A 72089-nucleotide genomic window follows, 5' to 3' on the forward strand; every position below is an offset into this window, starting at 1 on the left:
TCATCTTATTAGAAATAGTGTTTCCTTCAAGGTAACAGTGGGGAGAAATTAAGGTAGTAATATCTCTTGATAAATTGCATCCTAGGAATCAGTAATTGTCCCTGAACATCAACTACCCAAGGTTCATAAGAGGTTCCTGAATTTCCAGAACTAGTCTTTGCCTGACTAAAACTTGCAGACTCAAGACACCCCATTCCTTGAGGGTTCCACCACATTCTTGACATACTTTTCTTCCCTTTTGTGTTTGAATTATTCTTAAATCAAAAATTTTAATCACATTGGGAAAGTCCCCTTACTTCACTCGAAAAACCTGACATTTTAGTGTTATTTTGAAGCCAAAAATTTTTTTTACATGAATTGTCCTTTTCCTTAGCTTTTTACCTCTTATTTTTCTGTATACTTTTATATTGTTCAATTTAGTTTAATGGCAATATAAATTCCAGTGAACTTTACAATGACGTTAGGCACATACATGAAATATATGCCATCCTGCAAAACTTGTTTCCAAGAATGGTTCTTTTCAACCAGAAGGGAATATCTGAAATCTTCTTAAGCATATTTAATGTATATTTATGAAGGTATTTAATTAAGATTCTGTTCATACTTTTCTCTATCTACTGGAAAAATTAATAAATTTCTATCTACACATCCATTTTTAATAAGTATCTATCAGCGTTTATATAAACATCTATATAAAAGATGTTAAGTGTTTTACCTTAATTTATTAGGGTATTCACATATGATAGAAAAATGTTTTAAATTTATTTCTATTTCATTCTTGGCACTAAAAGTGACTTTTCAAAAAATAAATACATGTAAATTATTTTTCCACATTCATAACAATCTCACTAAATTATGAGCTCTTAGAATGTAGGGCCAGCCACTTCTTACCGAATTTCTACTCCAGCTTTCCAAATTTCTATATAGCATTTTTTGTTTGTTTGTTTGTTTGTTTATTCAAGTTACTTAACATACAGTGTACTCTTGGCTTCAGGAGTGGAACCCAGTGGTTCATCTCTTAATTATGACACCCAGTGCTCATGCTGAAAAGTGCCCTTCTTAATGCCAGTCACCCATTTAACTCTCCCACCCTCCCACCCCCTTCCAGCAACCGTCAGTTTGTTCTCTGTATTTAAGAGTCTCTTATGGTTTGCCAGTTTTTTAATGTAACAGACCCTATTTGGCAATTTGTGGAATAATCTCTATAGCTCCTAGAACAGAGAAGCTATCGCTGAGATTGCCAATTAGATGATGATGTTGATAATAGGATGGTGGGAGGCTATGTATATGGTAATTAAGTGAGAATGATTTGCATTCAGATAGATGGGGCTTAAATCTCACCTCCCATCACTTAACTAGCTTTGTCCCTGACCAAGTGGGTAGAGATCTTTGTGACCTTCAGTTTCCTCACTTATAAAATGTAAATAAGAACAATACCTATTTCATAAGGTTTTAAGAAAAATCAAGTGCCATGATGTTGGAACAAGAATTATCACAGTGTTTTCCACACTTAATAGATGCTAATTATGTTATTTTTTGCTGCTACTGTTATTATTAGATTTGCTATTTGCATTAGTCAGCTATCAGATAATTTGTGCTGCTAAATACCTTACCTATTTACTTATGTATTTGTTTACCTTAAAAATCACTCTATCATTAACATAATAACTTGTACACTGTAGAAATGTTGAAAATAAAGACAAGTAAAATTGTTAAAAACATTAATAATAATAATAATAATAATAATAATAATAATAAAGCTTTACATTTCCACCACCCCAAAACCAGTGCAGATCTTATCTTTAGCTCGATCTTTTTGGAATTTCTCTATGCAAGCCTGTTCATGTACAGATATAATTTTTTTTAATTTAAATCCAAGTTAGTGAACACAAAGTGTAATAATGGTTTCTGGAGTAGAATTTAGGGGTCCATCACTTACATACAACACCCAGTAGTCATCTCAGTAAGTGCCCTCCTTAATGCCCATCACCAATTTAGCATACAATTTTTTCTAACTAATTTGAGATTATATGGTTTATAGTGCCAGGCAGAAAAGTGAAATATATGTCATTCTGCAAAACTTATTTCCCATTTGAGAGAATTATAATATCTTTGATATCTAGATCACATTCTATTTCTCCCTATTGATCCCAAATATTCCTTATAGCTTGTTATCTATATCAGTATTTAATCCAAGACCATACCTGCTACCTGGTTATGTTCCCAACCACTCTTCCAATCAAGTACCATCTTTTCTTCTTTTTTAAATGACACTGACTCATTTAACAATTGGTAACAATCAGATGACAATTTTTTCTTCCATTTTCTCATTTTAAAGGCGTGTGATTTAGTAGTCATGGTCTCAAAAGTTTATGTAATAGAGAAGATAGCCCTGCCCTACCAGTCTCAAACGAGACAGGTGACTTATTTTCCAATTCTTTTAAAAATGATATTACAGATAATATTTGACTAGATAAATCTGAGATGAGTTTGAAAAAATGTTTTTTGTTGACACACAATGTTATAGTAGTTCCAGGTGTGCAAAATAGTGATTCAACCAGTTTACACACTATGCTATGCCCAATACAAATGTAGCTACCTTTCGTTACCATACAACACTACAGCAATATATAACCCATGGTATACCTTAAAAATCCTAAATTATTTAGGTATTTAGGCATAAAATATAGATGGGAATTCTCTGTTTCCCAATCCATATGCTTATCTATGTAGACCTAACATTAGCCTTCCGCTAAGATTATACCAACTCTTGAGAAAAGTATTCTAATATGCATTAGATGCAATTGAGAAGCCATAAATGCCAAATCATTATAAAAATATCCACGTACAGGAAGAAAGAAACTGCCATGATGGGCAAAGGGCAAACAGATTCTTTATGTGTTTTTTTGAGGTCCTTACCCTTTATGTCTTACTAATATATAAAGAAGACAATGCAGTGATGAATATCAAAAGGCTGAATCATTGGTTGTATGATTCCTCAAGAGGTCTGTAATTCTCTAGAGCAATAGCCTTTCAAGGGATCAAGTGCAAGAACTGAGGCTGACCCATGTGACAAGGACCAGAGTAAAATGAAATAAGGGGTCTTAAGAGGCAGATATACCACTGTTCTGGGAGTCCAAGAGAATACAACTAGTAAATGGGATATCCTGACCACCTCTTAAGAGTATCTAACAGCCAGGCCCAGCTCCCCAAATATACATGCTTACACTATTCCTAATTCTTCTGAACATAATAAGCCCAAACTAATCAGTAAGAAAATAGAAAAATAAATAAATACAAAAAAAAAAAGAGACAAAGTGCATAAATCTCTGTGGCAAAACCTTATCTGACCCAGAAATTCTATTGTTAATTATACACTCAAGAGAAATGCATATGCATGTTTACCAAAAAGCACTGTTTAAGAATCCTCATAGCAGCAATATTTGAAACCAAATAATTTTCAAATTTCAAACTAGAAACTATCCAAATAACATTCAACATTGGAACAGATGTTTTTAAATAATGGCAATACATTCAAATACTAAAAAATGAGAAAGCCATGAAAATAAACAAATAACTATGCTACGCACAATAGTAATGAACTTCCCAAACATAATAATGAGAAAACAATAGTCAGATACAAAAGAATACATACTTTCTGCTTCCATTTATATAAAATACAAAACAAGCGAAGCCAATCTATTCTGTTAGAAGATAGGATATTTTACCCTCAAGGGAGAGGCTAGTGGTTTGAGTAGAGCACAAGAGATATCTTGTGGCACCAATAATATTATGATTCTTCTTGATCTGAACTCTGGTTATCTGGGTATATGGAAATTTATTGAGCTGTACAATTATGGTTTGTGTAAATATATATACACACCTATGTATTATACTTCAATAAAAAGTGAAAATAATTTTTTTGCATCCCTCACAGTTCTAAGGTTTTATCACCTATATAAGTAGTTCTTTTTTTTTAAGTAATTTTTTTAATGTTTATTTATTTAATTTTGAGAGAGAAAGGGAGGGAGAGAAAGAAAGAGAACCCCAAGCAGGCTCTGCACTGCCAGTACAGATCCCAATGTGGGGCTCAAACTCACCAACCATGAGATCATAACCTGAGCCGAAAACAAGAGTCACACTTAAGTGACTGAGCCACCCAGGAGCCCCTAAGTAGATAGAGTGGATAGTCCACTGATAGAGTGGAAAGAACATGGAGACCTGGATTTTTAGCTGTGTAACTTTGGGTATGTAACTGCTCTCAAACACAGTGTTTCATCTGTAAAATAGAAAAAATACTTTATAAGGTTGTCACAAAGATTAAATCAGATGATGCATGCTAAACTTGTTGATCACCTATAAAATGTACTTTATGAATATATTAAGCTAATAGAAGAAAGGGACTTAAATATTTTTCAAATAAACTGAGTCATCTCTGACACAACTTTAGGCATAGAAAAATTATCTGGATCTTTTTTGATCAATTAATGAATACTGCCAAAATTTTATAATAGTGAGGAGGTACTATATCATGGAAGGTTATAGGCATGAAATTCCAAATTATTCATAAAAATTTTCATTCATCACTTATTAAGTATTTACTGAATGTTTACTGTATGGGCATCATTTAAAAAACAGAAGAAGATAGGGGCACCTGGGTGGGTGGCTCAGTTGATTAGGCATCTGACTTCAGCTCAGGTGATGATCTCGGAGTTTGTGGGTTGGGGCCCCACATCGGGCTCTATGCTGACAGCTCAGAGCCTGGATCCTGCTTCGGATTCTGTGTCTCCCTCTCTGCCCTTCCCCTGCTTGCACTTTGTGTGTGTGTGTGTGTGTGAGAAAAATAAATAAACATTAAATTTATTTTTAAAAAAGAAGAAGATAAAGTATTCTGCACTCACAAATCATACATTTTATGCAAGAGAGATGAGATTTGTCTCCAAACCCAAGCTATGCCATTTACTGCCCATGTAACTTTGGGCACATTACTCCACCTTCCTAAGCATCAGTGCTCTTATTTGTACAATAGAAATGGTTATTGTATGTAGGAACTAATGCCTATGAAATTGCTGGCTCACAGTTTAGCATTCAATGAATAAAGACTAACAGTACTGATACCACCATGAGCCTGGCATTCATGGAATTGTATGTGGATACTCCCTTTCCCATTGCAAAGAGCATGTTCTAGTCCTTAATTAATCCATTCTTCACAAGACATGGTAGCAGTCTTGATTTAGATTTGCATAAATTAAAAAGAAATGAATTCAAAATCCAGAAAAAAAATGTATATTGACTTTCTAGTCAGCCTGAATTTCCCAAAGTTTTCTAGTCCTGACAATACTTGACTACTTAACATATCATCTGTACCACCAATATCACTTCCCAGCTCTTCTCCTGGCCTCCATTTCATTATCTGTTAATTATTTTTTCATTACCTACATCAAGTGAATGAAACCAAAAAAATAACTGACAATGTCACTTTTGTTTTCTGCCCTTTGAAATTCCCCATTTCCTACAAGTTAAAGTCCAGGGGCTCCTTAAGATAATATCCAATAGCAGGCATGACTTGGCTGCCATTCAGCTGCCTAATCTCATCTTTCAACTCTGAGATCCCAACTCCATTCTAGATGCTCTATCAGCTGAATGGTTCCACAGACGTCCATATCATTTCCTGCTAATGTTTCTACACCAGGGAAGTGCTATCTGATGTATCCTTCTACCCTTTCTTCTTGCCCCAATCTACCAACTCGAAGGAGCTAGTCCCTCCGCTTCAGGAAAAAATTAAAAAAAAATTGTCAGCAGTCTAGTTTGCTCAACTTCAGACCTGTTTTCCTCATTTTTTAAAATAATACAATCATATGCAAAACTAAAACATGACAAGGATGGGGTAGGAACCAGAGTTTACTTTTGATATTTTCCATCATATTCCAAGAGCTTCAGCACCCATAATCAGGGACACCAGATTTTTCCTGTAAAGTCTCTATTACAACTATTCATCTCTGGTATCATAGAGCAAAAACAATAGGCGATATGTTATCAATTGGTTGTACCATGTTCCAATAAAGTTTTATTTACAAAAATAAGTCACAGACCAGACTTGGGCAGTTGGCTTTAGTTTGGTGAGCCCTGGTGGAAACGATGGTAATGAGGATGAGGATGATGATAATATTGAAGCAGTTAGCTAAAAGTATTTGACCATTACCAGATACCAGGTATTGTGCTGAATATTACCTAATTTAATACAATCATATTGTAAGAACACTTATTGCCATTTTATAGATTGAAAACTAAGGCTCAGAAGAGTTAAATACTCTCCTCCAATGACTTTCACCTGAATTACATCTGACTGAAATATCTAGCTTTTCCTCACCCCTCCTTACTGACTAGAGAATTTCCTAAGACCCTTTTGAGTTATATGTATACTACATCATTCTTTGACAATTACTGCAGAAATGAATTTATAGAAAATGGTCTCTTCATCCTTACTTTGACAATACCCTGACATATCACTCTATCAGTGGGGCAATAAAGCACCTTTACAAAGGTATAGAGCCCAAGTGCAGAATCTAGCTCATATTCCAGAATGTTCCGTTCACTCATGTTGATATTAGATGTTTATTTGAAATTTTTTTAAATGATCTCTGAAGCAGGATGGACCAGTTAGTGGTTTGGCTGAATGGACAAAGCCACTGAATCTCTAAGGAAATGGAGCCTGGCATATCTTTGTCCAGGTCAGAAGGCCAAGGGACTTGAAAAGTGCTTTTGAAAATCACGCATTTCAATATGCCAGATGTGGATAAGAGACAAAGTCTCCCTGAGTTGTTTTCTTCTTCTTCTTCTTTTTTTTTTTAGGAACACTAGTAATAAAAGAAACGTTTAGTGATTGTAACACTTCTTGACACTGAATGATTAAGAAGCAGTGTCTGACTTAGATTTTTCTTCAGTTAATGTCAAGAGAGAATAAAGATAATGATTCCCAGTGCTCAGGGCTCACTCAGAGCGATGAATCCATCCAGCCGAAGCCACATCTGAGGCTGTCTGCATCACTATAACATCCCAACTCAAGGTTACTTTATTACCTACCTCTCTCTCTCTCTTGAATGGTGGGCTCTGCTGAAAGTCAGCTAGCAAATTTACTCAAGTCTAGGAAAACAGTTCAGGAGAAGAAACACAAAGGGAAAGAAAAGAGAGGAAATTAAGTATATAAAATGTCAGGCAATAGTTGATAGGACACAGAGATAATTAAGTGCATTCCTAAAATGAAAGCTCAGATTCTCCAGAAAAATTGTGAGGTTTTCTGGATTTATGAAAAGGGTGATAAAAATAGTGTTAATTAATGCCCCTTCATTAATTTCATGATTATTAAAAATTCCCTAGGCAAGTGCTATCTTTTCTGCTTATATTTATGATATGTACCATACACTATCCTTGAACTATTATTATTTGTGTACTTGTGTATTTTTATTTTTCGAGTGATAGAGTGGAGCCAGCAAGGCTTGGTGATTAACTACATGGGATTTGAGGTCAAGGGTTGGTTTCAGTACTGGCTTAGTTTCTTACTAACTATATGACTTTGGGAAAGCTATACCTCCATTGTGGGGTTCTTAGGAGGATTAAATGAGATCATGCATGTCCTGTTTTAGCACAGTGCCTGGGATATAACAGAGTAAGCAATCCATAAATGCTAGCTACATTGATATTACTGTGAAATCAGGAGTTCACATAAAAGCAGTCATCCTAGCACATGCTCAGCCAATTATTTTTCTGTGTATATTCTGTGATTCCAGGGGTGCAAATATTACAAAGCCACATAGGGTAGAAGCTGTAGGAATATTTCCAATATGATAAGTTTCCCAACTCCTCTTTAAAACTGATGCTCCAGTTCTACCATTGTGTGAACGCTGTCTTATAACTTCTCTATACTCCTGAACATCAAAACCTTTACTCATTACATAATAAACACGTGTATATGTGGTAACTGTCAAAGATAAACAAAGCCAGATGTTAGTTGAAGTCATAGAAACAGATTTTATTCAAGAACTACTGACAGTAGGAGAAAGAGCTGAGCTTCATTCGATTTGACTTGCGTAGAGGTGACGGGGCATTTTAAAGGAAGAATGAAGGTGCGAGGAGGGGAGCAAGTGAGGACTCAAGTGGAAAATTATAAAGGGTTGGTCAGTGTCAATGTGATTAGGCCAGTGCATTTGCTTGCTGGCAGTTATGAACGTTAGCTTTCTATTCTCCCACAGAGATTGAAAGAGAAGACATCTCCTTCCTGATGATTACATTTCACAGGAATGGCTTTCAGGTCTTGGAAAAAGACCCTTCTAAGTTGTAGAGGATACATACACATCTCAAAGGGAGAGAGAAAAGAACTCACAATTATAAGTCCTTTTTAGTCAATGCCTGAAAAAGGGAGGTCAGGAGCCTGTCATTCAGAATTGGCTATAACAAATAGTAAATTCTTTTGCCAGCCCTGAGTTTTTCCAGACAGAAACTGAAAAGGAGGCAAGGTTGTCCCTGCTATGTGATCTTAGAATGCCTGAAGCCACATTAAGTCTGAGCAAGTCTCCCAGTACAGGAATTTAAATACAGTGTTTATGTCAAGACTTCCAACTTTGGCTCAGGTCATGATCTCATGGTTCGTGGGTTCAAGCCCTGCATCAGGCTCTGTGCTGACAGCTCGGAGCCTGGAGCCTGCTTCAGATTCTGTGTCTCCCTCTCTCTCTTTGCCCCTCCCCTGCTCACGCTGTGTCTATCTCTCAAAAATAAATAAATGTAAAAAAAATTTAAAAATTAAAAAAAAGACTTTCTGCAGTTCTCACAACCACATTGATATGTAGGGTTTCTTACTCCATTCCACTGGATGTCCTTTAGAAGGAAAAGAAATGCCCTGCCCCCAAATAAAAACAGAGACCAAAACCAGAGACTAAGTCTAGGACTATAAGTTGAATTAGCCCATTCAATTCAAAATAGGTGCTTTGTTTTGTTTTTTTTTTTAAGTCATAGAATGCTCTTCTATTAAGCTAGGCTAAAAGCCTTCCACAGTGGTCCAATTAGATACTTTATTGATTTATCCATCAATTTTCAAAGAAGAGCTTACCACCTATCAAGTAGTGAAAATAAAGGGACATTCTCTGCCTTCAGAGAGCTTAAAACACGGGCAGCATAGTACCTAAAATAAAGCATGAAACTTGTTATGGGGCAAGGCTATAAGGCTGCTTTGAAATCTAATAGTAGAGGAATACAACTCAGTGGATGATACTATCCTGGATGTGGCCAACTTCCTATTCCCAGGCCCTGAGAAAGGAGAAAGGACTCCTGGTCCATAAAAATGATTCAGAAGAAAGCATCATGACTAAGAATAAGGCCTCCTCCTGCCAGACAAGAAAATGATTCCTTAGATGTAGGAAAAGAAAAATGAGTGTGGGGAAATTCATAAACAAGTAGATATCATGTAGCCACAGACAGAAATACCTTATGAACTAATTCATAGGACAAAATACTAAGTTGAATGTGTTGGATCCAGGAGCAGTTCTTTGCTTCCTGGGTAGAGCCCAACTAGATCCACAAGGGAGGACATGACTCTTCATTGGTTCTGGACAGGCTTAATGGTAGACAGATTCAGAGCAATATCTTCGATCTACTATGATGCTGAAGCAGACATATTCCTGGATGCCCAATAAAAGCATGGAAAGAGAAAAGAAAGATCACTTAAAAAGAACATTTAAAAGATAATGAGAGATATCTCTTTGGAGACTTATAAAGGTGATTGACCTAGAACCAGATGTCATGCTAGATGACATGGTGACTATCTATAGAGACAGATAACATTAAGTATCAGTTGCATACCACCCTGCTACACTGATGCCTTGGCAACGTACAGTGTAACAGAGTGCTTAAATGCAGTCTCCAAATTCAGTGTGTAGGTTTGCAAACTAACTATGAAAACTATTTAACTCTCTGTAATTGGTATTTCTCATCTGTAAAATACAGATAGTATCTATCTCTAGGGTTGCTATGAGGATTAACAATGTGCTCCATGATGATAATGATAATGATAATGATGAAATCCCCTTCAAAGAAAGGGAGAGGAGTCAAATTGACAGAAAACTGTCATTTTCATTTCAGGCTAGGGATTAAAAATAGAATATAATAAACATTATTTGATGTAATGCTTATTTCTAGGATTCCTTGTTTGTGGATTAAACTTTACTATTAGTCCACTAGCTTGCAGGTATAAGGATGTGCCACCTAGAAGAATGTTTAAATTTGGAGATCTAATAAATAAGATGTTGGAATTGTCAAGAAAATTTGGCAAAGGCAGTGTATTTCATTTAAAAATGACACTGTGTAAAAGTTCAAAGGCCTGAGAGAGCATTGTGTATGGCCAGAATATGAACAAATTTTGTCATGGTTGGAATGAGGTGTGTATATCTAAGGAACATCCAAGAGTGAAATTGTGCAAGGGTCATCTCCATGACCTAGCTCATTGCTAACCCAACATTATACACAGACAGACAGACAGATACTATAAGTAGAGATAAAGATTAGAAATTTATATATTCATCTATCTTCATTACTGATCAAGATGGACAAAAAAATCCAATTTAAAACATTTTCAGATTCAGAAAGACAGTTAAGGAAATATACTTCACTAATTTGTTTCACATGTGCTGGTCTTAGTTCTCCAAAGCCTTTCTAAATGTCAGAGATGAGGTGCTGTCTTTCTTAGAATCCCACACAGCACTTAGTAGCCATTGAAATCAATAAAGATTTGTGGGTTAATTGATTTTAGTATTAAAGGTATCTATCAATTCTGCCACCTGGGGTTTTCCCAGTACTAAAAGTAGAATGGACTTGGGTAATTATTCTGCTGGGTTTCTGTATAAAATGAAATAATATAATATCTGCTAAAAACAGAAGGAAGGAGTTTTTATTTAGTTTTGTTTTTTCAGTTATTAATTAGACGTGACTTTGAACTGAAGAAATCCAAGGGAGAGGAAGGGCAAGTGCTTCCCAATGCATTCAAAAAATCAGCTGCACAGTAAAAAAGTATCCATTGTCCTTCTGTGTGTTGTAACGATTGCTATTCTATAAATCAAAACTACATCAAATAAATCTTTATGTCATATATTGAGGGTATGAGGGCAAACAGATAAGGGTGGGTTTGGATGATTTATCACGACTTAGTAGCTAAAGACATAGAAGATGACAGTATGCTATTACTATATATTATTTATATCTGTTCTTTGGGCAATAGACACTATCCTTTAGCAGATGGGGCTGCAGCTTTCTCAATAGTCAGAGTTCAAATAATAAAACCATGACTAATCAAGTAATAAAGTTAAGGTAGATTATGGCTACTTGTGATATTCTTTCAATAATACATTAGATAGAACCACATGATCCTCTCAATAGATGCAGAGAAAGCATTGACAAAATACAGCATCCTTTCTTGATGAAAACCCTTGAGAAAGTAGGGATGGTATAGAAGGATCATACCTGGAGATCATAAAAGCCATATATGAGCAACCCAATGCTAATATCATCCTCAATGGGGAGAAACTGAGAGCTTTCCCCCTAAGGTCAGGAACAAGACAGGGATGTCCACTCTCGCCACTGTTATTCAACACAGTATTGGAAGTCTTAGCCTCAGCAATCAGACAACACAAAGAAATAAAAGGCATCCAAATCAGCATGGAGGAGGTCAAACTTTCACTCCTCCCAGATGATAAGATACTCTGTAAGAAAAACCCAAAAGTGTCCACCAAAAAATTTTTAGAACTGACAAATTCAGCAAAGTTGAAGGATATAAAATCAAGGCACAGAAATCAATTGCATTACTATACACCAATAATGAAGCAACAGAAAGTGAAATCAAGGAATTGATCCCATTTACAATTGCATCAAAAACCATAAAATACCTAGGAATAAATCTAATCAAAGAGGTGAAAAATCTATACACTGAAAACTATAGAAAGCTTATGAAAGCGATTGAAGAAGACACTAAAAAATGGAAAAAGATTACATTCTCCTGGATAGAAGAACAAATATTATTAAAATGTTGATACTACCCAAAGCAATCTACATATTCAATGCAACCCCTATCAAAGTAACACCAGCATTCTTCACAGAGCTAGAACAAATAATCCTAAAATTTGTATGGAACCAGAAAAGACCCTGAATAGCCAAAGCAATCTTGAAAAAGAAAACCAAAGCAGGAGGCATCACAATCCCAGACTTCAAGCTATACAACAAAGCTGTAATCATCAAGACAGTATGGTACTGGCACAAGAAAAGACACTCAGATCAATGGAACAGAATACAGAACCCAGAAATGAACCCACAAACATATGGCCAACTAATCTTTGACAAAGGAGGAAAGAATATCCAATGGAATAAAGACAGTCTCTTCAGCAAATGGTGCTGGGAAAACTGGACAGCGACATGCAGAAGAATGAACCTGGACCACCTTCTTAAACCATACACAAAAATGAACTCAAAATGGATGAAAGACCTCAATATAAGACAGGAAGCCATCAAAATCCTTGGGGAGAAAACAGGCAAAAACCTCCTTGATCTTGCTCGCAGCAACTTCTTACTCAACACATCTCTGGAGGCAAGGGAAACAAAAGCAAACATGAACTACTGGGACCTCATCAAAATAAAAAGCTTCTGCACAGTGAAGGAAACAATCAGCAAAACTAAAAGACAACCAACAGAATGGGAGAAGATATTTGCAAATGACATATCAGATAAAGGGTTAGTATCCAAAATCTATAAAGAACTTATCAAACTCAATACCCAAAAAACAAATAATCCAGTGAAGAAATGGGCAAAAGACATGAATAGACACTTCTCCAAAGAAGATATCCAGATGGCCAACAGACACATGAAAAAATGCTCAACATCACTCATCATCAGGGAAATACAAATCAAAACCACAATGAGATACCACCTCACACCTGTCAGAATGGCTAACATTAGCAACTCAGGCAACAACAGATGTTGGCGAGGATGCGGAGAAAAAGGATCTCTTTTGCATGGCACTGCTGGTGGGAATGCAAACCTGTGCACCCACTCTAGAAAACAGTATGGAGGTTCCTCAAAAAATTAAAAATAGAAGTACCCTACAACCCAGCAATTACACTACTAGGTATTTATCCAAGGGATACAAGGATGCTGTTTCGAAGGGGCACATGCACCCCAATGCTTATAGCAGCACTGTCAACATAGCCAAAGTATGGAAACAGCTCAAATGTCCATCAATGGATGAATGGATAAAGAAGAGTTGGTATATATATAGAATGGAGTATTACTTGGCAATCAAAAAGAATGAAATCTTGCCATTTACAACTATGCGGATGGAACTGGAGGGTATTATGCTAAGTGAAAATAGTAAGAGAAAGACAAATATCACATGACTTCACTCATATCAGGACTTTACGATACAAAACAGATGGAACATAAGGGAAGGGAAGCAAAAGTAATATAAAAACAGGGAGGGGGACAAAACATAAGAGACTCTTAAATATGGAGAACAAACAGAGGGTTACTGGAGGGGTTGTGGGAGGGGGGGAATGGACTAAATGGGTAAAGGGCATTAAGGAATCTACTCCTGAAATCATTGTTGCACTGTATGCTAACTAACTTGGATGTAAATTAAAACAACGCAAATTTCCCACCAGGTCTCACATCAGTGATCTGTACACTTTCAGCACAAGTGCAATGTCAGTTCCACACTCTAAGAAGAGATGTTATAAAGAAATCTTTAAGTTTACTTTTGGAAAGGAACAGAGGATATTAACAACACATTGTAATGTTTGTCCTAATAAAGTGCACTGTCTTTTTTTTATAAAAAACAAAACACATGAGATAATGCCATATTCATAAGCAGGAAAATGAACTATTAATAAAAATATTTTTCATGTTAACTAATCTAAAACATATCAACGTTTATTACTTTTTAATAATTAAAGTCCTGAGTATATCTACCCTTTTTTAAGATTGTATAAGCCAAAATACTAATTCTGATTATACAATGAAGTATGCTTTTTCAAAAATATATATCATTCTGCTTATTTTCATGTATCACAAAATCATAAATGGCCGTAGGCTTTAGTGATACAAAAGGTAATAAAGCAGGGAAGACAATGAATCTTGCACAAAGAATATATCACATATATATGTATGTGATATACATACATAAAATGTATTTGATCACATAGTCAAGGTATATCTGACAATCGTGAGCAAGGAGAAAATTATTTTTGAAGAAGAAAAAAATGAAAGAAACTTAAAACGATTTTGAAAAAAGAAAAGCAACGTATTCAAAGTAGAATCCTAATAATAGTAACTATGTATGAAGTTGGTATCATAATAATTATGAAATGCCTGATATATTTATTAAATGTCCCTAAGAATGAAAGATACATTGGGGAAAAATGAATAAGAGTGCTTCCGTTCAAAATAAAAGCTAAAATTTGTAGAGGTGTATGTGGTGCCAAGTGCCATGTGATTATCTGATAGGATTAAAATGGGGCAAAGTTTAGATTATCAACTAAATATGATTTGAAGAATACAATGTAACAGTTTATGCCACTGAAAGTTACATTTTATATAATATGAATTATTTTAATGGATGTTTTTAATAAAACCATGTTATTTATTTAAGTAATTTCAAGTAATAAATGTTTCTCAAATAAATGGGTGAATGAATGAAATCAGAGCAGTAAATACATAAACAACACTCACAGTAAATAGCTATCTCCAAACAGTAAAAAAAAAAAAAAAAAAAATCATATAATGAGAATAAGTACCTTTCACATTTCTGTGGGTGACAGGAAAGAAACAATGAGCTCCATCCTCCCAAGAAAGAGAGTGAGATCCATAGAGATAAGAAGACCTCCCTAAATTCCACAGTCAGGAATGGATCTTAAACCTGTATCTTCCAACCTTTAACTTTCTCTTTGCATTTCAACAGCATTTTAGGGCTTACAAAGCCTGCCCATCTAAGTCCCTTACTTGAGCTTCATGGCAACACTGTGAGGTGAAGAAACAAATGAGCAATCATAAGCAAATGTCAGAAAATATGGTCTAGTTTGCAGTTTGAGGTCCTGCATAAGCACAGCCAGGAGGCATCTGAGAGGCTATCTGTGGGAATAGTGGGAATCCAGGAGACGTAATGAACGGGGCTAAAGGCTGATAGACCCTTAAATCCAGGAAGGGCTCATATCCCTCTTGTTTTTAAATCAAATATATACTCCTTTCTGATTATACATTTATGCATTAATTACCCCTAATTGCTAGAAGGCTGTTCCAATCTTAATATTTTTTCAAACATTTGATGGGTATGTTAGAGGAGAGCAAAGGCTATCGTACAAGTGTTTTTAAAAAGGCAAGACAGCACTTTCAACAATAGCCAAATTATGAAAAGAGCCTAAATGTCCGATGAATGAATAAAGAAATTGTGGTTTATATACACAATGGAATACTACTTGGCAATGAGAAAGAATGAAATATGGCCTTTTGTAGCAACGTGGATGCAACTGGAGAGTATTATGCTAAGTGAAATAAGTCATACAGAGAAAGACAGATACCATATGTGGATCTTATGTGGATCCTGAGAAACTTAACGGGAACCCATGGGGGAGGGGAAGGAAAAAAAAAAAAGGTTAGAGAGGGAGGGAGCCAAAACATAAGAGACTGAGAACAAACTGAGGGCTGATGGGGGGTGGGAGGGAAGGGAGGGTGGGTGATGGGTATTGAGGAGGGCACCTGTTGGGACAAGCACTGGGTGTTGTATGGAAACCAATTTGACAATAAATTTTATATTAAAAAAAAAAAAGGCAAGACATATCCAAAGCTCAGGGAGTTTCTCAAATATTTTGAGAAAATACTCCAAGTAAAAGCATAATGTAGTAATGTCTAAATAAAAGTTACAGTTCAATCTGCATTGGATTATGTGTTGCAAAATATAACACTGGATATGTGAATAGCATTTTATCATATACTTATGTTTTCCAATTTGGTTCTCATAGAACACATGAAAAAGTTACAGAACTAGCCTTCATAAATTCTAATTAATAAATGAAACCCACAGAGGTTAATTGCCTTTCCTGGTGTCATATAATCCAGGTCTACAAACTGCATTTACTAGTCTTTCCACCACTTTTCAACTTCCCCATTAGCACTCAGAGTCAGAAAAATGCTTGCTTTCACGGACTGTCCAAATCAGTTTACTCTGACTACAGGTGATCCCTGGGTTACCCCCAGGTTGAGGGTGTAAATAATACCAAGTCCTGTTGTATTTGGTGACCTCTAATCAGAGGCAATTTTCCAGATGTCATGTCATTGATCCACTTACAGTCTTTGCCTCTAGATCTTTAGGGTTTGACCCAGGTCCACTCATATTTTGGCTTAAAGTTTCAGATTCTTTTGATATCCAGTATTAAAGTTTGGTTTCTTTGATATCTATTGTAGATTGGAATATGATTCTTTTACCCTTTGCATTTCTCTTCTTTCGATGAGGTATCTTTAGGAACTCTCTAATTCCTATTGTCCCTGGACTCTGCCTTTGGACCATAGGCCCCTCATCAATAAGAGACACTACCCAATTTCCCAGGGGACATGCGATGGCCCATCTAGTCCTCACCTACTGACTCAAGTGCAAAAGGGGCTTTCAGCACAGAGCCATCAGCTGATAGAAATGGGCAGCAACTATCTTACCACAAACTTGTGCCCCTCCAGAAATCTTGTTCTTCTCCTGGCCTACTTCTCAGTCTTCTGTTCCTACACCTCTATGTGAAGCTCTCCTGGGCTAGAAAAACCATACTGGGTAGCCTGATTTTGCATCCTCAGCTGAGCCTAGAACTAGTCCACCCTGGGCTGCACTAGCAGAGACCATCCATCACAGAGGCTGCTCTGAGTTAGAATTGTCCTAGATATTTCCTACTGGAAATACTTCCTTCTTTATTATGATTTGTTTTCCTGTCCTTGGGAAAACGTGATCAGGGTGTTTCTCAGTAATTCAGTTTCACTGCTAACCTGAAACAATAATGTAAACGTGAGAAAAAAAAATGTGGAGGGGAGGGTGGAATAAGGGGATGGGGGTTGGGGAAGCAAGAAGGCAATCGAATTTTAAGCAGCTAAACTACTTTCTACAGCATGGAGAGAATTGTCAAATTCCATTTAACATGTTATTCAGCAAGACACAATTTAATCAGGTGTACAAACATATACATGTAATTACCACAACGTTGTCAAGTACGAGTGAATAGGCATGTAAGACAGCACATGTGGATGGATGACACAATCACCTCCCTGGAGATCAAAAATACAACATTAAGCCCTAGTCAATGCTGAAATATCTTTTTACATTGCTCTCATATTTCACTGGTTTTCCCCAAGCAACAAAATTGGTGCTTTAAAATCAGACACACTCTTAAGTCTAAGTGAGTTACCCCAGGTGTTAAAATATATGTGGGGAAGAAAGTAAGAGGCCAAAAGGATATGAGAAAACTTCAGATATCCTAGGCTCTGAGGCTTTGGTTGTCAGGCAGGAAAGCAGATAAGTAATACGACCAGTCAACACTACTGGTCATGTCTGTAGTCAATCTTGGGTCCAGTTTGCACCTCTCACTCACAGGAGAAGCTCCCTTATCATTTGGAGAATGTAGTCTTTCTTTCTCCTTGCATTCAAATGGCAATTCTCAGACATCATTTTGTGATTGTTTCAAAAGACAGGTTTCTAACAGGGACATCTGCCTCAGCCAGCCTTCCCCAAATTATCATGCTGTTCAATGATGTTCAACTAGCCATTTAACAGCTCTAACTCCTCCAACTTGTAAATATTTACTGCTTAACAAGCACTCTCAACCATATATTTGCTAAGGCATAAAGAAATAAGAAACTGTGGTTCTCTCCAAGGATATGAGAGACTGTAGAATTCGTTAGTTTGCCGCTTAGAATTCAACAGGAGACATCAACACAACTGTATGTAACATGGACAATGCCTAGAATTGTATTGGTGCCTTGCAATTTGCCATACATCCACTGGAGGGGCAGAAGGAGACAGTTAAAAATTTTCTTGATATATTTCCCAAATACAAAACTAAGACTATCTGAGCAACGAGGACCTATGTCATGAGAGCACTTTCATCTCTGTTTCTAGGTCAGACATCATTAATTGTTTACTGCACACTTTATATCTGAGCCCAGGTGGAGCCTAGTTCAATCTGTCAAAGAACGCTCCAGGCAACCACTGCCAATTAAACAGTGTTAGTGCATGAGATGAAACCTATTTCCCATCCTTGCATTGAGACTATAATTTTTCCCAATATCAAATACTTTAGACATTCTATATTCTTCCATAGGCAATCAGATTAAACAGTAAATGTATGTTAGTTTAATGAAATACATAAATTCAAAACCATTCCCCTTCCAAATATTTATACACTCTAGTTCCTCCTCCTTAAAATTTTAGTGAAATATTTTCCACCTTCTTCCACCTGTTTCTTCACTGAACACACCATTATTGCTATTGGATTTACCATTTCCCAAAACATTGGGTATTTTTTTATTTTTTACTTCTAAACTCTTGTTATAGATGAATTTTAAGCACATAACAAGATTATATGCCTTCAAATAAAGTCTTCCAAATAATAGTCCATAAAACACTGGCATTAGAATTTCTTGAGGAGTGTTTTAAAAATAGGGATCCCACTACAAACCTAGCCATCGAAGATCTCAGGAGAGTACTCAAGAGTTTATGTGTATGGAGTAAGGTAAGTAGTATGTAGTTTTTAAAATATGTCCGTGATTCTGATGGGCAGCAATTTTTGCATCCTACTGTCCATGCCATGCCATTGAAGATTTCACTGCTTTCTAGCCTTTCATCTCCAATTGAGTCTTAGAGCACAAATCAATGTGTTGGGCAGCTCTGATAAGTATATTTCCATTTCTGAACTTCAATTTGTTGCTTACTGTCAAACCCCCATGTGCTTGAGTGCCTTACTACTAACAAGTCTTTATTATCACTATACTTCTTATCCTTTAAAAACTCAAGCTTTCTGCCTAATATGGAACTCTGTTCTTAAGGCATGGAAGGTTATTGAGGAAAAAATATAGGCCTTTCTACTCAAGAGATATTTATTTAAATTCTTTCCACTATCGAAAGCAAAGATTTTGACATTAAAAGGACACAGGAGTACAAGAACAAAATCTTTTTTTTTCTGTCTCTAAGAAAGTAACTCTGTTTCTTACATAGCCTTCCTTGGACCACTTCTGGCTTACCCATTGTTCATGACATAATGATATTAATAATTAAGAAGTTGGATTTAACTGTGGACGTATTCAATACATTGATTGAGTGCTTTTAGATAAAGCATGTGCCAGCTCACTGCATTTCCGACTCCAACTATAGTCCTACCCTCACAGACTTACACATATTCATCTGTTTATTCCCAGTAGACGTTTTATTTCATGCTATCTGAGCCATAAACCTGATTATCACTTTGGCAATCCTATGAGTCTTGCTTAACATAGCTGAGAACTAGCAATTTTAAGGGTCAAAACTGAACGCACTAGGTATTATTTTGTTTCCTTATTTCACTTTGACTATTTCAAATTTATCCAATATTCCAACTTGGGGCAAATCTAATTTTCCACAGTGTAAAATGCAAGGTTCATATATGAGCAGCTGATTGGGACACAGACACTTTATAAACACACCCACAGAAGGAAGATGGTGGCGTAGGAGGACGCTGGGCTCACCGCGCGTCCTGCTGATCACTTAGATTCCACCTACACCTGCCTAAAGAACCCAGAAAACCGCCAGAGGATTAGCAGAACGGAGTCTCCAGAGCCAAGCGCAGATGAGAGGTCCACGGAAGAGGGTAGGAAGGGCGGCGAGGCGGTGCGCGCTCCACGGACTGGCGGGAGGGAGTCGGGGCGGAGGGGCGGCTCGCCGGCCAAGCAGAGCCCCCGAGTCTGGCTGGCAAAAGCGGAGGGGCCGGACGGACTGTGTTCCGACAGCAAGCGCGACTTAGCGTCTGGGAGGTCATAAGTTAACAGCTCTGCTCGGAAAGCGGGAAGGCTGGAGGACAAAGGGAGGGAGAGCTGCTGAGCCCCCGGACGGCAGAGCTCAGCTTGGCGGGGAACAAAGGCGCCAGCGCCATCTCCCCCGCCCATCCCCCAGCCAAAATCCCAAAGGGAACCAGTTCCTGCCAGGGAACTTGCTCGCTCCGCACAAACACCCAACTATGTGCTTCTGCGGAGCCAAACCTCCGGCAGCGGATCTGACTCCCTCCTGCTGCCACAGGGCCCCTCCTGAAGTGGATCCCCTAAGGAGAAGCGAGCTAAGCCTGCCCCTCCCGCCCCCGTGCACCTTGCCTACCCACCCCAGCTAATACACCAGATCCCCAGCACCACAAGCCTGGCAGTGTGCAAGTAGCCCAGACGGGCCACGCCACCCCACAGTGAATCCCGCCCCTAGAGGGGAAGAGAAGGCACACACCAGTCTGACTGTGGCCCCAGCGGTGGGCTGGGGGCAGACATCAGGTCGGACTGCGGCCCCGCCCACCAACTCGAGTTATACACCACAGCACAGGGGAAGTGCCCTGCAGGTCCTCACCACTCCAGGGACTATCCAAAATGACCAAACAGAAGAATTCCCCTCAGAAGAATCTCCAGGAAATAACAACAGCTAATGAACTGATTAAAAAGGATTTAAATAATATAACAGAAAGTGAATTTAGAATAATAGTCATAAAATTAATCGCTGGGCTTGAAAACAGTATAGAGGACAGCAGAGAATCTCTTGCCACAGAGATCAAGGGACTAAGGAACAGTCACGAGGAGCTGAAAAGCGCTTTAAACGAAATGCAAAACAAAATGGAAACAACGACAGCTCGGATTGAAGAGGCAGAGGAGAGAATAGGTGAACTAGAAGATAAAGTTATGGAAAAAGAGGAAGCTGAGAGAAAGAGAGATAAAAAAATCCAGGAGTATGAGGGGAAAATTAGAGAACTAAGTGATACACTAAAAAGAAATAATATACGCATAATTGGTATCCCAGAGGAGGAAGAGAGAGGGAAAGGTGCTGAAGGGGTACTTGAAGAAATTATAGCTGAGAACTTCCCTGAACTGGGGAAGGAAAAAGGCATTGAAATCCAAGAGGCACAGAGAACTCCCTTCAGACGTAACTTGAATCGATCTTCTGCACGACATACCAGAGTGAAACTGGCAAAATACAAGGATAAAGAGAAAATTCTGAAAGCAGCAAGGGATAAACGTGCCCTCACATACAAAGGGAGACCTATAAGACTCGTGACTGATCTCTCCTTTGAAACTTGGCAGGCCAGAAAGGTTTGGCACGATATCTTCAGTGTGCTAAACAGAAAAAATATGCAGCCGAGAATCCTTTATCCAGCAAGTCTGTCATTTAGAATAGAAGGAGAGATAAAGGTCTTCCCAAACAAACAAAAACTGAAGGAATTTGTCACCACGAAACCAGCCCTACAAGAGATCCTAAGGGGGATCCTGTGAGACAAAGTACCAGAGACATCACTACAAGCATAAAACATACAGACATCACAATGACTCTAAACCCGTATCTTTCTATAATAACACTGAATGTAAATGGATTAGATGCGCCAACCAAAAGACATAGGGTATCAGAATGGATACAAAAACAAGACCCATCTATTTGCTGTCTACAAGAGACTCATTTTAGATCTGAGGACACCTTTAGATTGAGAGTGAGGGGATGGAGAACTATTTATCATGCTACTGGAAGCCAAAAGAAAGCTGGAGTAGCCATACTTATATCAGACAAACTAGACTTTAAATTAAAGGCTGTAACAAGTGATGAAGAAGGGCATTATATAATAATTACAGGGTCTATCCATCAGGAAGAGCTAACAATTATAAATGTCTATGCGCCAAATACCGGAGCCCCCAGATATATAAAACAATTACTCATAAACATAAGCAACCTTATTGATAAGAATGTGGTCATTGCAGGGGACTTTAACACCCCACTTACAGAAATGGATAGATCATCTAGACACACAGTCAATAAAGAAACAAGGGCCCTGAATGATACATTGGATCAGATGGACTTGACAGATATATTTAGAACTCTGCATCCCAAAGCAACAGAATATACTTTCTTCTCGAGTGCACATGGAACATTCTCCAAGAGAGATCATATACTGGGTCACAAAACAGCCCTTCATAAGTTTACAAGAATTGAAATCATACCATGCATACTTTCAGACCACAATGCTATGAAGCTTGAAATCAACCACAGGAAAAAGTCTGGAAAACCTCCAAAAGCATGGAGGTTAAAGAACACCCTACTAACGAATGAGTGGGTCAACCAGGCAATTAGAGAAGAAATTAAAAAATATATGGAAACAAACGAAAATGAAAATACAACAATCCAAACGCTTTGGGACGCAGCGAAGGCAGTCCTGAGAGGAAAATACATTGCAATCCAGGCCTATCTCAAGAAACAAGAAAAATCCCAAATACAAAATCTAACAGCACACCTAAAGGAAATAGAAGCAGAACAGCAAAGGCAGCCTAAACCCAGCAGAAGAAGAGAAATAATAAAGATCAGAGCAGAAATAAACAATATAGAATCTAAAAAAACTATAGAGCAGATCAACGAAACCAAGAGTTGGTTTTTTGAAAAAATAAACAAAATTGACAAACCTCTAGCCAGGCTTCTCAAAAAGAAAAGGGAGATGACCCAAATAGATAAAATCATGAATGAAAATGGAATTATTACAACCAATCCCTCAGAGATACAAACAATTATCAGGGAATACTATGAAAAATTATATGCCAACAAATTGGACAACCTGGAAGAAATGGACAAATTCCTAAACACCCACACGCTTCCAAAACTCAATCAGGAGGAAATAGAAAGCTTGAACAGACCCATAACCAGCGAAGAAATTGAATTGGTTATCAAAAATCTCCCAACAAATAAGAGTCCAGGACCAGATGGCTTCCCAGGGGAGTTCTACCAGACGTTTAAAGCAGAGATAATACCTATCCTTCTCAAACTATTCCAAGAAATAGAAAGGGAAGGAAAACTTCCAGACTCATTCTATGAAGCCAGTATTACTTTGATTCCTAAACCAGACAGAGACCCAGTAAAAAAAGAACTATAGGCCAATATCCCTGATGAATATGGATGCAAAAATTCTCAATAAGATACTAGCAAATCGAATTCAACAGCATATAAAAAGAATTATTCACCATGATCAAGTGGGATTCATTCCTGGGATGCAGGGCTGGTTCAACATTCGCAAATCGATCAACGTGATACATCACATTAACAAAAAAAAAGAGAAGAACCATATGCTCCTGTCAATCGATGCAGAAAAGGCCTTTGACAAAATCCAGCACCCTTTCTTAATAAAAACCCTTGAGAAAGTCGGGATAGAAGGAACATACTTAAAGATCATAAAGGCCATTTATGAAAAGCCCAAAGCTAACATCATCCTCAATGGGGAAAAACTGAGAGCTTTTTCCCTGAGATCAGGAACACGACAGGGATGCCCACTGTCACCGCTGTTGTGTAATATAGTGCTGGAAGTTCTAGCATCAGCAATCAGACAACAAAAGGAAATCAAAGGCATCCAAATTGGCAAAGATGAAGTCAAGCTTTCGCTTTTTGCAGATGACATGATATTATGCATGGAAAATCCGATAGACTCCACCAAAACTCTGCTAGAACTGATACATGAATTCAGCAAAGTTGCAGGATACAAAATCAATGTACAGAAATCCGTTGCATTCTTATACACTAACAATGAAGCAACAGAAAGACAAATAAAGAAACTGATCCCATTCACAATTGCACCAAGAAGCATAAAATACCTAGGAATAAATCTAACCAAAGATGTAAAAGATCTGTATGCTGAAAACTATAGAAAGCTTATGCAGGTAATTGAAGAAGATATAAAGAAATGGAAAGACATTCCCTGCTCATGGATTGGAAGAATAAATATTGTCAAAATGTCAATACTACCCAAAGCTATCTACACATTCAATGCAATCCCAATCAAAATTGCACCAGCATTCTTCTCGAAACCAGAACAAGCAATCCTAAAATTCATATGGAACCACAAAAGGCCCCGAATAGCCAAAGTAATTTTGAAGAAGAAGACCAAAGCAGGAGGCATCACAATCCCAGACTTTAGCCTCTACTACAAAGCTGTCATCATCAAGACAGCATGGTATTGGCATAAAAACAGACACATAGACCAATGGAATAGAATAGAAACCCCAGAACTAGACCCACAAACGTATGGCCAACTCATCTTTGACAAAGCAGGAAAGAACATCCAATGGAAAAAAGACAGTCTCTTTAACAAATGGTGCTGGGAGAACTGGACAGCAACATGCAGAAGGTTGAAACTAGACCACTTTCTCACACCATTCACAAAAATAAACTCAAAATGGATAAAGGACCTGAATGTGAGACAGGAAACCATCAAAACCTTAGAGGAGAAAGCAGGAAAAGACCTCTCTGACCTCAGCCGTAGCAATCTCTTACTCGGCACATCCCCAAAGGCAAGGGAATTAAAAGCAAAAGTGAATTACTGGGACCTTATGAAGATAAAAAGCTTCTGCACAGCAAAGGAAACAACCAACAAAACTAAAAGGCAACCAACGGAATGGGAAAAGATATTTGCAAATGACATATCGGACAAAGGGCTAGTATCCAAAATCTATAAAGAGCTCACCAAACCCCACACCCGAAAAACAAATAATCCAGTGAAGAAATGGGCAGAAAACATGAATAGACACTTCTCTAAAGAAGACATCCGGATGGCCAACAGGCACATGAAAAGATGTTCAACGTCGCTCCTTATCAGGGAAATACAAATCAAAACCACACTCAGATATCACCTCACGCCAGTCAGAGTGGCCAAAATGAACAAATCAGGAGACTATAGATGCTGGTGAGGATGTGGAGAAACAGGAACCCTCTTGCACTGTTGGTGGGAATGCAAATTGGTGCAGCCGCTCTGGAAAGCAGTGTGGAGGTTCCTCAGAAAATTAAAAATAGACCTACCCTATGACCCAGCAATAGCACTGCTAGGAATTTATCCAAGGGATACAGGAGTACTGATGCATAGGGGCACTTGTACCCCAATGTTTATAGCAGCACTCTCAACAATAGCCAAATTGTGGAAAGAGCCTAAATGTCCATCAACTGATGAATGGATAAAGAAATTGTGGTTTATATACACAATGGAATACTACATGGCAATGAGAAAAAATGAAATATGGCCTTTTGTAGCAATGTGGATGGAAGTGGAGAGTGTGATGCTAAGTGAAATAAGCCATACAGAGAAAGACAGATATCATATGGTTTCACTCTTATGTGGATCCTGAGAAATGTAACAGAAACCCCTGGGGGAGGGGAAGGAAAAAAAAAAAAGAGGTTAGAGTGGGAGAGAGCTAAAGCATAAGAGACTGTTAAAAACTGAGAACACACTGAGGGTTGATGGGGGTGGGAGGGAGGGCAGGGTGGGTGATGGGTATTGAGGAGGGCACCTTTTGGGATGAGCACTGGGTGTTGTATGGAAACCAATTTGACAGTAAATTTCATATATTAAAAAAAATTAAAAAAAATAAAATTTTTAAAATAAGAAAAAAAAATAAAAAAAAAATAAACACACCCACAGCTGTGTTTCATGTGTGCCTTAGACACATTTTGTCATTTTTCCATTTGCCTTTTTCAGCGTTCCATCACTTGAAAACTAAGGAAAACTGGTCCTAAATTATGATTTCAAGAAAAAGAAAGGGGTATTTGTTGTACAGAGTCTGGGCTATTTATTCTAATTTGGGGATGTTCATTGGAGTTCGGTTGTAAAAAAAAAAAATTCTGATCTAAGGGGCCATTATTTCCCCTTAATTCCTAACAATCCTTAATGACAAGATCAATTTCACCAGAGAAATGCTAGTTATCATTAATTTACCCAAGAAACATGTATTGGGTACTTAATATGTACTAAGTATTATTCTTGGTGAATGAAATAAACCCTGAATAACGTCAACTCCTTACTCTCATCATATTGACATTATAGCCTCAAAAATAAGAACACAAATAAGACCACAGACCCTGACCTATAGTTTTAGTGTTAACGCCTTCAATATAATTGGTGCCTGGTATTCGATGGTAAATATCTAGAGGGGATAAACATTTTGGCCTGCTTGGCATTGGTTATATCTGTGCTATATCCCTGTATTATGATCCCTTTGAAAACAAAATATACATAAAGAGGAAAAGGAGTAAGGAAGCATATAAGGAAGGGATGTGCCTGATGAAAATCCCAGGCACCAGAGAACTTTTGCATAATCACTTCTAATAAGAGCCTATGTTAATTTTAGAGTGGTTGATTTCTAGCATAATAAGATCTGTCAAATGTGAGTCATCTCATTGTCCACAAAATATGAATAGACATTCATATTATCTGAAATATAGCAGATAGATATTGCTATTATGGGGAAAAGAGAAAAGGTGACAGGGATGTCCCATTTTTTGGTGCACTCTGGTCACATTTCATTTTAATGTGATTAGGGGCTATTTGACACTTTAATCAGGGTTATATCTCACATGCCTGGAATGCTCATCCTCGGACAGGAGCCTGAACATTGACATTTGTTTTCCCCCCATATTTAGCGGATCACTGTCATTCCAAACTGGTGGGGATGAACAGGTGTGTAAGTAGAAATTAGGGTTAAGACATTTTAGTGAGTTCTCCTTGGTCAGAAGCTGTATGACAAATATAACAAGTCTTTGATAAATGTACTTCTTAATAATTAAGCCAATCTCACCTTCATTTCATGATGTATTTAACTAAGGGCTGCCTTCCTGTGCTGAAGCAAGTCCCCCTGACTCAAATCTAGGGGTCAGGTGCTATTTGAAATGGTAATTCTTTTTGGCTCATACTAAGGTAAACTTTGGCCAACATTATTTGATGGTACAAGTACCAAGGTAATATTCTTTTGATATACAGTCACACTTAATCATTACTGCACGTAGAGACAAATATTTTTTATTCCAACTTCACAGATGGGTCAACTGAGACTCAAAGACACAGTATCACTTACTTCAGTCACATGGCATCTAAGTGGTATGCAAACTGGCCTTTCATCTTGTGTCCTACACCACGGGGTAAACTTGAAGTAGCAGTATGAGAATCTCCACTGATGCCATTCACCACAGATCCCCACCTTGCAGTGTCTGTACTCTGCCTTCCTGCCTATGACCACAGGCAACATTTCCACACTCTTCCCCAAAGCTGATCTTTCCACTTGCATACCAATCCCCATTTCCTCTCACCTACTTAACAGCAACCATCTCAAAAATGGCCCTCCCTACATCATGACTTGATTGCTCACTAGAGGATGATTCTCATCAGTATGCAAACATGCTATCATTTCTCCATTTCTCCCTACTGAGCAATCTTTCTTTTCACCCTGCTTCTCTTGCCAGCTTCCAGCCTATTTCTTTGCCATCTTCTGTTATCAAAGTCTTCTAAAAACACATTCATGCTCATTATCTCTGATTACTCTCCTCCCATTCTCTTTCAGCTATTCCAATCAGATTTTATAAGAACTGTTTCTATAAGGTCGCAACTCGTCTCCATTTTATAGTCCACTCTCAGTCCTCATCTTACTTGACTTAGTAACTACAGTTTACATAGTCAGTTTTTCTATGTCCCTGATGCATTACCTTTGTTTTGTTTTGTTTTGTTTTTTGGTGTTCTAGAACAATGCAGTTCCTTGGTTTTCCTCTTATTCCACTGGTAGATTCATAGTTCTCATTCTTCCTAGCTTCTTGACATGGCATCCTGACCCTTCTTTGGTTTACTGATTTTCACATAAGATAGAGCACCCAGTAGGCATTCACTAAATATAAATCTTATGAATGAATTAATGAATAATGGCTTACTGCTTGGCATAGATACTGGTACAAAGTTAACATTTCAAGAAAGGTTTTTTGGTTGACAAATGAGGAAATCAAAGAATGAAATAATAGCAGGACGTGATTTGAATCCTAGCTCATTTCTCTTCCCTCAGACCTTAATTCAATCTATTTAAGGGGATAAAGAATTCCTTATAAAATGCAGATCACTTAGGTGTGTTCTGTTTAGAGAGAAATTCCGGAACACGACATCTAAATTAGCCAACCATCTCCAACTCCCAATGTCCAGCCACTCTATCACAACTGAGAGTAATAACTGGCAGTTATTACTATCTCCAACTATCTTTATCACTTACTTATTTTTGTCTTTCATTGACCACTGCCTAGACAATGCCTAGCACATGGTATGTGCTCAATAATATTTGTCAAATGAATGAATGGATGTGATGGAGGCTGATATCTTTAAGAGTCAAATTGCCTAATGTGGATTATAGAAAGAAAAACAGAAACAAGAGCTGGGTTTGATGAATTAAACTCTTCAGAGAATAGGTATAATCTGACCCAGAGACAAAATTGTCTCTGTGTGTACAGAGAACAGTTTGTAAAACCATGCACAGAATTCAACTTCTCTGTATGTGAAACCATCCTCATTACATTGTGTTTCCATTGACAAATGTATAACTCTACAGCAGTGCTTCTCAACCTTATCATTATTCCTCACTAAGCAAACTTTTTAGACATTTTTCCTAGTTCCTCATGACATTTTAGTATCACTGATATACTGCTTACGTACTGTATGCACATCTGGGCTTTATACACTAAAATGGGAATTTTTTTTTTTTTTCAAGTCGCCCTCAACCAAAAAACTAATTTTCAGCCTCTTGGGAAAGATATTGCTCCTGGTGAGAAGACATACCCTATAGCACCAGCATTTGCTACCTTCTTAACTAGTACGGTATTATTTCAGGTATCAAAGTTTTCAAGTAGATGCACTATGTTTTTCACATTTACTTTTTTTTGTTCCATTTCCTTAGATGCACTGTTTTCTCAAATAACAAGCCTGTAATGCCTAGTGGTTATTTTGCCCATCCCACCCTTCCTCACACACCCCTCATCATTAAGCTTCTACAAAGATTTACTAACGACTCTGGATTCCATCCTTGAGACCAAAATTCATCAGGGTTCAGGAACCCATGTATATTACAGGGTTGCAGATTCTGCCACATTATGAAAAATAGGGGCCGCTCAGTGTCAGAAGCCAGTCACATGCACTGAAGTCTTCAGAACATGGGGTCTTCATTTTTGTCTTTCCTTTCCCTTCTTACATTTCTCTTCAGACTTGTAGTCACTGATCTGGTTTGGACTGGTACATCTCTTCTACCTTCTTATTAATGTCTTGCTTTGTGTGAATCAGAGGAGTTTGTGGGGTTTTTGTTTTTGTTTTTGCATCATTGATTTTAGTGCTTTACTCTTGTTTTGATAAGATAACTTACAACTTGCTTAGTGTTTTGTTTTTTAATTTTTCCCTCTTCCTTTCTACTTCTATATATTTTCTTTGAAAGCTGCAGTTTTTTTTCTGTCTTCCTGCTCAGCATCTACCAATAGTACTTGACTGGGAATTGACTTTCTCATACATCCTTCAGGAATAGCCAGTCCATTGGCAGCACTGTTATCAAGTGGACCTTTCTATCTATAGATACTACAGGTTAACACCAGATATTTTGTCAATGTGGTTACAGTGCACTGGATAAGGATAAGTCTTCCAAATCAGAACCCCAGCTATTTCTGTTATCAGATACGTGGCCTTGGCAAAGTTCTTTGATTTGTCCAGGGCTCAGTTTCTCTTTAGTTTCTTACTTGTATAGTGAGAATCATCACACCTACTTGCTGGGATGGTTGCACGAATTTCAAAAGTAAAATGGAACTCCATAAATGGAACCTATTACTATGTATATAATATGTATATGTTATTACATATATGTACATATGTGTATTTTTTTTAATTTTTTAACGTTTATTCATCTTTGAGAGACAGAGAGAGAGACAGAGCATGAACAGGGAAGGGGCAGAGAGAGGGAGGCACAGAATTGGAAGTAGGCTCCAGGCTCTGAGCTGTCAGCACAGATCCCAACGTGGGGCTTGAACTCACGAACTGTGAGATCATGACCTGAGCTGAAGTCGAACACTCAACCGACTGAGCCACGCAGGCATCCCTGTGTGTGTATATTTTTTAATTGTGCTCTTAGAATCCATTCTGCCTTTTGATATGTCATGTTTTCACTTGCCAATTAACTTGGGAATTAATATGATCTTAGGTATCCTATCACAGTTTTTGCTTCAATTGTAAGGCAATTATCTAGGTTTCTCCAATGGTTACAGTTATCAATTCAGGCTTGCAGTCACCCAATCTGGATAAATCTCATAGCTTTTTCTAGGATTTCTGGGAAAACAGTCCCAATATATATACATATATATACCCAGTGACTAGGAATAATACCATAAGAGATAGTGGAGACCATGAAACTCTTGATTGAGATTATATGTTCTAACTAAGGCCATTCAAATGAAAAAGTCAATTAGAATGGCCAACTAAAACAAAACTCAGGTTAAATTCTGTGCTACCTTAGCACATGTCATGCTTTTCTATGAAAAGGACTATGGATATGTACATTTGGGTGAATTACAAGTATTTACCCATTTTGATGGATGCGTTAGTAAAAGGAACCCTCCCTAAGATTACATCGGGCTCAAGTATGTCAGATTGTTATTTGGAAACCCCAGAAAAGGATCAATGGCTACCTGATATGGACTACTAACCTAAGACCTTAGAAGGTGTGCAGCAGTATGATTGTTCTTCTGTAAATCAGAGAGGAAAGCCACCATAAGAACCATATCATGCTCCTCTGCTGCCCTCCACACTTTGCTTTTCTTACAACAAAGACATTCACTGGCTCCCCCAGCTCACATATGTTAGCAATCTGAAAAGTGCTTTAAAAAAAAGATTTTAATGTTTATTTATTTTTGAATGAGAGGAGGGGGGTGGGGGAAGAAGGGCAGAGAGAGAGAGAGAGACACAGAATCAAAGCAGGCTCCAAGATGTCAGCACAGAGCCCGACGCGGGGCTTGAACCCACAAACCATGAGATCATGACCTGAGATGAAGTCAGACACTCAACCAACTAAGCCATCCATGCACCTCTGAAAAATGCTCTTAAAAGGCCTCCATAAACTAGGGTGGGACAACTGACTATAATATGTAGCTTACATATAAGACAGCGTTGAGGTACGTATGAAATTTATTAAATATCCCAACATGCCTACAATTTAATTTCCTTCTTTTAAGTTGCTTTATTTCAATTTCTTATCCATTTATACATTCATCCTTTCAGCAAATCCTTTCAGTTCTACCTTTCAAATGTACCCAAATTTTGAATCCTTCCCATCACTTAAACTGAAAGTCATCTTCTATCACCTGAATTATTGCAATAATCTCCTAATTGTGACATCCCTCATAAAGGCTGTGAGCCCCATGTGGCTAATGAGTGCCCGAAAAGCAGCTAGTACAAACTGACATAGGATGCCAGAATAAAATAAAAGACTTAATATCAAAATAATCTAAAATATCTAAGTTAAAATAAACAGGTCACCAATACTATTTCACCTAGTTCTTTTGACTTTTTGTGAGGATAAGAGAATACTAAATGTTACACATATGGCTCACTTTTGTGTCTGGGTTTACTTTTGCATTGACCACTACTCTTCACCTTTTCTCTCTGCTTCTCCTCTTACTTCCTTTTACTCTAATTTTCAAACCAGAAACCTGTTGCAATGTTATTTAAATTGTGGCAGGCCTTTGCTTGACATGGATTTTCATCTTGCTCAGAATAAAAGACGATCCTTACTATGACCTGAAGGTCTATATAATCTATACAATCTGACTCCATTTATTCTCAGGCCATATGTCCTACTAATCTCCTTCTGATTCCCACCAATCCAGAGACACTGGTATTTTAGCTCATCTCTGAATTTGATTTCTACTGCCTCTGTTCGGAATCCCCCCGCCAATTATTTTTCTACTTCCCTCTGTCTGGCTTGCTTATTCACTACTTTTAGTTTCTCTCCATCCCTTCCAAGCCTCCTTCACTCTATCCCAAACTTGGTATCATTCATTCATGCTTCAATTTTTTCTCTTTACCACTTATCACAAATGTGTGTATGTGTGTGTGTATTCAAAATTTATCTGACTTGGGGCGCCTGGGTGGCTCAGTCGGTTAAGTGGCCGACTTCGGCTCAGGTCATGATCTCGCGGTCCGTGAGTTTGAGCCCCGCGTCGGGCTCTGTGCTGACAGCTCAGAGCCTGGAGCCTGTTTCAGATTCTGTGTCTCCCTCTCTCTGACCCTCCCCCATTCATGCTCAGTCTCTCTCTGTCTCAAAAATAAATAAACGTTAAAAAAATTTTTTTTAAATAAATAAATAAATAAAATTTATCTGACTTGTCTCTATCCCAATAATGTAAGCCCTCCAAGAACTGGAAAACACATCTAATTTGTTTGTAATAGTACTTCCAGCACCTAAAACAGTGCCAGCTGCATAGTCAATATTCAGTAAATATTTGTTGAACAAGGATCTGTTCCAACTTCTTACTGTAGCCTCAAGGCTCTCTAGAAACTTGGTTCTGCTTACCTCACCACTATAAATTCTCATCTAAAGTTTTATTTTTCTTTATTCCATTGCACTAGCTTCATAGTCCTCAAACAGCCAAGCTCATTCTTATCTTGCACTTTTGTTTGCTTTCTCTACTACCTGAAATATTCTTACCCCCAGAGCAGACTCTTTTGTAATTTTTAGATTTCTAGAAAAGACTTTCTGAACATGCGATATAAAGAGAATATCTAACCATAGCTCCATAGCCATATACATACATATACATACATACATATATATATATATATATATATATATATATATATATATATATATATATCTTGCCACCATATGAAACTGCATTATACATATATCTTTGTCTGGCTCTGTGCTTATTTAGTCTTTTCACTTGAATAGGAGTTCATGCTGGAAGGAATTTGTCTTCTTCATCATGGCCTTTATAAAGCCTAAAACAGTGTCTGGCATGTAGATGTATATTTGTTAAATAAATACAAAGGAATTATGTCCAGGAGTTATTAGGTGCTAATGACTAAAATAAAGTACACATTAGGCTAATTCTGTGGGGAAAATTGAAAAGTAAACAATTAATAGATGATAAGCTCAAAGACCGAAGCAAACACAATGAAGTTGTGTTTTTTGAAACTATAACTCGAAACTAATGGTGCAAAGTGGGGAATAAATTGGAACTGTGATTTTCTCCCCATCTACCCCCCCCCCCCCACCTTCTACCCTATTGTATCTCTTAAAGAACCCTCTCTCACCCTTCACTGCACATTCAGTCTTTAGGATGCTACACAAGAGAAAGTGACACTTACTGGCCATACTTCCTAGCAATTGTCAATGCTTCTCTCCCGCGAATGAATTTGGGATTAAAAGCTGTGATTAAGATACTGGCAACCTAGGACTCCACTGACTTTTAATGATACACTGGCTTAGAGTTGCCAGAAGGGAAACACTTCAGTGTGTCACCATTAGGAAGGAGCCACAGTACAAATACAAAACGATCACAGCCAGAAGAGCCACACAGAACTTCCTCAACACTACCACAGACACACTCCACGAAACATTCACTCTGTCTTTGATGAAACCTGGTATGCGGCAGGCTCTTGGTGCCTAGGCCTAGAGTGAATAAGCCAATAAAATGACCAGACAGGTAGAGAGTGGTGAGTGAGAATGACAGAGTTGGGGTGAATCCGTGTCTACACCTTGCTCAGCCCCCTAAAAGTCCAGTGACAATGGCCATGTTGCATATTCTGATAGACTCATTCTCATCATCTTTAAAATGGAGCCAGTGATAGCATACTCAAAGGGTTGTTCTAAATGTAATAAAAGTAAAATGCTTGTCATAGTTGGGACCACTTTATAGGCACTAGATGATGATGATGATGATTTCCAGGGTCCTTCACATGGATCACATGGTCAAAGCTTTCCTAAGGTCTCCGGATATAAGGGCTCTCTCTTTCTCTCCTAGAAGCTGTTACCATATTCCTCCTGTCTCAGTGAGTGGGAATGAGTCAAGCAGAAGCAGTTCAGTCATTATTTCTTATTAGTCTCTAGAGAGAAAAGGCATTTCCTCTGAAACACATGGGCACAGACCTAAATGAGACATTAAAGATCCCTTAGTCTAGTTCTATCATTTTACAGATGAAGAATGAGTCTCTTGGGTGGAAAAGGGCTTTTGTATAGAAGTACATATTTTTCCAAAGGTCTTAGCAGAGCCCTTTCCAATACAGAGAATAGAAGGGAATGGCCTAGGAGACAAAGGCTTAATGATTGAACTACTCTTAGTTCAAAGCAAGGAAATCGTAACTGAGTCAGCACTACTTAGCTAATGAAATATTATAGGAAGCATCTATAAGCAGACAATGTAACTGGCAGATACAAACTACCACCTGTAGTCAGAGAGTGCAAGGCCCATGATGTGACCCACTGAGCAATAAACACACAGAAAAAACTTCTTGTTTATTTATTATTTTTAATGTTTATTTACTTTGAAAGAGAATATGTGCTAGCGGGGGGGGGGGGAGGGAGAGAGAGAGAGAGAGAGAGAGAGAGAGAGAGAGAGAGAGAGATACAGAATTCCAAGCAGGCTCTGCCATCGGTGGGGGGCTTGAACTCAAGAACAATAAGGTCATGACCTGAGCCAAAGTCAAGAATCGGATGCCTAACTGACTGTGCCACCCGGTGTTCCAACAACTTCTTGTCCAGATCAGGGGACTGAATGGGAAGATGTGTTGTGGGAAAGGATCACAAGTTATAGTTCATAGAAACATGCACATTTATCCTCTGAATGAGGGTGACATTTTCCTTGCACTTAATTCTGCCACTCAGGTAGAGACTCTTGACTGATAGTGTGGCTAACTGGTTTCCTGAAATGCATGGCCAATGGTAGTAGTTTCAATATTGTTAACAAGTAGTAAGTATTTTTTGGCAATGAACTGGTGGTTCAGTGATTGGCTCATTTGGAACGGTAAGAGGTACCCACTTTTGCCTCCACTTGGCTTTCAGGGTTTAAGACTAAAAGGAAAACTCAACACTGTTATGTTAACTCCAGAAGACTTGCAAGCTGACAATGGCAATTAGAGTCTTTCCCCCAATAGTCCATAATCAGGCAGTTTGGATTTTGCAGCTGTAAGAGGATTTTAGAGCAGGAAGAGAACCATAGGTTTTTCTATATTCCCTGTGTCTTCCAGACCTCCAGTCTTAAGGTGAAACAATTAAATATTGCCTTGCACTAGTAGGATAAGTGCTAAGTGACAAACCCAAAGCTGTACACTCAGATCCCACCTCAAGAAAGGACTTGCTGCCCAGCTGACAGGACTCCAGTTAGTGGACATCCACTAGCTGTTATTTCCTGTGGCTCTACCTCAGCTTCACAGCCATGTGTGGCCCAAGCCAGTGACCAGGCAGAACACTGGTACAAGAGCCACGCCATTTATGTCTGGCATAGGAATCTTCTAATGGGGACTCTTCATTCCGGAGCACCCCTTGCACTGTGGTTTGACAGCTCTCTCTTCCCGATCCCATCTTGTCCCCCTTGGCTTTCACATGCCTTCCTCCCAAACCCATTTATGCATTCCTAACTCTGTCTCAGAGTTCATTTCCCAGGAGTCTCAATGAGCTATCTGGCAACAGCTCTCATCTGAGAAAAAAACAAAGCTTGAACAGAAAGAACAGGTGTCTAAGCCAAAATTCTCAAAAGGCTTATTTAAAGGAAAAATTAAGGACCCATAGAAATAAATTAAAATAGTTTTTAAAAACTGCTAAGTCCTGCCAGAAGTTTTTAGAATTTATAAAGTACAATTTATTGTGAAAATAAGTAGGAAATGCACAGAACAAAATATAATAAGTGAAGGGTCTTCTAATGTGCTTTCAGGCAGAGTAAAGCAGCTAGCTGCTTCTGCGCAGCCACAGTGAAAGCCCATACCAAGTACTCCCACTGAAGAGCCACATTTCACTTGCACATTGTCTCCTCTGTGTGAGGTGTTATCGGCCTCCAATAATAGCAATAAATAAGGGAGATGGGTAGAAAACTTTATGCATCATGGAAAGATAGTTTTCTAAGCATTATGTAAATTGATGTGTATTTGAAATATGCTAATGCACACAATGTCATGTTGATATAATAACAGATGGCATTTTCATTTTGGGGAGAGATGCAATGTGATGCTGTTGCGTCCTTGATGGAATCCTCTGGGAACCAGTTGGGTTGTCAGAGGACTTGGTATTAAAATAAAAATGTATGGGGCGCCTGGGTGGCGCAGTCGGTTAAGCGTCCGACTTCAGCCAGGTCACGATCTCGCGGTCTGTGAGTTCGAGCCCCGCGTCAGGCTCTGGGCTGATGGCTCGGAGCCTGGAGCCTGTTTCTGATTCTGTGTCTCCCTCTCTCTGCCCCTCCCCAGTTCATGCTCTGTCTCTCTCTGTCCCAAAAATAAATAAAAAACGTTGAAAAAAAAAAATTAAAAAAAAAAAATGTATATAATTTGGAATGTAATGGACCATGAGGAATCCTTTAAAAAATACTACGACCTAGGAGTATTTCGTTTGTGGCTGTTCACTGCTGCTGACTCTGCTCTGAGATGAAGAAATCCAGTGGTACTCAAACGTCCCTGAAAATTTCCAATTGGCTCCTCTCTTTGGAAATGCAATGAAAATCAGAGCTTTAAAGTCTCAATGTTCTCAAACCAAACATTATCCTTTCTGTGTGGAGCTACATTGGTTCAATCTATTGCTACTTTTGATAAAAAAAAAAAAAAAAAAAAAAAAACAAAAAACCTAAATAGGCTAAAGCTTTGCATATAAATGCGGCACCTTCAGATTTCAGTGCAGAAACCAGCCATAATAATAGCTAGAAAATTGATCATTTAGCGAGTGCTCACTAGGTTCTAGGTATTTTGGCAAGTGTTTTATATAATGTATCTCAATTCTCACATCACTATCAAATAGTTTTTATTATCCCAATTCAATGATGAGAAAACATGCACAAAGTCATACAGTTAACAAGCAGTGAAGTAAGGATCTGAACCTAGAGTGTTAAATTTCAAAGCCCCAAGTTTTAGAAAGGTTAATAACGCAACTGCAAATAGCCATGCAGCAGATGAGTTCTGAGCAGTAAAGGAGCATGCACAGAGGGGGAGGGGGAGGGGGAGGGGGAGGGGGAGGAGAGGAGAGGAGAGGAGAGGAGAGGAGAGGAGAGGAGAGGAGAGGAAAGGAAAGGAAAGGAAAGGAAAGGAAAGGAAAGGAAAGGAAAGGGCTCCTGTGGCCAGAAATTCTGCCTAACTTCATTTTTAAACTTCCCAGTATCAAATACAATGCTTAGCACGCCTTAGTACTCAACTATTTGTTCAGGATCAAGTCCTGAACTGCAAATGGGGCACTGGTGTATATATAGAGAGAGAAAATACAAGTGTTGTGGATGTGATCCTCACATTATTCTATTATTTCTAAAAAGAAAAAAAATCAAAATGGCTCTGTGACTCTAACATAAGAGTTGAAAGAATCAACAGCATGAGCCCATGAATTTGACCTGAACTCGTATTTTGGCTTTGTCCTTTATTAGTTGAGCAAGATTATTACTTAATCTCTGGGAGTCCCAGTTTCCAAGCAATAGGTTTTGTAAGTCTCAAATAGGGACCTTGTGAGGATTAAATAATATAATGCCTGCCAAGTACTTAAAATACTTCATAGAATAAGCCCTTGATAATTGTAATCATCTTCCTCCCTAGCCTTAACCATTTTGAAAGCAACATGTCATTAATTTTTACATTAAACTTCTAGTTTCAGTTGTGATTAAACTGCATTGATTGTCAAACCTATTAACTCAAATGGAATGTTGGACGTGATCAATAGCTTAGCAATCAAAAGTGGCAAGTGAACTTTCTGAATCACAGAGGCTTTTTGGTTGCTCTTCTTCATAAACACAATCAAAGAAGTAAGAAAACCAGTTGAGTAAACTTGGAGGCCATTTCTTAAATCTGATCCCTTATGTTCAGAACATATTTTATTTGATTTTTCTTCATTCTGAGTTTATAAAAATGCTACCGAGCAGGTGTCATTATGCCCATTTTAATCACTCAGAAGACTGCCACGTGAAGTAAGGTCAATTGCTCAAAGCCCCAAAGCCAGACAGAGGTAGAGCTGTTTATGTGTGAACGTGTTTGTGTGTATTTCTTCTTATGTGAATTGCCTATTCATTTTCCATGCCCATTTTTTATGGGGGTGTTCAACTTCTAACTACAAATTTGTAAAAGCTGTGTATACGTTACAAGCATAATTTATCTAACACACCACCGCTCCATGTAATTTTTCTAGTTTGTCATATTTTTTAAACTTTGTTACTATTTTTCTCTATAAAATGTTTAAACTTTTATGAGATGAGATTGATTTTTTTCATTAACATTTCCAGTTTTTGTGAAATACTGTAAAATCCTCCTTTATCTCCAGAGTACAGAACTAATTACCTAACTTTTCCCCTAATCCATCTGGAAAGGTCCAAAACAACCTAACATCCCATCAATATTACAATGATTTATATATTTGGGTGAGTGAGTTATGGGTAATTTTTCAGTTTCTTCTTCAGACTTTTGTGGATTAAAATGCATTAGGGTCTTCCTATCGCTTTAAGACCATCTAAACTAGCCTACACCAAGAAAGGGAATTTTATGCCTCATGAATCTGGCTAGTTTAAGAGTAGTCCCTCCTCAAGAGAAAATGATTCAGGGCTCACTGTGACCAGAAGCAGGTTTTTCCTTTTCCCCCTACTTTGCACTGAGTGGCTCTGCTTCTTCTGCTTCATTCACCGACACAATCCTACCTCCTCAGGAAGAGATGCTTGTCTGGCATTGTGCATGGGAAACAGTGGACAGGTTGTTATAGTTCCTTCTAAGGAAGTAGGCTTTCATTTACCTGGAAGCCTTAGGGTCTTTGTTTACTCACAGTGGTTAGGTCATGTACTGATCCCTCATGTCATCTCAATGACCCTGGGATACTTGGATTGCCTAAAGCTAATCAAGAACCATCCCTGAAGCTTAGAGTGGGTCAATCTCACCAACTATATTGCAAAAAGTAGGGTGATTTTTTTGAGAAGCAAAGTACTGTCTATCAGGAAAAAAAAAATCGATGCCAGTGAGGTAACAAATTGCCTCTGTAAATCTCTCATATAAAACAAAATAAAAATGTTAATGAAGTAGTTTCTTCTCTCAACCAATAAGTGTCTTCCCAAAGTAAAGAGAGGAGTTATTTCTGGAAGTGCAAATTCTAAATCATCATATCTAGCATCCCTGACTTTGCTGTAGACTGAATATGTTAACTATGTGGTCCTCAGAAATGTTACTCATCTGCTTAATTGGCCTGAAAGGAAGCACTTGTTTCAAATTAGGAGCAACAGCATTTCTGAAAAGGACATAATAGCATTAACAATGGCAACTTGTTTAAGTAGTAGTGCTTTTAAAGCCGATTTTTAAATGAGACTGACTGAACCCAGGACTATTTTCACTCATTTTGGTTTTCCACATCTCACAAGCATCCAGATCTTCATTACCTCAAACCACAACAACTGTCGTCATCATCTAGGAGGAAATTAGTTCTGCAGTAACTTGGTGGCTGTTGTTAGAAGCAGCAAATTTGTAATAATATTCCAATCATAACTGTGATTCTAATGCATAAGTATTTGGGTTTTGTGCTTCCTTAAGGTTTAAACAAGATCTCAAACTAGGTTCTATAAGAGCTATTTCCATGCAAGTATTCACGTGTTGGAAAAAAGTAATTCACACACAGGGGCTTAGAGGGAGAGTCCAAGTGAGAGTTAGTTGACATGAAGGACAGAAAGTATAATGTTCTACTATTTGATTGATTCAAATTATTTGATAATATCTCTCCCTGAATAGTTAATAGTCTCCATCCAGTTGACTCAACAGGTGCTAACTGTAAATAGTTTTGTTTCCTCTTTCCGGTTTCCATCATTCCCCTGGTTTTTTGCCAATAAGCCTATTTTTTCTTACCATTGTGCTTGAGTTTATGCTCAATTCTTACCTCAACTTACTTATCTTCACCACTATTTCCAGGTGCTTCAAACACTTTGGTGGAATAAGTAAATATTCTTAAATAACAGAGAAACTTCTCTGTATCATTCTGTCAGTAATGCTCTCTATCACAGATGCCGAATCACTTTCCATCCACAAAAAGGACCTGGGAGTTAATGAGTACACCTTACTCCTGGCGAAGAGATGATCTCAAGAGTGTGTAGACATACACAAAAGCACTGGAGGGAAATTTGTCTTCTGGTTCATGAGCTATAACGGCCTAGGCTTCTGGTGGTCTCTTTCCCACAACATAGGAAGATATTGCCAGAGATTCAAAGTCAGTAAAGCCAATACCCACAGAGGGAAGCAGAGCTGAGTGACAGAAAAACAAACAAGACCACAGTTTTTGAACTCCTAGATTCAGCAGACACTCAAGGCAACTCTTCTTCTGAATCCTTTACTAAGTCCATGAGCCAATCACTCCTTTTTTTTTTTTAACCTAATCCACTAAAAGATAGGTTTCAAGGGCCACAAAAATACTTATGACCCATACCACACCTCTGTGCAATGTATCTTTTCCTTTTTCTAATGTTTCATATTAAGTTGCATTTAATTGATACTTAATAGCGATTAGTTGAATTTAAGTTAATAGCAATTCTAAATCAGAACCAATTACAAACAGAATGTCGAAGGAGCTACCCCAGGAGGGTGAGGATGGCAGCAGTGGGAGTGATGGTAACAGGATGTAAGTAACACGAAAGTTTTGGAGAATGAGTATTCACTAGTAATGTAGGAAGATCCCGCTTCAAAACACACAGCACCCCTTATAAGACTTTATCCATAATATTCTTCAGTTGCTAATGCAATTAGAACAATTATTGGGTTTGTATGTGCAAAGAGATTTTTCTGGTGGAGATACTGACTTTTAATACATTTATAGAGAGGCACAGGCAGTGTATATACAGGGAGTGAATTGCTCATGACGTGGCTAAACACTGCCAATCATTCTTTAATCATTAGTCATTCCATCCCCCAGCTCTGCCACCACAGAATGGCAAGACCATTACTTCCTGATTCTTCCCAAATTAAGAGATTTATACCAGCAGTACTGAATATATACACATGTCTCACCAGAGCTACCTAGGTCCAATCTACACCAAGTTATATACCCCAGTGGGCTGCAGAAATTATTTTAGAGGTTTGGGCCATATCAAAATGTCATCTTGAGAGCAACAGATAATAGTACAGGGGGCAGAAGCATGCAGTAGTTGAAAGTACTGTCTTTATGTTAGGAGCTTAGATTTAAGATTCCTCTGCACCCCCTGGTAACAGATTAACCACAAGCAAGATAACACAGCCTGCTCGAGTTTGATTCCTAACCTGCAGAGTGAGAATGATAGTACTATTTCACCCAAATGGTTATTTTAACAATTACATGAGAAAATGCTAAACAGGCCTTTTGCCAGGATACAAAGTTCTCCCTAGTTGCCTGAAAATAAAAATATGTATATGTATGCATGTATTTTTGAATTAGAACCTAGAATTAGAGTTCTAAGGATAGTGACAACCATAAGCTCTCACTTTACTAATGATCAAACAGAAGCTCAGAGTGAAAAGGACCATGGCCCCAGATAACACAACCTGGTGATAACAGAAGCAAAGGCAAGTCCACGTTTTCTAATTTCCAGTACTGTGAACTCTCTATGTAATTGGAAGCCTTTCCTCCAGAGCCTGTGGACATAAACCAATCATCCTTCTAAATACCAGTGGTAGATTGGAGCCTTTCTGGAAAACCACATACTCACTTATACATATACACTTGCATTTTGATATCCATCTAAGCTAGTCTACTTACAACTCATTATTTTGTTTTGCCAATGATAGACTTCCTGTTTTTCAGATTTGACTTAAATATAATCATTACTCATCTGTTTTACATTCTGCCTGTAGAATCCTTCCTTCTCCCTGCCTCCCTATCAACCTGCATGTGTATTTGTGTGTGCATTATTTTAGTTGAATTCATGCTTCCACTTATGCATACATGAAACACAGGATCATCACAACTACCTCAAGGATTGATCAGGTCTTCAGTGGCCTTGCCATGTAAGCTTGATTCCTGGGGGATTGTGAACCCTTTCCAAAATATTTTCCAATACACTGCTCCCCACCATGCCAATCCCTTACAAAGTGTGATTCCTGAGTTTGTGATCACTTAAAGAGGCCATGTGGAGGCTAGAAAGGCCATAAACACCTGCTTTTAGGCACCATGGTCCAACCTGGAAGGAAGGAGGGCAACAGCTTCAGTAAAGACTCAGTTCTCCCATAAATGTGATATTCACTTAATGAAATTTGTTGCTGGTGGTAAATATTTTTTCCCCCTCTTGGACCAAATACCTTATTGTAGCCCGAAAAAAGCCTTTTCTTTCATAATGTTCCATAATGATGAGGTAACTCACTTCTTTTTTTTTTTTTTTTTTGAAGGCAATTGACTTTGATTCACTTTTGATTTTTTATATCATATTTAAAAAGCCCAAGCCCCTGAATCAGTAATACAGGGCTGCATTTTCTGTCCTGAACAATTATTTACAGATTGTGGGAACTCTTGCAATTTCACATGCCACTTAGGCAGTACAGGAGGTGAGCCGCTTGCTTTTTAACTCGATCAAGTGGGGATGAAAGAAGTAATTAAGGACATGGAAAAAAAAGGCACATAAGCTACCAGGATTCTAACATCACTGCTTTAGGAGCTGGAAGGAACTTCTAGGTTGAGAGCATATGGAGAGAAAGCACAGTATTACTAAGTCAGGTGCACTAATGGAGAGAATATCAAACCACACAGCACTGAGCCATGTTAAAACATATTAGCATAACTAAATGGATCTATAATTGTGGAAGTGTTGGCTATCATAAAATATCTATGGTACAGATTATTGGATATGGGTATTCTTCATTACATCATGTGGGCAGTCACTCACTACATTTATGCACAATGGTCTAATGTTTTTCTTTTTTAAATTTTTATGCTTTTTCTTATTTTTGAGCTAGCACAAGGAGGGAAGGAGAAGAGAGACAGGGAGACAGAGGATCTGAAGTGGGCTCTGCACTGACAACAGAGAGCCCAATTTGGGGCTTGAAATCACCAAAAATGAGATCACGGCCTGAGCCAAAGTCCAACACTTAACCAACTGAGCCACCCAGGCACCCCAGTTTGGAGGTTCATTTTTCAGTGAACAAAATATTCCATGGTCTAAAATTGCTGTGGCAAGTGACTATTGGAGAACATTTTATAAATACAAGAATAAATATTTCAAGAAACAGACTTAATCTGTTGAGAACTGACAGTTCCCAGAGGGGAGGTGGATGGGGAGGATGAATGAAATGGGTGATGGGGATTAACAAGAGCACTTGTAATGAGCCCTGGGTGATGTATGGAAGTGCTGAATCACTATATTGCACACATGAAACGAAAATAACATTGTATGTTAACTATACTGGATTTGAAATAAAATAAAAGTACAAGGAGAAACATAAAATACCTGTGTGTACATCAGAATGTCGGAAGACTCCTGATAGCAGATCTGTCCTAAATGTAGATAAAGCCTGGCAGAATTACAGCACAGAGATTGAAAATAAACCTCATCTCACAAGTCAACTGTGAGATGTTTAGTTTAGGTTTCCTGGAATGATATATTAAGAGGGATTCTGAGGTTGTTCTATGCTTGATATAATCTATTAATAATTTTTGTTACAGATGCAGAAAAGGGAAAAAGGCATAGTGGTCCATGAGTCACATGATCGACTTTATTTCATGATACTGCTCTCTTCTTAAAACCTTCTCTTTTAACTAGTACTCACTAATCACTCTATAAACCGTTGTTTAATGAACATGTAAATGAGCCCAAAACTCTACCATGCTATTGTCTCTATTCTCCTTTGAGTCCTTACTTATTCCAGGGAACACAAGACACAGATTGGATGTTCTAACACACAGGGAACCTCAGATTCTATAAATGCCTCACTAACTACATCACTGCATTCAAGTCTTGTCAAATCCTATGTTCTCACTGAGCCCTACCTAACTGTTCCATTTCAACTGCACTCCTCCAATCCATTCTTTTTAAAATTGAATTTGTTCATACTATAGAAATAAGTTCTTTATTAAGCCTACTGATCATGACCAGTCTCCCAAGCTGGACTGTAAACTCTACTAGAGTAGGAATCCTTGTTTTATCATAAAGGCTTAGAAGACACTCAATTATTTATTAAGTGAGTAACATTTTATAGGTAACATTTTCCACCCAATTCCTTTGCAAGCATCATGAAATTGAAGGCTGTATTCTATTTCTTTTGCATTTTCTGGAGACTTATAGCCGAGTGCTAGGAATAGGCACCTAATTGAACATTACTAATTTGACTTAACTTTAACGAGCCATTTATCATGTTATGCACTGCTACCACAATAATAGGAAATATTTTTCAGCACTTAATGTGTACTAGGCACTATGCCAAATGATTTACATATACTATCTCATTTAATCATCACAAAAGCTGAAACAGTTACATTCATTATCCTCATCCCACAATGAGGACAGTGAGGGTGAAGGGACCTCACCATTTCTCTCAGGTCAGCACAACTAGTAAGTGACAGAGTGTGAAGTGCAGTGAGGCCATTGTCTTCAGAGCCCAGGCATTTACCCACTATAAAAATAAAGTATGAAACATAGTTTGGGAACATAGTTTAAGACTACCAAAAGGGAAGTAAGTTTCTGATTCTGGTTCTACCTGATGCTAAATGATTCACTTTTTTTTCCAGCCTAATTTTTCCTACTTGATACTAAGAGGTTTTTTCTATATAAGCTAAGAGAACTAACAAAAAAATCTTCTTTTGCAAAGTGCTTTGGATGGCTAAAATGAAAGCCTCTTCTAGATTTCTACAGAATGCAAAGGAAAATATTAGTTTGGTTCATGAGCAACCTGTTGCTACAGGAAGACTGGATTACAGTTAGCAGAAAAACAGCACTTCAGAAGTCAAGAGCTGAAACTCCGTGAGAAACGCTCAGAACCCAAAGTGAAGAGAGCTGTTGCAGGAGACTGGGGCAGCCCATGCTGAGAGAAAACAACCATGGGGCCACGTTAGGGGAAGTGGGATTAAATCCCACTCAGCTGGACAGGCTGCAAACTCACAAAGGCTAATAATATTTCTGAAGCCAGTTCTCTGGTGGTATTAGATCGCAGTAGCAAAGATCTCCTTAAGCAGCTTCTACAGATATTAAAGAATAAACATGTCAACTAACAAACATTAAGTCCCAAAGAAGGGAATTAGTTAGGACATTCATGAATTCAAGTTCTGTTTATCTATTGTCCAGAATCATTTGAGCAAACCAAATCTTTCATTTGGCTAAGGCATGAATCATTGCCAACAACAGAGACTTACTCAGATGCTCCTTTGTACAGTGAATAAGAGTTCATGCAAAGACCACCATACAGAATCACTGTCCAATAAAACATTACTGAAAGTGGAAAGCTGACAGGAAGCAAAGGAAGTTAGGACCGTTCTACCTCTCTGTACGAATTTGCTACACTCTCTTCCATTAACCACCAGCCTCTCCTTAATCTTGCTATTTCCTATTATTTTTATTTTTTTCTTCCAAATACAAATTCTAGCACCTATGTGTCTAAATCAAACCACAATAGGTTATTAGTTCCCACCTAGCTATTAGGATGGATATTATTATTATATTATTATTATTATAGAGGAACTGGACCCCTTGTACATTTTTGGTACAAATGCAAAATGGTGCTGCCACTATAGCAAACAGTATGGAGGTTCCTTAAAAAACTAAAATTGACCTACCATTTTACCCTGTAATACATCTTTTGGGTACATATCTCAAAGAGGTATCTGTATGCCCATGTTTGTTGCAATATTATTTACAATAGCCAAGATATGTCCATTAATACAACAATGGATAAAGAAAATATGGTGCATGCATTGAATAGAATATTACCCACTTTAAAAGAGAAGGAAATCCTATCATTTGTGACAGCATGGATGGACCTGGTGGACACTATACCAGTGACAGAAGGACAAATATGGCATGATACCACTTCTATGAGGTTTAATACAATCAAACATAGAAGTAGAGAATATGGTAGTGGTTGCAGGGGCTTGGAGGTAGGGGAATGGGGAAGTACTCAACAGGTAAAAAGTGGAAGTTATGCTAGATAACCAAGTTTTACAGATCTGGCATCTATCATAGTGCCCACAGTTAACCACATGGTGTTGTGCACTTGAAAATTTGTTAAGAGGGTAAATCTAATGTCGGGTGGCCTTATAAAACAACAATAAACAACACAAATATGAAAAGAAAAAAAAAACGACCACCACCAGCAAAGAAACACAAATTGAAATGATGGAAAATACTGGGTTTGTCTATTACCTTGACAATGGAGATATTATCACGGTTGTTTGCATTTATCTAAACTTAACAAACTGTACATATTAGATATGTGTAGTTCTTTGTACATTGGTCACATCTCAATAAAGCTATTAAAAACTACAACTGTGGTACATAGATATCAAAGAATATATAAATATGGATATTGTAATTTAGGAACATACTGCTGTTTGGTTTTTTTTTATCCACGAAATTAGGGAGTTCTTCCCCTAGCATGTGAGGTGTAAGTGGTGAATTTCACTCATTAGTTAACAAATATTGTTTCTGTACCTATTATATGCCTGAAACTATCCTAAAAACTAAGGGATGATACTAAATAAGACAGATAAGGTTCCCGCAAAAAAAAACAAACAAAAAAACTTACAATTTAGTTGGGGAGAAAAGTAGTAAACAAGTGAGAAAGTAATAGATACCGGAATTTCAGATAGTGATACGTACTATTAAACCATGAGACCTTGACTAGTGGTGGGATGATCATGTAAATTTGAACTGAGATGAGAATGATGCATAGGAACCAAGTGAATGAAGATCTTAGTTAAGAATATTTCTGCAAGTAAGAACTATGGCAACCCTGGGGCCAGAATGGGTTCTGGTGTTCATGGAACACTCCTCTTGCTCTTTATATTTCAGCTGTATTGACCTGTATTCCTTCAAATGTAACAGCTGCTTCTTCCTCAAGAACTTCCTCCTGGTTCCCTTTTCCTGGTTTTTGTCCTACCCAGCCTCTTACTAGATCCCTCTAGGGATAATTCCATGACCACATTCATTACATGTGTCAAAATGTCACTTCCTTAAAGAGACTTTCTATGGCCAAGAGTATCTGAAATACTACCAACACTTCAAGGAATTGTCCAAACCCTGCGTTGCTCAATATGAGAGCCGCCAGCCAAACATATATTTAACTTTCAATTACAATTAAATAAAAATAAAAATCTAATTATTCAGTAACACTAGCCACTTGCAAATGTGATTACTTTGTTGGATTGCACAGAGAATATTTTAATCATTGCAGAACTTTCTACTGGACAATGGTATTCTACCTTGCTCTATCCCTTGTAGAGCACTTATCATCTTGTATATGTTTACTCATTTTTTTCTCCACTTTAAAATCCATTAAGGCAGGGAATTTTTGTACTAGCTTTTTCATTTATGTATTTCAAGTGCTCAAAAGAGGGCTTGATGTTAATTAGGCACTAATTTGTGGAAAGCATAAAAGAAAGGCTGTGTGAGTAGAAGACAATGAACTAGTAAGATGACTATGGTAGTCTGATGTCTCATCTATCAAAATTTTTAATTTTGAATCTTTTCAAATAAAAATATTTTAACAATTCAAAAATAAAATGAACCCATTTTGTTGGTCAATAAGTGAACACTTTATCATGTAATTTATTATTATTATTTCAGAGAGAAAGAGTACAAACAGAAGAGAGGGGCAGAGAGAGATAGAGAGAAAATCTCAAGCAGGCTCTACACTCAGTGTGGAGTCGGATGTGGGACTCAATCCCACAACCCTGGGTTAATGACCTGAGCTGAAATCAAGAGTCGGACATCCAACTGGCTGAGCCACCCAGGCACCCCTATAATTTAATTTTTAAAAATGTTTTGGCATCTCATTTCGCTTTCACAAGTGTCCTAGTATATTCTATATAACTGTAGTTAAAGGAGATTATTTTATGAGACCAGCCATAGAACTAAGCCAGGAACATGTAGACCCTTACAGGAAAATGCATTTTATTCTATAAAATGAAATAGTATATATCTTATTCTAATTGCAATGGGAAGCCATTAGAGAGTTTAATATGGGATATGATTTATCTAATTTTAAAGCTAAGTTACAGAAATCCCAGGCAAAAAGAAGAAACTGTTGGGAAGAATAATTTCCCCAAAAGATTAGCCACAATATGCACAATCCCAGGTAAGAGTGAGGGTGGATGGATCTCAGTACTAAATAACAAAGTGGCAAAACATAAAGCTTAATAAGTAGGCACGGACCAAGTTGGGGTGCCATCAAGGACACCTATAACATTTGGGATGTTAGCATAGTAAGAAGCCAGAAAAGGAGCTTAAGCTCAAAAGTAACATAATTAGTTTTGCCTTCCAAAGGATTGCTTTGGAGATGGTGAAGAGAAAGGAATGTAGGAGAGCAGTGATGGAGGGTAGTGAAACCTGTTAGTTGGTTTTTAGATGCCCTGGTAACAGAAGATGAGGTTGTAGCCTAATGGCAGGACGGTGAGGAGAATTATGGGTGGCTTGGTAAGATATTTGGGAGACATCATCTATAAGATTAAGCAATTAGCTATGGGACAAGAAGATTTGATATTTGACTTGAATGGCTGAATGACTGTTGGTTCTATTAATTTATTCAAATGAGAAGAATACAGTTGATGAGAAAGATGAAGAGTTCTATTTTAGTCAAGTTGCAATACAGGCACGTGCAACGTATCTAGGGTCAAATATACAGTTAATTGTTAGATAGGAAGGCTAAATGTCACCAGAGAATTAGAGATACGTATTTGAGACTACAGGCATATAGATGTTAAAAGAAACAGTGGGTATGCCTGGGGTCATTTTCTTGCTAAGCAATGCCATCTTCTCAAAACAACATTTTTAGAGGTAAATATGAGATCTTAGGTATTTAGTCCAAGTCTCTTATTTCTAGAATAAACTATTGTCCAGAGATAGGAAGTGATCTGTTAAGGACCATGTAGTAGAGCTTAAGTGTTAGAGATAAAGAAAAAAATAATTAAAATGACAGCTTACTTTATTTGTATGTAATTTTTTTTTTATTTATAAGATCATATTACACCTATGGATTGGTACAGGAATACTATGTGATTATGATTAATTACAATTGCTAAAAGTTCAAGTTATTCTTACGTTATTAATTAGTTTAATGAAGCATTAATTTAGATTGAAAATATGATACTACTATGGTTTTAATTCTAAAAATCAATATCTCATTAACAAGTTATTGTTGTATCTATAGGCATCACTAGATTAATCTCTTAGTGTAAAAGAAGCAACATTCTACATAGCAGAAACAAGACTTAAATTCACGAGGTGTTTTTACTTTTAATGTATTTGAAAGGAGTATATTTTAATCATTTAGTAAATTTATAATTACTCTAGTTCTATCTCTCTCTTTGGCTCTAAAAATTATGGGACATGGTCCCTTTCTTAGTCTTGATGATAATGGAAATAAGTGTACCATTTAATAATTATAATGTAGCAGAATACAAAAAAAAAATTCTATGGTGCACTGTTTTCTATCTCTGTTCATGGCACATAAAGGAATTAAAAATACTTGGTGTAAGCCCAGAATTCTTATCAATAATATACGATCTCATTCCCTTCTCAGTTATGGAAAAAATCAGAGTTACTGCCCATGCTTATGAACTTCAAAATAAAAGTAGTAAGCGAATTCACTCATCGACAGATCTTGGTCATATCTCCAACCTGATCATCCACCATCTTTCCTGACTCACTCTATTCCAGTCACAATGATCTTCTTCATGTTTCTTGACTGTGGCAAACTCACTTCTGACCCAGGGCCCCTACACCCACTGTTTTCTCTGTGTGGCATGCTCTTTCCTCAGATCTTTCCACAGCTAGACCATTTTCATAATTAAGGCACTGGGTCAAATATCACTTTCACAAAGTCATTCCCTGACCACTGTATCTAATGTAAATCCTCCTGCCCAGAGCTACCCTATCCAATTTTCATAATCTACTTATATTTGCAGTAGTTGTCACTTTCTATTTTAAAATTATCTTATTTATGTACTTTTTAAATAGAGTTTCCCTGTCTCTCCCACTAATATGGCAGCTTCATGGGGGCAGGGAGGACATTGTCTATCTTGTTCAGAGCTGAATCTGTAGTGATTAGTGCAGTGTTTCATACATAGTAGGGCTCCAGAAATATTTTTGAATGAATGCCTCTAGCATAACTACCTCACTTTCTAGTTTGGGATCCTACAGTCCACTAATCAATGATAGTACTGAGGCAAGAACCCTAAATTTTTTACTTGAAGTCAAGCACTCTATCTCACACACTATTTTAATATATTTCATGTTAAAGGGTCCTGCTGGAGGCATTTAAATATATATATATTTTAACTAAGAATAATACGATGACAGACAACATTTTCTGAACACCATTTAGGTGTCATACATTGCACTGTTTTATATGCTTTAGCACATTTAATGTTTGCAGCAACTTTAGGCTAGTAAGTCTTACTCTTAGATTTAGAGAAACAGACTTCGACAGGTATCTAAGTAATGTGCCCATGTTCACACAGCTGGGTTTTTTTTTTTTTTTTTCATTCCAAACACCAATATCATAATTGTTTTGCTATGTTGTGTTGTATAAACTTTATAAGATATTTTATTAGGAACTAGGGGGAAAAGAAACCTTCCAAGAAAAGCAAACCTGAGGATAAGTAAATACCACAGCAAATTAGACTGGTTAGATTTGTATTCTTTCCAAGTTACAATGTGATGACAATATCAGCAGGAGCATTCACTAAGTTATATCATATTGATCACTAGACCAGTAGGCTGCTAGAAGGGCCCATGGCCTGAGGCCTGCTGACAGATTGTCCATCACTATAACTTCTAAAGTGCCTAATGGAGAAATGTCAGCATTTAGGCCCCAAGGATAAAACGATTAATAAAACTTACAAGCTCATATTTCACATGTATTTTCCACCCCAAAATAAAATGAATCCAAACCCTGCATTCATCAAATTGATTTTTCTGTGTGTTAATGTTAGAATTTCCTTTCAAGGTCCTCAAAAGTTCCTAAATGTCACAATAAATAATAGACTTAAACAGACTACTTCATGTAGAAAAAAGAGATAAACATTCTCTTTAAGTTCTTTTCTGAACAACAAATCCATGGATTATTTTCAGGGTTGTACAAAGTTTAAGAAATATATATATTTTTTCTCCCCAAGATCAAAGTGAAAAACATAGGAATCCATTGAGTCCTGTGTTATTTTTAAATAGTTAAACTAGAGAAACTAAATTATAAATAATTATACTGACATAGATTTCAAATTTTATTGTTTTTTAACAAAGTCTGAAAACAAATAGGAATACATTAATGTCAAAATATTTTCTTAGTCCTTAAAGAAAATTGATTATTTTTCTTTTTCCATGTCTTCTCATTCTCCTTCTAAAATAATTCATTTATGATTTCCTGTTGATGATTCATTGACCTGGACTCACTTAAATGTGTTCTAATCTATCTTTAGGAACAGGGTTCTCCATTCAGTGAGATGTAGGGAGAATTGGCTTGTGATGGAGGGAGAAGGGCACTAGTTATAGTCTTCCTCAGTGACCTTGGAATAGATGTTAAAGCTGGAGGTGCCGAATGTATAACAACACAGGTATTGAAATGAACTCAAGTATGGCTTTTTCCCTCACGTGGCCTCAACTTTAGACATTAGAGCTTCATTTCTTCTCATCCTATGCAAGCTCCTTGAATATGCAAGCTATTCAAAAGCATTCAGTGAAATATATTTCAAATGCATATATATGTGCATCATCGTATTTCTTTTCTAGGTTACAAGACAATAGTGTCATTTCCTTGCATTCCAAAAAGAATTCATGATGGCCCCCCCTTGCTACAATTTAAGAGCCACTGTCTACTTTCTAGGTGTACCTAGGGGAGTTATATCTTAGAGTAGTTAAGAAAACGTCTTCTGGATTCAAACTCTTAGTTTCATTCTTACTCTTTAAAATTCTAATTATCTGACCTTGTACAAGTTATAAAATCTCTTTATCAGTTCTCTTGTGAATTACAAGTATCAATAATAGAAAATTCTGTATAAGGTTCCTTTTAAGGTTTAAGTGAGATCATATAGGCAAAATGCTTGGCGCATACCTAACACTCAACACTTTTTTTATGTTTTAAAATAAAATGGTGATATCAGATCACATCATGTGTTCACCTTTCATATATGTAATTAGAAAATAATAGATTTTCAGTAAATATTTGTGAAATGCACAAATAAATGAAAAGACATACTAAGGCTTTTGCTTAGATCAGTAATCATCTAACCTTGATCAAAATCAGAGATGAACCACCTAGCCCTGAATTGTTCTGGATAGTGAAGGAGTGTTCACTATCACTGAATATGTTCAGTCATTTCATCTTTTCTTTCCCTAGTACCAAATCTCTCATACAACCTTACCATGTAAACACACAGCCTACTAAAAATCATCTTTGTTTTATTTCTTTGCACTCACAAATATATTTTCCCCCAAATAACTAATCCAAATGTGCCATTTAGTTAATGTTTTTTAAAGTTTAATCTCATATCCCCAGCACATATTCTATTTGAAATATTTTTCCTCAAAATTCTCATTCAGAATGTTCATTCAATGTGCCACAATGATGCACCGATACCTATGAAAGTGAGGATAAAAAAAGTGTGGGTGTGTGTATTGTTCTTGTAGACTAATTGAGCGCTGTTGTTTCTATTTCAATTATTAGTAGTAACTGCTTAGAAGACATCTGTTAATGCTGGAGTTTTCAACAGACTTGTTCTGTAACAGCTGGAGATCTGAAATAATGATCTCCGAATACTAAATTCACCTTTGAAGTACATTTTGTACTCAACCAATTTGAGGCATTTTTTGCACATCTTAATTATTCCAGACTCAAGACATGGTTTGAGTACATTAGAAAGACCCAGATTCAAGGTGGCCACAGCTCTAGTTACTAGAGTTACTTCTCTTCTAATTACTAGTTTAGAATTACTAATTCTAATTCTAATTACTAATTACTCTTCTAGTTACTAGTTACTTCTCTTCTAATTAGCAGTGACATTTCTGAAAAACCCTTACAATCCCCAGGCCTTGGTTTCCTCACTTGTAAAATTAAGTATAGGAGTAGTTGGCTAGATGATCTTTAAATTGTTGGCCAAATAATCCTGTGATCCTAGCTCTGTAAGTTAATGACATGAAGTTAATGACTAGTGTATTTAAAAAATAATAACAAGGGGCGCCTGGGTGGCGCAGTCGGTTAAGCGTCCGACTTCAGCCAGGTCACGATCTCGCGGTCCGTGAGTTCGAGCCCCGCGTCAGGCTCTGGGCTGATGGCTCGGAGCCTGGAGCCTGTTTCCGATTCTGTGTCTCCCTCTCTCTCTGCCCCTCCCCCGTTCATGCTCTGTCTCTCTCTGTCCCAAAAATAAATAAAAAACGTTGAAAAAAAAAAATTAAAAAAAAAAAAAAATAAATAATAACAAAATAAGTCCCATTGAGTTCCTGTTCAATCAGTCTGAAAACATCAACATTTTTTTAAAAAATCATGGATGAACTTGGATGAAACAGCTTAACAATGGCAAATACCACTCTTAGGTACTTCTTCAAAGACTCATGCCATCCAAGTGAGGATAGGATGCCAATGGTACGTACACAGCCATGTTATTATGTCTAGCTTGATGTACTTTATAATCCTCTATCAAAAATTTAATAAGCACTTACTGTATAGCGGCCATAGAAAACAGAAATAAGTCTTACATAGTCCCAGCCCTTAAAAATTCACAGTACTGGGGATTTAGGGTAAGACTCAAGTTCAAAATGGCCAGATGGTCAACGAGGAAGCCCCAGATCCTCTTTTTCCCTACAAAGGTATCAATTCAACAACAATATAGGGAGTTCTCTTTGTGAGCATTTCAGAAAACATTGAAGAAGTTCTTGTACCCCAGATGAACGTGAAACCAGCCACATTGAAACCAGTAGGAAAATTTGTGGTACAAAGCATGGAGCATCTCCCTGACATGGTAAAGACTGAAGCAAATGTTCAATGTTCTGGCTTCTCAGGAGGCTGCCTGAAGGACTGACGTGCATTTTATCTGAATCTAAGTGCTGACAGGAGAGGGTACCAGATCAGGGATTAGAGAAAACAAAGGTGAAGGTTTGGAATACATCCCCACTCATCACAGTCCCTACCCCTGGGTCAGTATGAAATGAGCTTCAGAAAACCTCCAACTCCCAGATTCTCCCTGGGGAGGCAAAGAATTGGAACAGACATCCAATATTCCAGCTTTTCAGACATGTGCTCAAAGAACTTGTTTCTGTCTCATTTGTTTTGGATGCTGCCTGGGACAGACATATTCTCACTGCCTGGAGGCTGCTGAGAACAAGAGAGCAGGGTAGCTTACTGATGCTCCAGAATCCCTCTGGTTCCAGAAACAGAGAATGATACAGTTCAGGAGGCTCTCTCTGGGGGCAAAGAAAGAGTAGTTTACACATCCAAAGTTCTGGGTTTTCCCAGGGGGAGGGGCAGCGGACAGACTGGTTTTTGTGTCACCTGTCACAGCACTGATGCGGTCCAGCAGAATCAAGAATCACGGGACCACTGAGAACAAAGGACCTGTGTAGCAGCTCCACAGAAGAGGTAGTACCACAGACAGATACCACAGAGAAGAGGATATTATGAACACCAAAAAGAAACCAACTCATCTCTCTAACTGGGAATTTACACATACAATTTCCAGCTAAGTCGCATCAACAGAAAATACTTGAAAGACCCTCAGAATCGCTAGCCATGATAAATGGTAAAAATCTTTCCCTGTACAAAGCCAGTTCCCTAAAGACTTGAAGAGGTGGCTGTTTTTCAAAGCATAGATATTAACAAAATGTTACAAAGCACATGAAGAAATAGGGAAACAAAGCCCAATCGAAGGAATAAAATCAGTCTCCGGAAACCAACCCTATAGAAATGGAAATGTATGAATTATCTCACAAATAATTCAAAATAACCATCATAAAGAAGTGCAATGAGCTCGAAAAATGGTCCATGAACAAAATGAGAGTATCGATAAGCGAAAAAAAGTTTTTTTTATAAAGAAACAATGGAGCTTAGGAATACAATAATTGAGTTGAAACCTTCACTGCAGGCATTTGCCAAACTTGATCAATCACAACAAAGAATCAACAAACTCAAAGACATGTCATTTAAATTTTCCATCAGAAGAACAAAAAGAAAAAAAACAGAATGAAAAAGAGGAAGAAAGCCTAAGGGATTTCTGGGATACCACCCAAAGGACCAAGGTACACATTATGAAGATTGCAGGAGAAAAGAGATAGCAAGGGGAGAAACACTTATTTGGAGAAGTAATAGCTTAAAAATTTTCCACATCTGGGGAAGTAAAAAGACATTTATATTCAAGAAACTCAGTAAACTCCAACTAGAACCTACCTAAAGTAGCCTACTCATAGACACACTAATATCAAATTGTCAAAAATCAAAGACAAGGAGAAAATTTTGCAAGCAGCAAGAAAAACGGACTTATCATACAGGAATCCCCGTAAGGTTATCAACAAATTTTTCAGGACAAAAGGGAGTGGGATGATATATTAAAAATTCTGAGGGAGTGGGATGATATGCTAAAAATTCTGATATAAAAGAACTGCCAACCAAGAATACTATATATGGCAAACTGTCTTTCAAGAGCAAAGAAGAATTAAAGGCATTACCAGATAAACTAAAGGGAGTTCATCAGCACTAGATCCATTTTATAAGAGATGCTAAAAATGGGTCTTTTAAGTTGAAACAGAAGGATTCTAGGGAGCAACACTGAAAGCATATGAAAGTATAAAGCTTGCAGGTAAAGGTAAATATATAAATAAAAAATACTGTATTACAGTAATGGAGGTGAGAAAATCACTTTGAATTCTAGCATAGAAGTTACAGGCCAAATATAAAGAAACAATTTTAATTACAAAAATATGTTAATGATACACAACATAAAAGACATAATTTGTGACATCAATAACACACATTGGCAAAGAGAATGAAAAGAGTAGATTTTTGTATGCTACTCAAGTTGTAATTAGCTTAAAATAGATTGCCTTAACTCTAAGATGAACATACAAAAAAAAAAAATGACTGTAGAATATACAAAACAGTAGAAAGCAATAAAACCATGTCACTAAAAAGAAATCAATAAAACACAAAGGAAGAGAGAGGGAAAAAAAGAACAAAAAAGTTGTAAGAAAAACAATTAACAAAACAGCAACAGTAAGTCCTTCTACCAGTAATTACTTTACATATAAATGGTTTCAACTCCACAACAAGAAGACATAGAGTGGCTGAATGGGCTTAAAAAAAATACAACTCTATGCTGTTTACAAGAGTCTCACTTTAGACATAGGATAGATAGCACTTAGGCTGAAAGTAAATGAATACAAAACATATTCCATGAAAATGGTAAGCAATGGCAGGAGTGGCCATGCTTACACCAGACAAAATAGACTTGAGCCTGAAGGATACATTATAATGATAAAAGAGTCATTCACAAGGAAGATATAACAATCGCAAATATTCACGTGTCCTCAGAACACATGGATACATGAGGCAAAGAGAACTAAAGTGACCAAATAGACAATAATACAATAATAGTAGGAGACTTCAATATTCCAACTTAAAATAATGGACAGATCATTTAGGGAGAAAAGCAATAAATAGAGGACTTGAACAAAACTATAGACCATATGGATCTAACAGACATATACAGAACATTCCTCCAGATAGTAGAATACATATTGTTCTCAAGAGCACACGGAACATTCTACAGAAAAAGCCACATGTTAATCACAAAACTTATCATAACAAAACTAAGACTAAAATCTTGACAGGTATCTGACAAACCAAAATAAAACTGGAAATCAATATCAAAAGGAAAACTAAAAATTCACAAACATGGAAATTAGACAAAACAGTTTTTAATAACCAATTGCTTTATCAGAAAGCAACCAAACTTGACAGTCCAAGGAACTAGAAAAAGAAGGACAAACTAAGTCCATAGTTAATAGAAAAAAGGAAATAATAAAGATTAGAACAGAAATAAATGAAATAGACTCCAAAGAAAAAGAAAATATCAACAAAACTAAGTTAAATTTTTAAAAATATAAACAAAATTGAAAACATTTGTCTAAGAAAAAAGAGCAAAAGTGCTTTTGCTCTATACATGATTCTACAGAAATAAAAAGGGTTATAATCGACTACTATGAACAATTATAAGCCAAAAACTTGAATTACTTAAAAGAAACAGACAAACCCCTGAAAATATACAATCTACCAAGACTGAATCATAAGGAAATAAAAACATGAATAGGCCAATAATAAATAAGAAAATTCAATCAGTAATTAAAATTTTCCCAACAAAGCAAAGCCTGGGACCAGATGGCTTTATTAGTGAATTCTACCCAACATTTATTAGAGAATTAATGCATTTTCTTGTCAGACTCCTCCATTAAGTTGTGGAGAAGTCAACACTTCTAAACTTGCTTTTAGGAGACTAAAACCATAAACACGACAGGAAAAGAAAATAATAGGCCACTATCTCTGATAAACATAGATGCCAGAAATCTTCCAGAAAATACTAGAAAACTGAATTTAACAGCACATTAAAAGGATAATACACCATCATCAAGGGACTTTATCCCTGGGATCTGAGAATGTTTCAACATACATAAACAATAAATTAGATGACCATGTGAATATAACACAGGACCAAAATCATATGAAGCAGAAAATTCCTTTAACAAAATTCAAAATTATATTTCATGATAAAAATGCTCAACACGCTAAGAAGAATGTATCTCAACAAAGTAACAGCCATGTATTGTAAGTCCACTGCTAACATTAGTTCCACAGTGAAAAAGGAAAACCTTTTCTTCTAAGCCTGACACACATCAAAAATGCCCATTCCCACCACTTCTACAACTCCTAATTAGATTAGGCAAAAAAACAAAAAATAAACAAAAATAAACAAAAACCATCCATATTGGAAAGGAAGAAGTAAATTATCTTTGTTCAATGAAAGACATGATCCTTTATGTAGGGAGGCCTAAAAATTCTATAAAGTATTACAATTAATAAGTTTAGCAACACTGCAGAATACAAAATGAACATACAAAAAAATCAGTTTCTGTATACTATATAGTAACGATGACAAAAAGTGCAAAATGGAAAATATAAAAACAGCCCATTAACAAAAGCATCAGAAAAAAATACTTAGTGATAAATTTAACCAAGAGGTAAGAGCCTTGTACAAGAAAAACTACAAAATGGTGATGAAAGAAATTAAAAGTCATACAAATCAATTGAAAGATATTCCACATTCATGAGTTGAAAGACTTAATATTGCTAAAATGTCCATACCACACCAAGGTAACTAGAGATTCAATACACTCCTTATCAAAATCCCAAGGGCAATTTTGCACAAATAGAAAAAATTCTAACATTTCTATAAAACCACAAAGGGCCTTTAATTGCCAAAACAACCTTGAGAAAGAACAAAGATGGAGGCATTATACTGCCTGAATTCAAAATATATTACTAAACTACACTAATCAAAAGTATGGTGTTTAAATAAAGACACAGATGAAAGGAACAGAGCACAGAGCCCATAGTTCATTGAATATGGTAAGATGATACAGTACAGCTTCTTTAAATGCTGATGTAAATATTTACTGACCTGGAAAGATATCCAAAGTATTTAGCTGGAAAACATAATATAAAAATACATTTACAAAGAAATCTATTTATAAGCTCATCTTTGTTTTAAAATTTCTATATATAGGAACATGTTTATGTAAGAAATCTGGAATTGTTGGGCGCATGGGTGACTCAGTTAAGTGTCTGATTTCAGCTCAGGTCATGATCTCACAGTTCATGAGTTTGAGCCCTATGTTGGACTCTGATGACAGCTCAGAGCTTGGAGCCTGCTTTGGATTCTGTGTCTTCTTCTGTGTCTACCTCTCTCTCTCAAAAATAAACATTGAAAAAATTAAAAAAAAAGAAATCTAGAATTGTATACACAAACAATTAATACTAATTTTCTCCATAAGGTATAAAATGAATCCTTTTTTCTCCTTTATGTTTTTATGCGTTTCTTTATTTTGCAAAGAACAAACATTTAAAACTGGGCTTGCATGTGTGGAGAGACACAGTAATGCTGTGTAAATTAACAGCCTGGGTTCCAGGTAAATTTGGTGATCTCAACATTAAAACCTATGAAATGGAGGAGATATATTATGAAAATCTGCCTGAGGGCAACTGGGTGGCTCAGTTGGTTAAGTGTCTGACTCCTGACTTCTGCTCAGGTCACCATCTCACAGTCGGGGGATCAAGCCCCATGTTAGGCTCTGTGAGACAGCACACAGCCTGCTTGGGATTCTCTCTCTCTCCCTCCCTCTGCCCCTGCCCTGCTTGCACTCTCTCCCAAAATAAATAAATAGCCATTAAAAAGAAAAAAGCAGGGGCGCCTGGATGGCTCAGTTGGTTAAGCGTCCAAATTCGGCTCAGGTCACAATCTCACAGTTTGTGAATTCGAGCCCTGCACTGGGTTTTATGCTGACAGCTCAGAGGCTGGAGCCTGCTTCTGATTCTGTGTCTCCCTCTCTCTCTGCCCCTCCCCTGTTCATTGTCTGTCTCTGTCTCTCAAAGATGAATAAACGTTAAAAGAAAAATAAAAAAAGGAAAGAAAGATTCTCTCCCTCTGCCCGTCTCCCCCACTCATGTGCATGCTCTCTGTCTCTAAGGATGAAAAGAAAAAAAAAATCATGAAACTATGTCTTTCATCCTCATTTCAGCTTTGTCTCCCATTCCCCTTTGCCTCCACAGATGCCCTCCGGGAGCCCTGAATCCCTCAGTCCTCAAAATATCTGTAGCATGTAATGTTCATTGTTTCATAAGTACTCACTATCTATAAGCATCTGGTACCTTGAGTCCTTAGCTCTTTCTCACATGCCTAGCTTTTGCCTCTCGAACTAGTTTTTAAGTTCTGTGAGGACAGACATTCATGTCTTTCATGGGGTCTACTCAACTGCTTAGGGATTTTAAACATTGCTGATTTTGCTCACATTACACTTATTCTCTTTCTAGTTATTCTCTGTTCTTTAATCAGTTGCTGACTTGTATGCCTCCATGGCTATGCTCATGGTGTTCCCTCACCTCTTCACCCTTTGTCTGCCTGACACACTTTTAATAAGCCTTCCAACCTACCTCAAATGTTTCATCTTCTCTGTAGCTCCCCTGGACTTCCCTACCTGGCACCCTCACCTCTGCTCTGAGCTTCTGTATTGCCTTTGTCACAACACATTATAATTACTTACTCAGTAGACTGTCCACTCTGTGAGAGCAAGAAGATCTGTCTCTTCACACTCCATGCCTCATATACAGTAAGTGCTCAGTAAGTGCTGTGTGTTGAGTTGAACGGGACACAAGGTACAAAGTTTCAAAGACTCAGAAAGGTAAGCTACGAATGTGTTAGGCCGGCCCTCTTCCTATTCACGATGTGATTTTCTATTTTCTCAGCAATGAATTTGAAAGGTAAAATAGTTCTCAGTTGGGAGGCTCTCAGGGGAAAGAGTAAACATCTTAGTTTTCACAGTTCATCCTTTTGTGTGTGGGGGAGTCTTGGTCTGAACTGATAGATTATCAGGCACACCCTTGTTAAAAGCTATCAAAATATGCAGTGATGCCAAGATTATTCTTGAAAAATCTGCTGTTTTAAATTAACCACTCCCTTCCATTAGGAGACATCATTGAAAACTGAAGCCAACCAAAACAACACTTAAAGTACATCCAGAAGATCTGGAAGCAGAGAAACATGTGAACTGAGCTGACAGTACGTATCCTAATGACTCTCATTTCACCAAGATCTCTTTATTAAACGTCTGTGAATTGCTAAGTGCTGTCAGAAATCTTTCAGAAAGAAGCACTATGTGGTCACATCCCTCATGGGAGGACTATACCAGGAACAATACTGCTCATGTCATTAGTGTGTGGTGAACAGATGCCGTGAGAGACGTTCCCAGGGAAGTCGCTGTACAACTGGTGTAGTCCTTATTCTCATTATGGGAGATGCCAAGCAGGGAAGAGCTTGGGTCAGGGCCTACCTCATGGTCCTGGAGATACCATCATTGGAAGTTTCTGGCCTTTATTATTCAACAACTGTTCTAATTTCCCTTATTCTGTGTTGGGCCATATGTTACATGACTGTAAGCAGCACATTTACAGGGCAGAAAGCTGGAAGGCACCTCGCCCTCCAGGAACTTCTCGGCCATGGCCTTAAACTCTTGTTCAATCTTCATGCCTTCAATCTGCAGAAGACCTAACAAGGTCTCTGGCTTCAGTGCTGAAGCAAACTTCTCCAGCTTCACCTTCTGCTCCTGGCACAGCTCCACGAGCTTCCGCAGCTCCTGGTACATGTCCGAGAGGTTTGAGCAGCTTATCTCCAGGGGACCTTGAAACTCCAGGTTGCACTCTGCCAGGCTCCAGCTGGTGGCCAGAGCCATCTCTCATTCCAGCTGCAGGGCCTGGACCTCAGGGGACTCCAGGGCCATCCGGTCAATGGCCTCCAGGTGGTTCTGCATTTCCAGTTCATCCAAGGTCTTGTCTTTCAGTCCATCTTCCCTTCACACATGGGGGCTCTGGGGCCTCAGCATTACAGGCTCAAGAGCATCACTGCTAGTTGTATCTAGTGCACCGACAACCTTGGGCTTCCCTTAAGTATTCTCTGCACCTACAGTCCCCTCCACGTGCCACAGAAACGGATGTCACATGTAGGTCTCCTTCCCCGGCCAGGGGCTGTAAAAAATTATTTTGCTGTAAAAAATAATGACTCTTACTCTGGTCTGCACCTTGGCTCTGCCCTCTAATTGAGTTTTCTGAACAAAAATCAGGGTAGTGGCCATTTTGGACACTTTTCTTCTGTCTTTATCCCCAGACAAAATGGAGCAAGATGGCACTCAAGTTCATTACTGAAGAGAAAACAGACTTCTAAAAGATTCAGTGACTTAAGGACTCGGGTCACTCCTCTTATAATGTTTAATTATTAAAAAAAAAATCCTCCCCAAATTTCCGCTAAAAATTTCTCTTAAAGTAGGTTATTCACAGTTTTTTTTTCCAAAAAATTTTCAAAATTCACAGTTAATTTTGCTAGTCAAAAAATAATATGACCCCTCCTCAGGCAGTTATAGAATATCCAAATTTGAGGTCTGAAAGATAACTTAGAAATAATTTTAATCAATTCTTTTATTTAACAAATGAGGGAGGGTCAATTTGACAGGCTAAATGACTTTCCTACTACTATACCATTAGTTAGGGACAGGATTCAGTCTAGAGTTAGAACTTAAGCCTCCTATCTGAGGGGGGGCGTGGTCTATCTTCAATTAGCTTTTTGTACCAAAGGGAAGACAACTGTTTAACTGAATTACTAAATCAGGAGAATTATAATATGCATTTGATTTTAATCTATAATGCAGAAAAATAAACACATTCTACCAAAAAATCCCTCTGATTACCAAAGAAAAACATCCAATGTCAGAATAAACCCCTTGGCCTCATGGCAAGGGTCAACCTCAGAATACTGGTTTGGTACGTATGTTTTGATCAAATAAATGATTCATTAGATTCAATCAGAGTGTGTCATCTACATGATGCCAAAAACAACCATTCAATTCAAACAAATCAGAGAAACAACAATTCCAAATTAGTCTATTCAAAAGAACCAAATGAAATATGTAACTTGATATTCAGAAATTAAAAGAGCAAAGGGCAAAAATAAAAGCATAGCACCAGAATCCTCTCTGGGAAACCACAGACCTAATAACACATCACTATGTGATGTGTTCAGACAACTCTTAGGGCACATGCCTTTACTCCCACCCCGTAATTGTCCCCATCCAAAAATGTGTGCTCTTGGCATGGATGCTTATATAACTTGATCCATCACCCTAGCCGTAGTTGACTGTACCAGAGTAGGTCACCTGAACCAAGCTGGGACAATCAGTACCACTCTCTAAGAGCTGGAATTTGGACAAGACGAATCTCACTGAGTGACTTTTAAAGAAGTGAAAGTACCCAGCATGAGTGGAGCACAGGGACTAAGAAGGATGGAGAATGAGTTTGAAGATAGCAGTCTAGTTAGTGAAACCTAGGGTCCCCATTTGCCTGGGACATGAGTTGTTTGAGCCTGTTTCCCAAGCAAAATTATTCCCAGTATTCCTTTTACTCTCCAATTGTCCTAGTTTGGACAATGAATTATATGGCAATCCTATAATTTCTTACCCAAAGGTAAGAATTTCTATTACCAGTGAAGGTTTTGAGGGAGAAATATCGAGAACAAATCTGTATTTTTTTCAGAGGTCACTTTAGTAAAGAGTACGAATTATAAATTAGAAAGCACAAACTATGGATAGCTGGACTTCTGGTCCAGTGTGGTATTGGAGAGCACCTATTCTGGTGCTCTTTATGTACTCAGAGCCGGGAATTTCCAAATAGTTCTATGAAGAGATACATAGAGAGTTCCCAACACTATGTAAGAACAGCTGTTAAAGGGGCAGAGGAGGACATAGAGCATTTAGACCACACCAGTATACAAAACAGAAAGGGTTCCAAAGTCTGGATTACCCAAACAGTTACCTCAATTATCCTCCGTTAGATACATCCTCATGATTGTATTACCTAAAAACATTCATTCACTTTACTTAATGCTTTCATTTAACGGTAATTCCTCTGTGATAAGAAAAAAAAAATCTAAGCGAAATCCCAAAACCAAGTCAGAGATAAAAGAAAACACTAGAAAGAAAAGAATTCTACATACAGCTGCCGCGTTCTGCATACAAACAAAAGCAATTGGTGCAACACCTGAAATAAAGCACCCTAATCAGGAAGCTCGCCTGGCAACCATCAGCCCCCACAAATGAACATAGTTATGATGCAAGAAAGATTAACGATTTAAAAATATCGCTGGCTTTCAACAATACCACAAAGTGTACATTAAGACAGATAAAGTTGGTTACCTCTCTAAAAGGAGTGACTCCTCTCCATGCTGCCCGCTTGTCTGGGGTAGTTATTAGGAGTGATGAGGAACTTCCATGTCAAATAAGAATAAGCGAGAGCTTTGCAGCGTTATTTTTAAAGAAGTAGGAAGGTCAATGGGTGCCTGCGTGGCTCAGTCCTTCAAGCGTCTGACTTTGAGGTCACGGTTTAGGAGTCGGAGTCCCACATTCCAAGAGCTCCTGCCCGGAGTTCCAGGGAGCACAAGTACCTCCTTGGGTGAGCAAATGCCCCGCCTCCGTTGAGCTCCAGCCCTCGCTTCTGGTGAACACGTGCCCCGCCTCAGGTGAACTCCATCTTCGCTTTGGGTAAAAAGCAGGAGACCTGCTTCAGATGAGCCCGCTTCTCTTTCTCTTTCTCTCTGCCTCTCACTCACTTGTTTGTGCCTTCTCAGGAAGAAAGGGAGGGGGAGAGAGAGAGGGAGAAAGAGAAAAAAAGAGAAAGAAAGGTTAAATCAAGAGTCATGACTATTGACACAGAAGAAAAGGTCTAACAGTGGAAAGTTATCTCCATATTGTCGTGTTCCAAACTGTAGGCTCTTTTCCTAAATGCAGTTTCTAGGTTTGAGCTATTTTAGACCAACATTCTTCCATAGCCTAACGTCTCCGCTTTTATTCTCCTCACACCCTATCCCTCAACGCAAGAGACAATATATTGCTTTCTCAAGCTTAGCTACAGGCCTACTTATTTTACTAGGAGTTTTCTTATAAAATACAGCATATTCCTTGAGGTGAGAGCAAGAGAAACAGAATTTCAATGATACATGCATCATTAAAAGTGTGTTATATATATTTCAACCTGAAAAAGGAAAAATAGTGACTTAGAATTGTAATAGTATACAAATATTGTTCAAGTCAATTAAGTGTGCACTGAGATAGCTTTTGGACGTCCTGAATTGGGCTATGCTCCATGAGCAACATAGAAGCACCTAAAAAATATCCCGTGGTCTTGAGATGATGTATTTTGTCAGTGTCTCTAAGAAAGAGAAATAGGGGGAATAAACACATGTGTATGAGCCAGAGAATAAATTCCAGAAGAGATAACAGAAACTGAAATAATGTTTGTTACAGTGTGATCCAAAGTCTACCTCTGTGGCAGTTTAACAAGTGAAGATCCTCAGATGCCTTCATTAACATAATAAATCAGATTCTCGGGGGATGGGCCCAAGAATGTCAACAAAAATTATATTATTCTCCTTCTAAAAACTCTCTAAACAAAATGAAATAAGATTTAAACTCTTTATGAAGACCTACAACGTCCTACACAATCTGTCAACTGCTTGTTTCTCCTTCCTCATCTCCCATCCCTTCAACACTGCCCTCCACCACCATAAAGGCACACACCTCAATCCTCTATTAAGCTCCAGTTATACTGGTATTATTTCCAGTTCTCTGATGACAAACTTTGCCTACACTGTCCTCTCACTTACTCACCCTATTTCCTCTCTGGGAAGTTTCCAATCAATACCCAAGATAGCACAGCCTCCCCACCACTTCCACCACTTTCTTTTCTTTCCTTTTTTTTTATGTTTATTTTTGAAGGAGAAAGAGTGCACAAGTAGGGGAGGGGAAAAGAGAGAGAGAGAGAGACAGAATCTGAAGCAGGCTCCAGGCTCTGAGCTGTCAGCACAGAGCCCAAGGCAGGACTTGAACCCATGCACCATGAGATCATGTCCTGAGCTAAAGTCAGATGCTTAACTGAGCCACCAGGAGCCCCACCACCACCACTTTCTACATCACTATAGATGTAGTGCATGTACACACTACATACATAGTAAGTATGTATATACAACCTATCTGTATTTTTTTATGGTATTGTAGTAGTTTTCTACAAATGTTCTACAAATTACCACAAACCTAGCAGCTCAGGACAACACAGATGGATTTTCTTATAATTCTGTAGATTGGGGGACCAGCATGTGTCTTATTGGGCTAAGATAAAGGTGTAAGCAAGCCTGCATTTCTCTCTGGAGGCTTTAGGGGAGAATCCGTTCTCTTCTTTTTCCAGTTTCTAGAGGCTATCTAAATCCTTGGCTCATGGTCCATTTCTTTCAACTTCAAAGCTAGCAGTGTAAAAGCTCTCTGATCCTTCTTCTGTAGTCATATCTCCCTCTGACCACAGCCAGGAAAGGTTCTCAGCTTTTAAAGACTACCAGGTTAATGCAGGATAATTTCTCTAGCTCAAGGTCCTTAGCCTTAATAAGATCTGCAAAGTCCCCTCTGCCATGTAAAACAACGTATTCACAGATCCTAGGTATCAAGACGTGGATATCTTTAGGAGCCATCATTTTGCCTACCACAAATACTTAACACTATCCGAAATTACCGTATTTGTCTCTTTATGAATTTACTGTCTTTATCATCTTGCTAATACGAAAGCCCACCATTGATTCAGAGTGCCTAGAAACTAGGCTAGCGTATAGTAATCTGCAAAAATATTCCATGTATGAATGCCTGAAAAAATGAGAGGCTTTTATAGTAACTCCCTGAATGACTGCTATACAGGCTTTTCTATTATGAATCATTGCACATTGTCCTTTTCTTAATGAAGGTGTAGTCCTCAAGTCCACCTAATAAGTCTAATTTTCAGTAATTCCAAATTTCTGACATAATATGATCTGTAGTCCATATAAGGAGCATCTAGTACGCTTGTTCTAGAAACGCCTTGCCTTTACTAGAAGGTGCCTGTAATGGAAAGATGCTTTATGTCTAACAAAAATCCTTTTTATTGCCACTGACGCTCCTTTCCTGTACTGTGGCTTTGAAGAACAGAAAATATACTATTCTCTCCATACACTTCACGAGATGCAAAATCAAATGATTACAGAGGGGTATACAGAGGACAGCGGTGAGTGAAGCTGGAAGAGTGAAGGACAATATAGAGTGGTGAAGATTACGTGTCTTGGTAACTTGCCTGCTGAGTTGAAAGGAGTCAGGATTCTCTGCTGCCATGGCTTGTTATTTTCAAGTGCAAAAAAAATGTGAATTTTCATGTGAAATGTTCTGATGTCTAAAATAATATGCAGGTGAGAATGCTTCTGCTTCAAGTGATGATGGAGTAGTACATTTCACTAAGAGAAACTAAAAATCCAAATAAAACACACACAGGGGCTCCTGGATGGCTCAGTCAGTTAAGTGTCTGACTCTTGGTTTTGGCTAAGGTCATGAGCTCACGGTTTCATGGGTTCAAGCCCCGCATAGGGCTCTGTGCTGACAGCATGGAGGCTGCTTGGCATTCTTTCTCTCTCCCTCTCCACCCCTCCCATGCTCATGCTGTCTCTGTCTCTGTCAAAAATAAATAAATGAACTTTAAAAAAATTAAAAATAATAAAAACATAAAAAAAATACAAACACACACACACACACACACACAATCTGAAGACAGAGTAAAAATGCCAATGCAGTCAGGATTTGTGGAAACTTACTGAGGTGAGGTGTATATTCTGAATATCACTTTCCTACTGGAAGAATCTGCTACTTTTTGCTTGAGATGAGAGGTTGAGAAGCCAAAAGAGAGAAGGAAGAAACTATAAAGAGGGAGATAAGCCAGCAGCAGAGTATTCTGGCAGTTTTCCAGAGCTGTGGAGACCAAAATTTAAGTTTAGGGCTGCCAACGTTTTTATTTTTTTTTTTATTATTATTTTTTTTTATTTTTTTATTTTTTTATTTTTTTTTTATTTTTTAATATATGAAATTTACTGTCAAATTGGTTTCCATACAACACCCAGTGCTCATCCCAAAAGGTGCCCTCCTCAATACCCATCACCTACCCTGCCCTCCCTCCCACCGTGCCCTCCCTCCCACCCCCCATCAACCCTCAGTTTGTTCTCAGTTTTTAACAGTCTCTTATGCTTTGCCAACGTTTTTAGAATGAGAGGAAACAAGATTCCTGAAGGAAGGGAAGGTAGAGTCATAAGCCTAAAACTCAGTATGTATTACTTTGAAGCATTTGCCAATTCTTAAGCTGTGCATTATTCTATGTCTGACACAAATCCATATTACTGCTACTAAAGCTTCTTTCCTCTGTTAAGGAGAGAATATCCTATTTTCATACCTGATTTTTGGAGACAACAATCAAATGATTGCAGAGAAGGACCATGCACCTGATAAAAATGAATGAATTATTCAACATAGGGATGCATATATCCTTTCAAATTAGTGATTTCATTTTCTTTGGGTAAATACTCAGTACTGGAGTTACTGGATCATATGGTAATGCTATGTTCAATTTTTTGAGGAACCTCCATACTGTTTTCCACAGTGGCTGCACCAGTGTGTGTTCCCACCAACAGTAAACAAGGGTTCCCTTTTCTCCACATCTTTATCAACATTTGTTATTTCTTGTCTTTTTGATGCTATCCATTAGGGCAGGTGTGAGGGATATCTCATTGTGGTTTTAATTTGTATTTCCCTGATGATTAGTGATGAGGAGCATCTTTTCATGTGTCTGTGAGAAAAATGTCTATTCGTGTTTTCTATTTTTTTAATTTTTTATGTTTTGTTTTATTTTAGTTTTGAGAGAGAGAGACAGAGTACAAGTGGTGGAGGGGCAGAGAGAGAGGGAGACACAGAATCCAAAGCAGGCTCCAGGCTCTGAGCTGTCAGCACAGGCCCTGATGCGGGGCTTGGACTTTGAGATCATGAACTGAGCCAAAGTCGGACGCCCAACCGACTGAGCCACCCAGGCGCCCCTCTCTGCCTATTTTTAATTGGATTATTATTATTGATTATTTTTTGCTGTTGAGTTGTGTAACTTCTTTATATATTTTGGACATTAACCCCTTACTGGATATATCATTTGCAAATATCCTCTCTCCCATCCTATCAGTTACCTTGTTGTTTGGTTGATCACTTCCTTTTCTGTGCAAAAGCTTTTTATTTTGGTGTAGTCCCAACAGTATAATTTTGTTTGATGTCCCTTGCCAGAGGAGAACTCCCTATAAAATTTTTTCTAGGGCTGATGTCAAAAAAATTATGGCCTATGTTTTCTTCTAGGAATTTTATAAAGGAGATGTGGTACACAGACACACACACACACACACACACACACACACACACACACACACAGGAATATTACTTAGCCATAAAAAATCTTGTCATTTGCAACAATAAATAGATCTAAAGGGTATAATGTTAAGTGAAATAAGTCAGTCAGAGAAAGACAAATACCATACGATTTCACTCATATATGGGCTTTAAGAAACAAAATAAACAAAGGAAAAAGAAAAAAATAGACACTTGAAAATAGACAATTGGTGGTTGCGGGGTATGGGGGAGTAATGGGAAGGGTGAAATGGGTGAAGGGGATCAACAGTACACTTATCTTGATGAGCAACGAGTAATGTATAGAATCTTTGAGTCATTATGTTGTACACTTGAAATGAAAATAACACTGCTAATTATTCCTGAATTAATATGTCTTTTAAAAATTTTAAATTAGGGGCACGTGCATGGTTCAGTTAACTGAGCATTCGATTTTTGATTTTGTCTCAAGTCATGATCTCAGGGTCATGGGATCCAGCCTTGTGTCAGTTTCCCGCTGAACATAGAATCTGCTTAAAATTCTCTTTCTCTCTCTCTCTGCCCCTCTCCCCCACTCCTGTGTGCTTTCTGTCAAAAAAAAAAAAAAAAAAAAAACACTTAAAATTAAAAAAAAAAAAAAGAAATTAGTTGGGTGCAAAGCAACAGTGAGCAGAAGAGTTTGCAGTGAGCTAGAAAGTGCATGCTGCATCTAAAGAAGAAAGGTATCCCTGAGTACCAAACATTTCTTGCCTTTTAAGAACAAGAGTTCTGTATGCTCAAAACAGGACAGATTTTTCAGCAGTTTCAGTAACAAAACTGGAGTTCAGGATCCCGAGGAAGAGGGGCCATAATAAGAACTCCAGGCAGTCAGTTAAAATCCCTGAAGACCTACATCCTAGGAATACTGATTTTTACATTGATTTTTAAAGAAACTCTCTCCTTCTAGTATTGAATATATACACCCTACACTAGCTAATAGCCAAAAGCAAGGATAAAGAATGTTTTTGAGGAATTTAACATCATCTAGAACCTCTACAATTTTCCTACAAATATTTATTCAAGAATCACCAGTCATGACAAGAAAAGTGGCTAAGACAAAAAAAGCAATAAAAACAAGCCTACAGGTAACCGGACATTTGCAGTTATCAAGCATGGCCTTTAAAATGGCTATGAATATGTAAGTGATGAATCACTGAATTCTACACCTGAAACCAATATTGCACTGCATGTTAACTAAAATTTAAATAAAAAATAAAATAAAATAAAATAACTATGATTAATAAGTGCAAGAAAATAAATAAGATGAAGACTCTTCACAGAGAAATATACCCTTAACAAAAAAGTCAAATGGTATCCCCAAACCAAAGAATATGATTGATAACTGACAATACTAGTGAACCAGAAAGTAAGTCAGGATAAAACACCAGATAGAAGCACAGAGTACAGAGATTTATACACACACACACACACGCGCGTATATGTATATGTATATGTATATGTATATGTATATGTATATGTATATGTATATGTATATGTATATGTGTAGAGAGAGAGAAAGAAAGAAAAGGGCTTAAGAAATGTTTGGGAATGGTCTAACTTATGTGTTACTGGAGTTTCAGAGGGGAAAGAGAATGAGACACAAGAAATACTTGAAGTCAAATGGTTGAGAATTCTCTAAAACTTTTAGGAAAAAAAAAAAAATCAACCCACAGCCTCAAGAAGCTCAGCAAACCCTTGGCAAAATAAATACAATGAAATCATTCCTGGGCACAATATTGTCCAACTGCAGAAGATAAGACAAAAAAGAAATCTTAATTGGAGAGAAAAAAAGATACTAGCTTTAAGCATCAACAATAAAACCAACAACTTATTATGTAACAGAAATAATGGGAGCAATATGATAATAGAATGACATTTTTAACCAGCTAAAAGAAAATAGATGACAAAAATAAATCACTAACTTGGAATTCTGTACCTAATAAAATATTCCTCAAAAATAAGGGACAAAGACATTTCCAGAAAAGATATAATAACTGAGAAGACCCATTGCTCACAGACCCAGTAGTACAATTACGGTAGGATTTTATCTTACCCCATTTCATGGTTCTCTATTCCTTTCTGTTGACTTCTTTTTCAGGTGATTTATTAGTAGTAGTGACTCCAGGAAGATTCAAGCTTTCATTTTTATAATTAAGAGTTGAGTAAAGAAAAAAGGTTTCTTCCAGCAGTCCAAAGTATAATTGAGTCACATTTTTAAATTAATCACCAAAGACTGGGGATTCAAGGTTTTGATTATATAGCCTTTGATCACATAGAACACATAGGTAGGGGTCAAGTTGGCTCAGTCAAACACATGGAAGAGATCATTGTCCAAGTGAAATAGACTGTAGAGTCTAAGAGAGCAGCATAACATGCTCCTTACTTGTAACAAATTTACAGGCTCTTCTGGGGTTCTATACTTTCTCTCGTAGATAAATCCACAGCTCTGGAAAGGTTTAATGGGTTGGTTAAGACTTGGAACTTCACTTGACTGGGTAAACTGGAATGTCAACTGGATTTAAAAATAAATCTTTCACACTTTCAAAAAAAAAAAAAAAAGACT

Source organism: Panthera onca, chromosome A1, assembly GCF_046562875.1.
Source record: "Panthera onca isolate mPanOnc1 chromosome A1, mPanOnc1 haplotype 2, whole genome shotgun sequence".
NCBI classification, from domain to species: domain Eukaryota; kingdom Metazoa; phylum Chordata; class Mammalia; order Carnivora; family Felidae; genus Panthera; species Panthera onca.